General features: G+C 46.1%; 1 protein-coding gene across 1 annotated transcript; it reads right to left on the bottom strand.

The window, feature by feature from the left end:
• Window positions 1-10,046: 10,046 nt before the first annotated feature.
• On the bottom strand, window positions 10,047-23,891 carry LOC125942592 (RING finger protein 151-like). The gene is made up of 2 exons (XM_049660780.1): window positions 23,546-23,891; window positions 10,047-10,347 (listed from the first exon to the last, which is right to left on the bottom strand). Exons 1-2 carry the CDS (start codon window positions 23,825-23,827, stop codon window positions 10,123-10,125), a joined length of 507 nt encoding a protein of 168 aa, XP_049516737.1. The 5' UTR covers window positions 23,828-23,891; the 3' UTR covers window positions 10,047-10,122.
• Window positions 23,892-72,089: the final 48,198 nt, after the last annotated feature.

Genomic DNA, 72,089 nt, shown 5'->3' on the forward strand with positions numbered 1-72,089 from the left:
CTTAACAAGAACAACGGGAGATGCCCAGGGGCTATCCGAAGGCTGAATGACGCCGCGCTTCAGCATGTCAGCTACTTGGTCATCGATGACACGGCGCTCTGTCGCGGATACACGGCGCTCTTGCGTGGGGTTACAGGTCATTCCGGTGACCTCATGAGTGGCGATGGAACCGGTTGGCATGTCAATGATGGCAGCAGGGTCGGCACACTGGACGCCGCCAACGCACTCTCCACGAAGCAAAGTGAGAGGACAAGACAATCGGTAGGAGACTAGCAGTCTGCTGACGCCGGCATGAACGTCCAAAACAGCGAAAGGCAGCAGGGAAAATTTGCGACGAGCGAAAATGGCGGATGGCGTAAAAAGTGCGCTGGCATCAGCAATAATGGTGCATGACACTGTGGCAAGGGCGGATGAGTGCGGTGGAATTATAACGTTTTCGGCAACAAAAACTTTATCTTCAGGTTCACGAGCGTCAAGGAGCGGGGCGTCGCACAGCGTTTGAAATTCCACCTCAGCACGAGAACAGTCGATGACGGCCTTTAGCGGAAAGGAAGTCCCAGCCCAAAATAAGATCGTGGGAACAAGAACACAGCACCAAAAATTCGACGATGTATAGGAGGCCGTTGATCACAACACGAGCAGTACACGCAGCTGCAGGCGTGATGCGGTCTGCGCTGGCAGTACGAAGGGATATGTTTGACAGTGGCGTCGTACTTTCCTGAGCAAACGGCCAAGTGTGGCACTAATAACTGAAACTGTGGCACCAGTGTCAACGAGGACCGGTGCAGCCACGCCGTCCACATATACATCAATAACATTAGTCGGAGAAGGGAGAGGCCTTGGTCTGTTCGTGGGGGACGCAGTTCTCGCCTCTGGAACTGCCTCTGAATTAGTTTTCCCGTTCCGGCGTAGAAGGACGACGACGCATCGGCGAAAGCGAGCGACGTCGGGGCGATCGCGAACGGCGGTCAACAAGAGGGCGGTGGTCCGAGGAAGAAGACATCTGGCCAGGGTTCTGAGGCACGGAGGACGACGTGTATGGTGAACAATATGGTTCGGTGTCCAAGCTACGGTGGTAGGGTGTTATGCGGCGACGGCAAAATCGTGCAATGTGGCCAAGTAGACCACACGCAAAACATGTTGGGCGGTTGTCAGGAGTGCGTCATTGTCCACTGCTGTGTGGGTACCGCGGCTGAACGAAGTGAGGGGCTGGACGCAGTGGCACGGCTGATGGGAATGGCGCAAAGGTCTGAGGTGGTGGCCGTGTGAGAGCCTCGGCATAGCTATGAGGTGCAGTTGTGAGCGCCCGCATGTGCCGCCTATCTCATCACTAGCGCCACCTACAGCGCTGTTACGCCGACTCAACACCAAGCCCAAGCGAGGGAGGGGTCACTCTCGTTCGCTACGACCGCCGCAACGGACGGTCACGGTTTTTGGCGCGCTCCACTATGCTCTTTAATAAATAGTTCGTTACCCTGTTATTCTCGCCTCAGCCTTCACGCCTCAGCCATCACGCCCAGCCCTCACATCTGGCGCAGTCGATCCCGAACCTCTGCCAAGCCACTTAGCCACGGCAGCGCAAGAACGCCTTTTGGTCAACGCCAGCGTCGAACGCCGGTCAGAACGCTCACTCGCCTAGTCTCCCGTGCGCCCAGCCTCGTTTCGCGGTGCATCATGCCCGGAATTGTGTGGCAGAATCTCGACCCGGTGACCATGTCGCGCCTCGGCGTCGACCTTATACGCGAAGAATTGGCCCGTTGACAGCTGGACATCACAGGTTCGAAAGAGGAGCTCTTTCAGCGTTTGCAAGCCGACATTCAGCAGCAGCGTGAAGCTACCCCCTCGGTTGAAACGAATGAATCCGCCTCGACCGCTGCAGCGCCTTTGACGCTGGACCCAGCCACTCTACAGAGCCTCGCTATGCTGTTCCAGCAGCTACCTCGTCCTGCAACAACGGTGATGACACTGCCAGACCTGTCATCGTCCATCCCGCAATTCGCTGGTTTGCACAGCCACAGTGTCAATACATGGCTTGACGACGTACGACGAGTACAGCAGCTCGCCTCGTGGGACGACGCCACCACACGCCTGATCGCAGCTAGCAAGCTGAAGGGCACGGCGCGAGACTGGCATCTCGCGTTCGGCAACCAGTACAGCACCTGGGCCACGTGGAGTGCCGCCCTGAAGGACACATTTGGTACAGAATTATCCCTCATTGAGTGGCAAGAGCAGGTCATGAGGGTAACCCAGGCCCCATCCGAAAGCTTGCACCAATATGCCTTTGCCAAGTTGAAGATCATTGAGCGTTGCCCCGTTAACCTCTCTGAGGCACAAAAGATTGACTACCTGCTGCATGGTTTACGGGAACAACACATCCTCGCCGCCATAGCAGCCAACCGGCCGCCCACGGTAGCTGAGTTTATTTCTACTTGCACCAGCCTCGACAAGAGTGCGCAACATCTGCACGCCAAAGCAAGCCCGCAGAATGTTTTGCCGCCGTCGCAACCCTTTCGTGCCGCTAAGCCCGCAGAGCGCCAGCAGCCTCGCTCAGAACAATCGACACCACAGTCCTCCCGAGGGGCCACACCAAAAACGCGCATTTCAGAGCTGCCCGCCGAGCAACAAGAAGCTACTTATGCAGCTATTTCGGCACAGTATGGCGCTCCAGCTTTTCGTAGCGGTCAAGACCTGTCTCAAGCTGTCTGCTACCAATGTCATGCCTTGGGTCATCTGGCATCCAAGTGCCCTACACGCACCAGCCGCTTATCATCACTAGCGCCTCCAACCATGCCCAAGACACAGCAGCCCCCAGCACTGCACAGTGCACCCGTTCCGCTTGACGGCTCACAACAGCAATGCCCCTTCTTCAACGCAACTCTCAGTGGAGTCGGTGAGTGTGAAGCGTTTCCTCACTCTGGGTCCAAGGTGACATTAATCTCTAAAGCTCGTGTGCCTGCAAGCATGATCATCCCATGGACCGAGCCTCCACTCGTGGTGGTAGGAGGAAGGTCAGTACTACCTTTTGGTCTGCATTTTTGAAGATATCCACCGGCCCAGCCACAGGAGTTGTTGAAGCTGCTGTTTTAGAAGATAATGTACTTCCCCTCATTCTTGGTGAGGATTGGTTCTCGGCAGCGCAGGCACGTCTCATCTTCGAGCCGCCAGAACCAACCCAGCTGCAGCATCGAGCCACGAACGTCACCATTACCGCTAGCCAAAAACTGGTCCCAAGAATGGCAAACGCTGTAATCTCAGCTCGGTCAAGCCTCTTTCCACAAGCCAGACCCAATTTCAAAGACTGCCTGCAACGAGATACCTTGCCTTCGTCAGAACAGCCACCATGGCAAGCCTTAGCAGCCCAGACATGGCCCTCGAGTACGTCTATCACATCAGATGCCCTCCCTTCTGACACGGTGCCCATACGCATTTATTACGATATTGCACCAGTCCAAATTGCAGCCAGCTCACTCTCAGCCAGCGGTCAGTTATAAAAGATAGATTGGCTGAACACAACGCTGTTTTTGCTCGCCACGATGATGATCTTGGCCATTTCACTGGCATGCAGCACCGCATTGACCTACTACATGACACATTGCCATACAGTCGAAGCCCCTACCAGTACGCTGCAGAAGACAGGCAGTTCCTGCAAACTCAGGTCAAGAAGTTGCTCTGCCAAGGTTCAATCAGTGAGCATGGCTTACTACGACCCGGTGGCTCACCAAACAGCCTACGGAAACTTGGCCTACGGCCCCACTTCGTACGGCACCCTGGCATATGTCCAGACGGCGTACGGGTTGACGAAGCCCAGCACAGAGACGATTATGCTCAAAAAGGGAGCTTCGCCACGTTCGCAAGTGTGGCGTGTGCCACCATCATCTTCTTGATACTGGTCAACGCACTGATCACGCTCTTCGCCATGGGCTACGGTTCTACTTATGTGACTGAGACGACGGACACCGCGGAACCCAAGGTCATTTTTCGAACTGGTGACCTTGACATCAGGGTGTTGTCACCCAACACTCCGGCGACGCCGGTAGGAGCCACAAAGAAAACGACCACGAGGACAACGATGCAGAAAACAGACGCATATTGCGTCAACGGCCACTCCCTCGGAAATGATGGACAACCAGCCTTGATCAACCAGCAATCCGCCCTTGCCGAGCGCTTCCGCGACACAACAATACAGCTCTCCGAAGCAGCCGCCAATTCGGAAGCAGCCCAAGGTGCACGCAAACAGCGCTACGACCGCAGCCACCGTTCTCACACCTTTACCGTCGGTGATATGGTCTGGGTGGGACGACAGGCTCCGGTTGCCAATGAGAAAATGGCACCTCGCTTCAATAGTGTTTACCGCCTCATCGAGCAGCTTACACCATCCACATTTAGGGCTTTACGTGTGTCATGCTTGACATCTCGTTTGGTTAATCAACCACGAACGGTGCACGTGTCCCAGCTTAAGCCTTATGTACCACCAGTTTCCCCAGTGATCGAGCAACAGCCCCTCCTCAATGCAGAGACCACGCCTGCCTCAGCAGCAAATGTTGTCGCCTCTACAGAGCAGCAACAGCCTCAATGGCGCCAACGCACTCGATGTCTACCGAGCCACCTCGACGACTTTGTGCTCGAGTGAAGTTGCAGCGTTTCCGCGCATGTGTGTGGGTGTGGTATCGTGCGTGTGACAATGTGCAGAAGCAATTGACCACGAGACGTGGTCATTCATACTGGGGTGGGATGTGAGCGCCTGCATGTGCCGCCTATCTCATCACTAGCGCCACCTACAGCGCTGTTACGCCGACTCAACACCAAGCCCAAGCGAGGGAGGGGTCACTCTCGTTCGCTACGACCGCCGCAACGGACGGTCACGGTTTTTGGCGCGCTCCACTATGCTCTTTAATAAATAGTTCGTTACCCTGTTATTCTCGCCTCTGCCTTCACGCCTCAGCCATCACGCCCAGCCCTCACACAGTCACCTCGGGAAGCAACGGGAGTCGGCACCGGTGGAGTCTCGCGGCCAGAAGGGAGAGCCGCGCAAACTTGCTCTTGGATGACCTGGCGAAGGTTGGCCGGCAAAGGCGAGGGTGGTGACGTGGCTGAGGACAGCAGCGAAAGCTGGCGAGCGACCTCAGCACGGACGAACTCTTTAATCTGGCAAAGCAGGGAGTCCATCTCAGGAGCCGCGGCCACGCTCGCGAGGCTTTCATCGGACACAGGTGGGCGCCGTGTGAGAAGACGCTGCCTGCAGAGCTCGTCGAAGCTCTGGCAAAGCTAAATGACCTGAGAAACTGTGTCAGGGCTTTTTGACGGCAGCAGCATATGAAAGGCATCGTCGGAAATGCCCTTCATGATGTGACGTACCTTGTCCACCTCCGCCATCGTCGGGTTGACACGCCGGCAGAGGTCGACGATGTCCTCTATGTAGCTGGTGAACGTTTCACCAGTTTGCTGGGATCGGCTGCGTAGGCGTTGTTCAGCGCGAAGCTTGCGCATGCCAGGGCGGCCGAAAACGTCTGCGATGCTGGTTTTGAAGCGAGCCCACGTGCGGAGATCGGCTTCGTGGTTTCGAAACCACAGCTTGGCGACGCCCGATAGATAGAACATCCCGTTGTTGAGCTTGTGGGTGTCGTCCCATTTGTTAGTGTTGCTGGCGCGTTCATACGATTCCAGCCAATCTTCGTATTTCTCATCGGTGCCACTGAAGATGTCAGGATCCCGCTGACGCTGGGCACCAGCATATACGATGGCTGGAGTAACCGGTGGAGATGTCAGGCTGGGGTCGTCAGGCATGACGGACGGCAGAGTTCGGCTGCGTAATTCCTGGTTGGGGGAAACCGCAACACCTCCACCAGAATCTAATGCGAACACTAGACAAGAGAGCAGCGGGCAGCGTTCGTAGCGTGTCTCAACCAGAGCAGCCCAGGCAATCTCTAGCTCGTGCTTCCCGGATTACTGGCGATGTGGCTGCAGCGCCGGGCATTCGTCTTCACTGCAATATGTATGTATGTATATATATATATATATATATATATATATATATATATATTCAATTAGGAGTTTGCGCTGAACCCGGTGAAAATATTATGAAAGAAATGCTCACACGTTTAACAACAACAAAAATACTATTATTTTACTGACGTTTCGGCCGGTGGTCCGGCCTTCATCGGAGTGAATGAGAATACACAAGACGTTCGTTCCCAAGGTGTCGGGAAGTCACGTGGAAAGCACATGTGGCTCCAAACAATGTGTAAGGGGAAAAAACAAAACAAACAGCAAAAATACCCGTTTTTTTAAAACGAGGCACTAACAGATGGAGAGAGCACCACACGTGGATGGCTGTGATGAGTCACGGAGGTGGACGCGTGGTCCTCACCGTCAAAGAAGCGGGAAAAAAAAGAGAAAAAAATAATTGGTGGCGGAAGGGGGAAAAAGGGAGGAAAACATATGTGGGTGGCTTTGATGAGCCGCCTCTAAGGCAGCGCGTTCCCCAGTCCCGAGGGACCACCATCGTTTAAGATAAGAAGACACTCCACGGCAGACACGCCGTGCGAAGGGGGCATGCGACACAATAACGTCTCCAGAGTGAAAAAGAGAGAGGATATGCGGACGTGCCAGCACGAAGCAAGACCGTCTTATATGCGTTGCGGTTAGACTACAAGGAATTAACTTTCGGCTATAACCACATTTGTCTAATCAGAAGGCAAGGACGTGAGTTTCCCTTTGCTTTCATTAATACCCGAGGCGGTGGTATTAAACTTATAGATAAGATAGGACTCGCGAATTTCCCGGTCGTGGTGTGAGCGAAAGCCTGATTCCAATATTGTCGCCTTTAAGTCATTGAAAGAGTGACCGGGAAGGTTGACATGTTTGGATACGGGAAGGTTCAAAAGAGATTTTGTGTGTGACCTGTGGTTATTAAATCGTATCCTGAAAGGTGTCTCCGTCTGACCAATATACTGTTGACTACAAATTGTACATTCAAGAAGATAGATCACATTGGCGGTGTCACATGTAAAGTTTCCTTTTATTTGAACTGAGAAGTTGGACGCGGTACTGGTTGCTTTCTGTGTTGTCCTCATGTGAGGACAAACCTGGCAACGTGATTTGTTGCAAGGCATACAGCCTGTGCCACGGCTTGGGTTTAAGGTTGACTTTGTCAAACTGTCGCGTAAATTTTTATTTCTCCTATACACGACGCGGGGCGGTTCCACAAATATGCGCTTAAGGCGATCGCTTTGTGCAAGTATATTATGGTGCTTTCTAAGAATCGCTGAAACCTTGGGCACCGACGCAGAGTGGGTAAGGATTAGATTTGTGCATTGTTCACTATCAGGTAGTTTAGCTTTAAGTATGTCGGCACGGTTGAGCTCGCCAGCTCTGTTTACAGCATCATCAATTATTTTTGCCGGGTATTTCTGCTTCAGGAGGGCGTCTTTCATTAGCGCACAATTAGCACTGAAATCTTCTTTGTTTGAACATATACGCTTAAAGCGGTGGGCTTGGCTGTACGGAATGCCCGTTTTACAGTGTCTGACGTGACTGCTATAGAAATGCAAATACTGGTAGGTGTCTGTTGGCTTCCTGTAAAGTTTGGTAGTTAATCTGCCTCCAGACAGTGAGACGCTTACATCGAGGAAGTTAACACTGTCGTGCGAGTAGTGGTGAGAAAAAGAAATAGTGGGATGAGCACGATTGAAGTCACCTATAAATTTTAAGAGATCTGTTTCACCATGAGGCCATATCATAAAGATGTCATCAATAAAACGCTTGTAGCAGAGTGGCTTTAAGCTGCGAGACGCGAGAAATTCTTCTTCTAGTACAGCCATAAAAATATTGGCGTAATTAGGACCTATTCTTGTTCCCATTGACGTTCCGCTTACTTGCACGTAATGGACCCCGTTAAACTCAAAATTGTTTAGTTCGAGAACTAACTTAAGAAGTATCTGTAGCGTGTAGCAGTCAACAGGCTTGGCGACTGGCGAATCTTCATATGCTGACAGCACCGCCCTTATCCCATCAGAATGAGGGATATTTGTGTATAGAGAACTAACATCGAGTGTAACGAGTAAGCATTCAGGAGGTACTTCTAATTCTATGATGCCAGAAAGAAAATGACTGGTATCCTTTACAAAAGACGAAAAGGTACTTGGTATTCCATGAATTAAGCTGTCAACGTAGCGTGATATGTTTTCAGTGACAGTGCCTACACCGGAAACAATGGGTCGGCCTGGGTTGTGTTCTTTATGAATCTTGGGTAAGAGATAAAAACTTCCCGCTACGGGACTGAGCGGTATTAGAGAGTTGCCGATTGTTGTATCCATCTTCTTATCCTTTACAAGTTCCGTGATTCTATTCTTGATCTCGAGTTTAAAATCTTTAGTAGGATCATAAGTTAGTGTTTTATAGAATGAAGAGTCAGATAGTTGTCTGTTGGCCTCCTTAACATAGTCATTTTTGTCCATAATCACTATTGCACCTCCTTTGTCGGCAGGTTTAATTACAAGATCTTGCTTGCTGTTTAATTCATCCAGTGCCCTTTTTTCTTCAATAGAGATGTTGTGTCGAAAGGGAACTTGTTCTTTGTATGCCTGAAGTATATCGCGTTGTACTGCTTTAATATATATATCTAGACACTTGTCGCGCTGTGGAGGAGGAGTCCAGTGCTTACCGCTAGGTAGCGCATGACGTGTTTTCAATGACTCTTTCAATGACTTAAAGGCGACAATATTGGAATCAGGCTTTCGCTCACACCACGACCGGGAAATTCGCGAGTCCTATCTTATCTATAAGTTTAATACCACCGCCTCGGGTATTAATGAAAGCAAAGGGAAACTCACGTCCTTGCCTTCTGATTAGACAAATGTGGTTATAGCCGAAAGTTAATTCCTTGTAGTCTAACCGCAACGCATATAAGACGGTCTTGCTTCGTGCTGGCACGTCCGCATATCCTCTCTCTTTTTCACTCTGGAGACGTTATTGTGTCGCATGCCCCCTTCGCACGGCGTGTCTGCCGTGGAGTGTCTTCTTATCTTAAACGATGGTGGTCCCTCGGGACTGGGGAACGCGCTGCCTTAGAGGCGGCTCATCAAAGCCACCCACATATGTTTTCCTCCCTTTTTCCCCCTTCCGCCACCAATTATTTTTTTCTCTTTTTTTTCCCGCTTCTTTGACGGTGAGGACCACGCGTCCACCTCCGTGACTCATCACAGCCATCCACGTGTGGTGCTCTCTCCATCTGTTAGTGCCTCGTTTTAAAAAAACGGGTATTTTTGCTGTTTGTTTTGTTTTTTCCCCTTACACATTGTTTGGAGCCACATGTGCTTTCCACGTGACTTCCCGACACCTTGGGAACGAACGTCTTGTGTATTCTCATTCACTCCGATGAAGGCCGGACCACCGGCCGAACGTCAGTAAAATAATAGTATTTTTGTTGTTGTTAAACGTGTGAGCATTTCTTTCATAATATATATATATATATATATATATATATATGATAATTGCCGTCGGACCTAGCTTTTTGTAGTAAAAACAAAAGCTCACACGCCTGTCATCGATCTCTTCCGCGTTGATACTTGGCTCTTAATTTCGGTTCACAGTTTCACTCACACTTCTTACACGATGTATACGAGTTTCAACGTCATACGTGAATACTTCCGGTGGTGAATTGACAAAGCTTTTTATTCCTAATTAGTCTTGGCCATTGGTCGGCAGCCGTCGGTAATATATGCAACAGTGTGATTGGCTGGCTCTTCAAAACAGTTCTAGCATAATAATTGTTTTTTGAATACGAGCCGTGAATCTCCGCCGACATGCTGGCATGCCCAATTGCACAACCCCTCAAGGATTTCTCAAGTTGACGCATTCTGCTTTATATTCCACCTTGTCACTAACGTGTCCCATTTTACCAAACCGCCCCTCTAAACACGACAAAGAAACAAGGATGCAATTGGAAGCGTTAAAGAGACGCTCTTGTTTATTACATGTTGTGCCTACGGTTGCAACTGGTTCGTGGCCAAAGACACGCATCAATAGCAGCATTAAGTAATGTGACCGGGTGACGAAGACAGTCCACGTCCTGTTGAGCCTATTTTAGCTGTTGGCGCAGCATGTTAATTGGTTGATTGTGCGCTACCACGATGTGATGAAACAGTGCAATTCCTGCACGCAGTCGTGGTCGCGCAGTTGGTCGGCGCCCAGGCTGAAGCCGCGGCTGCAACGCACCGTCCGCTTGGGGCAGCGCTCGCTCGGCGGCCAGCTCAGCTCCAAGAGACGCTTCTGGGCTCCGCGGTCCGGGCACAGCGCGTTGCGGGACTCGGAAGAATCCAGGTGGCGCTTCAGACAAAACATGTGCACCTGAAAAGTCGACAGCGTATGTTACTAAAGGGACGATTGCACTTGATCATTTGAGTCACGATGGAGCCTCAGAAATTGTGTCGTTTGCATATTTTATGACAGAGCCGCGCATAGGCACTAAGAAATAATTTTGAGAGGGGAAAATGTTGATTTAATAAAGTACGAAAGCGAAATAAATGTGAGCCAATTCCAGTGAGTCCTCCCAATTACAGACTAACGGAATACTTATTTAATGCACCCATGGCACATTTTCATGAAACAAACCGAATCGCTGGGCGAAAGGAGATGCATTTGGCGTCGTCAGGAAAACCTAAGTAGTAAGGAATGGCAGCCGGGAATTCCTGTCAAATATTCTAGCGTCTTCGGTAAAGGACGTTCAACATGCACCCCCATGACCTGGAGGGGCGTTGCTAATGCTAATCGACATAAGCAAGAGTCGTTTAGAATATTGGTGGGAAAAAAAAGCAGGCAAGAAATTTTATGGATCCGTCGCAGGCATGGGTAAATATAAAAGGTAGATATACATGTTTTACAGGAGAGGGGAAAGATTGAGGAAACAGACAAAATGCTACACTGATAAATATCTCTAGATTACTTCATTAGCTCAAGCAGGCTAGGCGACTCTGTCATTGCCCAGTTTCGAAGGGGATGCCAAGAAATCATCATCATCGTAATAGAGCTCAGTTTCCTCACCTAGACAAATGAAAAGAAAAGAGAAATGAGAAAGTGTACGATGGGACACAGGCCAGTGTGACTTAATAAGTGAATGTTTCTGTTTCGCATCCTACCATTGGCAAGTTGTCTTCTCTTTAATTTTTCTTTTCTTTACAAAGAAATAGCAAAAAATATAGTACTGCGTGAAAAAGTACTGCATAAATATAGTTGTGCATGATGAAAAGACCATCGACACACGTCACAGGTATTATGTGTCGATGTGTCTTGTATCAATTGTTGTGTCACTGCGAAGTATTATGTCATGATAAAAACCCAAATTAGCCCAGCAGAACGCCGTCCTGCAATTTATTCCACTGTTCTTTTTATTCATATACGAAGAATTAGTATTGCATTAAAAGGGGCGTGCATCGGTAGAATAGTACTTAAGGGCTGTCACGCAAACTAAACAGCTGAGTGTAGATTTGAAGCATATGTAGCGAAGAAATCTATTCTCGCCTTTCAGTAGAGAATATTCTCTCATCTATTCTCTAAAATCCTCTCAATTCATTGCACTTCACATGTTTCTCATGGTTATTCATGTAATGACACGGTGTGGCCTTTCATTTATTCTTGAATATGCAAACGAATTCCTTAATACGTATACGATGGTGTGTATTACGTAATATCTGTCGGTCTCAATATAACCTTATGTGTCGCAGCACATTTGCGGGTACCAGTTTTCCACAATATAACATTGAACTCAAAGCGTTCTTTGAAGTTGCCGCGTTCTTGCCGAAGACGGCATACGCAGAAAAATATCTAAACTGAATTGCGTGTCCGATGGTGGGATGAAACTTAACTTTCCCAGCAAGAAAGTCTGATGATCCCAGCACTACGCGACAATCGAACGGGTCCTTCTCTCGCGGAAACGCCAAGTACTTCTGGGACGACTGGCATGTGGGTCACGAAGCGTAACACGTGACAGAGCACGTGAACGCGCTCCAGTTTCCTTTAAGCATCTGACGCAGGCATGATACAGTTAATGAAACAGGCCAATGCATAACCTCATCACTGTCTATCGCATAGTGACTTCTCTCCTGCAAACTGCCCTCGCAAATCTTCCCACGACAAACACCGATAATCGCATTCATTTTCATGACGTCACTGCGTCGACGTATCATCGATGTGCATCGCGGGAACTTGCATTTAGGCGTAGATAGTGAGCGGCGAAGTCTATAAATTATACATTGCATGACATTAAAGTGGTGACCTGTGTGATTACACGTTGCATAGCATATGACAACAAACAGAGTTGCAGTCATCGCACCTACTTTTGTCATACGCGAGCTTCACGAAAGCTTCTCTTCACGTATAGGTTCGGGCATGCGTTCTATCGCATTAATATTAATATCTGGGACTTTTAGAGGCACTTTCGTACGCGCTCCAGGAAACGTGGAGATCGTATACGTCTCATCGATAGACCTCTGTGGTGGAGAAATGGAAGCAGTCCCCGAATTTGTTGCCGTTTATTTCTCCTCTACATATAAACTGTCACCTGTGAGCGCTGTGCGCGAGCCACGGTCCCATAGTGGATTTTACAGCTCTGTATTCTTTGGCAAGAACCTCATCGGGGATTGCCTTAGGTGTCTGAGGCCATCTTTGTCCTGTGGCTAAGATGGCATCCCAGCGGCCGTTGTCAATGGCAACAGTGGTATCTTTGTACTTGTGCTTACACAACCTTTAATAACTTCCTGAAATATTACACTTTTCTCCATGTTTGTAAAACTGCTCAAATTTTTCCTGTCTTTAAATCCAGACGCAAACCATCGGCCACTTTTTTTTTCTCTCTAAAATGTCCAAGCGTCTGGAATTATCTATTCACACTGTATTGTTGCTTAGTGTAAAAAATAATGTTTTCCCAAATTAGCATGAATTTCTGCCAGGCCACTCCACGACAACCAGCCTCTAAATTGAAAATGAGACATCCACCCAAACATAGCAATTGCTACAAAGGAAACCCACTCGGGTTCCTCGAAAGAAAAGCCTCGAAGTTGAAGAAAAATTCGTCCTGGTCCGGGTCTCGAGCCCTCGACCATCGCCTTTCCGGGTTCCAGGGCAGCCGCTCTAGTATGTCAGCTAACCAGGCGACTAGCAGATGGCAGGGCGAAGTCGAATTTTTCAGCAACTCGAAGCAAATTTAAGGCAAGTGTCTGACGTAATAGTTCCGCGGAAACCCGCTAGGTGCAGAGAAGTGATTAAAAGGAAAATGAGACATCCACCCAAATCGTATTCGTATTCGCATCGTATTCGTATTCAGGCATTCGTTTGCATATTCAAGAATAAATAAAAGAAAGGCCACACCATGTCATTACATGAAGTAACCACGAGAAATATACGAAACGCAACGAATTGAGAGAATAGGAGAGAAGAGATGAAAGAATCGATTTCTTTGTTACATACGCTTCAAATCTACACTCAAATGTTTAGTTTGCGTGAGAGCCCTGAACTACTATTCTGCTGATGCACGCCCTGTTTAACGCAATTTTAATTCTTCGTATATGAATGAAAAAGAGAAGTGGAATAAATTGCAGGACGGCGTTCTCCCGGGCTAACTTAGGTTTGCATCATGACTTAACACTTCGCAGTGACACAACAATTGATGGAAGACACATAGACACATAACACCTGTGACCTGTGTCGATGGTCTTTTCATCATGCAGTACTATATTTCTGCAGTATATATTTACGCAATACTATATGTTTGTTTGGCCGTTTCGTTTTAAAGAAAAAAAATTAGAGAAGACAACTTGCCCATGGTAGGATGCGAAACCGAAACAATCACTTATTAGGTCGCACCGGCCTCTGTCCCATGGTCCACTTTCTCATGCATTTGTCTAGGTGAGCAAACTGAGCTCTATTATGCTGATGATGATTTCTTGACATCCCCTTCGAAACGGGGCAACGACAGAGTCACCTAGCCTGATTGAGTTAATCAAGTAATAATAATCGTAGCCCTACTACGCAGCCATCTCCTCGATAGGTCCTGCTTCGCGAGCGTCTATGATCAATATTCTTACGTCTATACGGTATCTAGAGCTGTGCCTCAAGATTCCATGTAAGGTGGCATTTCTTCCTAATTCTCATCAACGACGTTTCGCCAGCAATCCAGAAATCTTCATTTCTTAGTTGTGCTGACGATATCAAATTATGTAAGGATCTATGGAGTACTGAGGGCGGCTCTGCAGTCTCACCCATACTCATTCTTTGAATTGTGGCAGGTAAACGGGCTCACTCTAAATTAATCGAAAACGAGCATTGTGTCTTATTATAGTAAAACCCCTATTATTGTTTTAACCTATTCTAATAATCATGCAGTGTAGACGAGGGTCGTTAAAATGAACGATCTGTGTGTGCTTTTTCACTGTACGTTGAGCTTCTCCGCCCACCATAAGCGCGTAGCAACGCTCGGTTCCGTTTGCAGACTTATAAGAGAATTCCGTACGCCACTTCCCTTCCTCAAACTGTTTATGCCCATATGCCTCCCGTTACTCTAATACGCCTCAGTGGTATGGAATGGTACAAGCGATTCAAATGACATACTAATTGAGCGTGTACAGAAAACGTTCAGGAGCATATATATATATCGTTTTCTTACCTAGCACACCAACAACGTTTCAAGCTTTAATAATTATCCTTCACTTCCATCATTTACCTACAGGCGTAGTCGTACCGACGTAGTCTTTTTATACAAAGTCATTCATGGAATTCATACATATTCGGATGCACCAGCTTCCGTTTCACTGCAGGTTCCGTACAAGACTATCAGGGAACACAGACCCTTCCACGTTTCTGCGTCTTCCAGAAAACACGTTCCTCTCCAGAGAACGGAACGCCTATACTGTACCTGTCATTTTCTTCATGTTGCTATATTTCGAAACGTGTTGTCTCCTTTCTGTTCCGACCTGCACAGTTTCTTGAGCCTTTTTGATAGCTGCACTCCTCTACTGTCTTGACATAGTTTCTCTCTCCCTCCATGCATGTTCTCCGTCTTTTAATCGCGTGTTATTGCTGTATTGTTACTGAATATGTAGATGCTCATCACGTTTTGAATTGTCTTTTTAAAATTTTTAATGCCCTGACTGCTGGTTGTAGTTGTTTTACATATCGACCATTCTTGTTTCTCTTTCTCTGTGCACCAGCACTCAGACATCAACGTTGTCCCTGAGCACGCTGAATAAATTATTTATTTATTGATTGATCATGATTTTATGATTATTACACCATTTAAAAGGAAATTAAATTTACCCTGTGCTTTCTTTGGATTCGTGCGATTGTTGCTGCACCCGCAAGCACACACAGACACAGACAACAACGTCTTTTATTCCTAGACTATTTTATTCTATGTAAAAAGGGAATCCAACAGCGCTTCACCTCGTAGAAAAACAAGCTTTTTTTGGGCGCATTAGTTTACCTTACGGTTTGATGTTTATATCGTACAACCTTCGGGAATGGCACTTATGTTTTGTTGAGTAAAGCCAAGCTTCCGGTTCCGGTGTTAGGTGCGCGAAGTTTAAACGAGCATATCTTGGCTTCGGGATTTCTACGCTAAATACCTAATATTACTGCGCTGCACGTAACTATAGGCTAGCTTGGTAGGCGTCGTTTCTGACGCCTTGTTTTTTGTACAACATGCGTTACAAGGCCTCAGATCGCATGAAAATGTTTTCCCGAGCGTGAAAAAATCCTGCGAATACACGCAAAATTGCCGCGCAACTGGCCGCTCGAGGCACTTCGTGTGTAGTCGCGGGCTCCTCTCATGCTCGGAAAAATACGTTTATGTGACGCGTCATTAGCAACGCAAAGCTGTATCGGGAGTTTTTCATGTTGCTCTACAATTTCCTCCTTGACACTTTTCATTCATTTGCATGATTTGAGAAGTGGATTAAGTAATTCAGACGAATGACGTAATCAGGTGGAATGGAATAAATAATCTGCGTATCCACAAGCAACGGCAAACAACATTACCTTGTTTATGTCCAGCTATGTGGCATTTGTACATTTTAAATCTTGGTGCATGATAGTTGGGACACCCTATATATATATATATATATATATATATATAGGTGGGGGCGAAATGCCGAAAACACCCGTGTACCTAGATTTAGGTGCACATTAAAGACCCGCAGGTAGCCCAAGTTGTTCCGTAGTCCTCCACTATGGTGTGCCTGATAATCATATGGTGGTGTTGGCACGTAAAACCCCATAATTTATTTTGCATACATACATACATACATACATACATACATACATACATACATACATACATACATACATACATACATACATACATACATACATACATACCGTTAGTTATAAGATAACATAACTTTTAAATATGTATGGTGCGCACACCGGAGTTCGGCTATTTCTGGTACCAATTGCAAGATATCCGTCAGTAGGATATTTTAAGAAGTGCTTGGCATTCCAGTGGGCAGCCTCCCAAGCACCTTCTTGTAACAGTTCGAAGCAGAGTTATCTAGAACACCAGTCGATGCTTTAGCAGATTTTGGGCAGGGATATACTTTATGTCGTATTTGTCTTAGGATTTAAGGTAACTATAGTGGCCTAACTAGAACTCATCTCCATCTCCGTAATTGCACTTGGACCATGAAACTTATTTATGCGATAATATTAAAGTGCGATATCTCAAGCAGGTAATTTCCGCCCCTTTTAAAAATCCACTTGTAAGGCGTCCAACAGGTGATTCTCTAAGAGCGAAGCTTTCTTTTCATTCTTCCTAGGCTTACAGTCCTGCCACACCGTTTCGATTACTAGGAAAGAGCAAATGTGCACATATAACGTAAAATCGAGCCAGAATATAGTGTCAGTGATGGTATAGCAAATGGGTCTATAAATATTCAATTCTTAGTCTCCCGTCTTATGGATGAGAATAATGTTGGCGTTCTTCCATATAAGGGGCCGCAAGCTTTTCAAGCATTATATCTCCTCCATCTTCTGATTAAATCAACTTTTATTCCATCTTATCCAGCAGCTTTTACCCTGGTAATGTCTTTCAAGGCCCTTCTAACTTCATCGCTAGTTATAGAAGAAGCATCTGTATCCTCTTCATCACTACTACGAACGAAAGTAGCTTGACTGCTCTGGGAACTGTACAGGTCAGTATAGAATTCTTCCGCTGCTTTTACTATTTCATCGAAATTGCGGAGGATATTACCCTGCTTATCTTTCACTGCATACATTTTGCCTTGTCCTATGCCAAGTTTTCTACTGATTTCATGCTGCGTCCATGTTTTACTGCTTCCTCAAGCTTTCCCACGTTATAATTTCGGATATCCCTTATTTCTTCTTGTTAATCAGATTCGTCAGTTCAACAAATTCTCTCTGATCTCTCGAGTTTGACACTTTCATGTTTTGCTGTTTGTTTATTAGTTTCATTGTAACTTGGAAGAGCTTACCTACTGGTTGCCTTGGTGCCTTACCTCCCACTTCAATTGCTGCTTCTGAGATCAGCCTAGTTACGGTTTCATTCATTACCTCTACGTTGTCTTCATCTTCCTGTTCTAAAGTTGCATATTTCTTTGCGAGAACCTGCCTGAATGGGTCTGCTTTTCGTCTACTGCGTCTAGGTTGGCCTGTTTCTTCTTGACTAATTTTATTCTTTCTCTCTTCAAACAGAGAAATCCTAGACCTCACTAACCTATGGTCACTGCACTTAACCCTACCTAACATTTCTACATCCTACACTATGCTGGGATCGGCAGAGAGTATGAAATCTATTTTATTCCTTGTTTCTCCATTAGGGCTTTTGCAGGTCCACTTCGTGTTGCTGCGCTTCCCGAAGAAGGTATTCATTATTCGGAGCCTATTCCTTTCCGCATATTCTACCAACATCTCTCCTCTAGTGATCCTAGGATCGATGCCGTAATGGCCAATTGATTGCTCACCAGCCTGCTTTTCCCCCACTTTTGCATTGAAGTCACTCCATGACTGGAGTGTGCCCTGACCCACAGAAAACGACGGCCATCACTGACTTTCCTCCGCCCGCCGACAAGAAGGCAGTGCGTAGATTTCTTGGCCTGTGCGCCTATTACAGGCGCTTCGTCAAGGATTTTTCACGGATCGCCGAGCCACTGACATACCTCACGAAGGCCGACGTCGAGTTCAAGTGGGAGACGCCGCAAATCGAAGCATTTGAAGAACTGAAGCGACGCCTGCAATCGCCGCCCATTCTTGCGCATTTCGACGAAAACGCCGATACCGAAGTCCACACCGACGCAAGCAGCGTAGGACTCGGCGCCGTGCTTGTGCAGCGGACTGACGGACTAGAAAGGGTTGTAAGTTACGCTAGCCGGTCGCTATCGAAGGCGGAATCAAATTATTCCACAACAGAAAAGGAGTGCCTCGCCATCATCTGGGCTACATCAAAGTTTCGCCCCTACCTCTATGGCAGGCCCTTCAAAGTTGTAAGCGACCACCACGCCTTGTGTTGGCTAGCTAACTTGAAGGATCCTTCAGGTCGCCTCGCACGATGGAGTCTGAGACTTCAAGCATTCGACATCACCGTCGTCTACAAGTCCGGCCGAAAGCACTCTGACGCCGACTGCTTGTCTCGCGCCCCCGTCGAACCGCCGCCACAGGACGACCAGGATGACGACACTTTCTTGGGACCCATCAGTGCCGACGAATTCGCTGAACAACAGCGAGCCGACCCGGAACTAAGGAGCCTTGTAGACTACCTAGAAGGCAAGACCGTCACTGTGCCGAAGGTGTTCAGGCGAGGATTGGCGTCGTTTTTCTTGCAAAACGACATTCTCCTAAAAAAGAACTTTTCGCCTCTCCGAGCCAACTACCTCCTCGTGGTACCCTCAGCGTTGCGTCCAGAGGTTCTGCAAGCTCTTCATGACGACCCAACGGCTGGACATCTCGGTTTTTCCCGCACGCTCGCGAGGATACAAGAAAAATACTACTGGCCTCGCCTCTCTGCCGACGTCGCCCATTACGTAAGGACATGCCGAGACTGTCAGCGACGCAAAACACCGCTGACAAGGCCAGCCGGACTTCTACAGCCGATCGAACCACCTCGCCGACCATTCCAGCAGATCGGGATGGACTTACTTGGGCCTTTTCCGACGTCGACGTCCGGGAATAAATGGATCGTCGTAGCTACGGACTACCTCACCCGCTACGCCGAAACAAAAGCCTTGCCCAAAGGCAGTGCCGCCGGGGTAGCGCGATTCTTTGTTGAGAACATTCTCCTGCGTCACGGTGCTCCAGAAGTCCTCATCACCGACAGAGGCACGGCCTTTACGGCAGAACTAACTCAAGCCATCCTGCGATACAGCCAGACAAGCCATCGCCGGACCACCGCCTACCACCCGCAGACGAATGGCCTCACCGAGCGCCTAAATAAGACCATCGCCGACATGCTGGCAATGTACGTCGACGTCGAACACAAGACGTGGGATGCCATCCTTCCGTACGTGACCTTCGCATACAACACGGCCGTGCAAGAAACGACGCACATGGCGCCGTTCAACCTGGTCTACGGAAGGAACCCGGCAACGACGCTTGACGCCATGCTACCGGACGTCACCGATGAGGAAAACCTAGACGTTGCCACCTATTTGCAGCGGGCCGAAGAAGGTCGACAGCTCGCCCGCCTGCGCATCAAGAACCAGCAGAGGACCGACAGCCGACACTACAATCTTCGACGACGCTACGTCGAGTACCAGCCCGGAGACCGTGTTTGGGTCTGGACTCCGATACGCCGACGAGGACTTAGCGAAAAACTCTTACGTCGCTATTTCGGACCATATAAGATCATCCGACGTATTGGCGCACTGGACTATGAGGTCGTGCCAGACGGCATTTCGCAATCACAGCGGCGCCGCGCACGACCCGAAGTCGTCCATGTGGTGCGTCTTAAGCCTTTCTACGCCCGCTGACGAACTTAGGTACTTTGTTACTTTATTTTTTTTCTTTATTACGCGTGGTTTTGTTTTCGCTTTCACATTTGTTTGTAGCATCGGGACGATGCTTTTTAAGGGGAGGGTATTGACACGTATAGATGTTTATCTTTCACCGGTGGCCGCTTTCCACCGGCTAACAAATGTTAAACGTTATCGCTCGGCGCAGGACGCGCCTGTATCGGAAGTTTCTAGAACGTTATCGATGCTTCTTTCCATTGCATGTTTTCACCGACGCTTATGTTATCTGATTGCATGACTGACGCGAATTGTCTAGAACTTTCTGGAAGACACGCGGGCATCAGGGATTAATCTAGAACCTTCGATGACTCAGGTATAAAAGCCGACGCGTTTCGCCGCTGATCAGATTTTCGACGATCGCCGACTGTGTTCGCCGCTATCGTTGTGCTTTGAGTGTACCTTGCTTTTGTGGGCACAGGTTCGCCCAATAAACAACCAGTTTCGTTGTACACAGTTTTACGACTGCTTTCGTCAGCGTCACTACTACGTGACAGTATACTGAGTTCCCACCTTTCTCAGTGCTAATTGAACATTTTCATAAAACTGTTCTATTTCTTCATCATCGTGACTGGATGTTGGAGCGTAGGCTTGTACTGTATTGTATACTGTATTGTACTGTATTGTATTTCAGTATTGTATAAAATATTCACCAATATAATTTCAAATAGAATCAGGGCCACACTTCACTTCAGCCAACCAAGATAACAGGGATATTCCACGATGGATCATATCCATGTAATCAATCAGGTAATCGAGAAATGTGCGGAGTACAATCATATCAGCTTTCATAGATTATGAAAAATCATTTGATTCAGTAGAGATAGCAGCAGTCATAGAGGCATTACGCAACCAAGGAGTACAGGATGCATACGTGAATATGTTGGCAAATATGTAGAAGGATTGCACAGCAACCTTGGTTCGCCACAAGAAAATTAAATAGTTACCTATCAAGAAAGGGGTCAGGCAAGGAGACACAATCTCTCTAATGCTATTCACTGCATGCTTAGAAGTATTCAAGCGCTTAGACTGGGAAGGCTTAGGAGTGAGTATCAACGGCGAATATCTCAGCAACCTTCAGTATGCTGATAACATTGTCCTATTCAGCAACAATGGGGACGAATTATAACAAACAATTCAATACCTTAACCGAGAAAGTGTAAGAGTGTGGTTGAAGATTAATATGCAGAACACAAACATAATGTTCAATAGCCTGGCAAGGGAACAAAAATTCAAGATCGCCAGTCAGCCTCTGAGGTCTGTAAAGGAGTACGTTTATCTAGGTCAATTACTCACAGGGGACCCTTATCGAGAGAAAAAAACTTACAGACGAATAAAATTGCTTTGGAGTGCATACGGCAGGCATTACCAAATCTCGACTGGGAGCTTACCACTGACGTTGAAAAGAAAAGTGTACAATTATTGTATTCTACCGGTGCTAATATGTGGGGCAGAAACTTGGAGGTTAACAAAAAAGTTCGAGAACAAGTTAAGGAGCGCACAAAGAGCGACGGAACGAAAAATGTTAAGCCTAAGGTTAAGAGACAGGAAGAGAGCGGTGTGGATCAGAGAACAAATGGGGATAGCCTATATTCGAGTTGACATTAAGCGGAAGAAATGGAGCTGGGCAGGCCATGTAATGCGCAGGATGGATAACCGGTGGACCATTAGGATTACTGAATGGAAGTTGGAATCAGCTAGCGCATGACAGGGGTAATTGGAGATCACAGGAAGAAAGAAGCCTTCCTCTGGCAGTGGACATAAATGTCTGATGGCTGATGATGGTGATGATGGTTATAGAGCTTCTAAGTAATGAAACAATAAATCAAGGCAAATCTTGCAGCTACAATACAGTGTGGGCTCCGATGTATCTCTGAAGGCGACCAACACCTTACTGGAAAAGCGCATTGTACTGATCGACTTCTCCAACTTTCATATTTGGACAGATGTATGCGCCGCTGTGAAACACGCGGTAAATATTCCTTAACAGCACGTATCTTTGCCACTCTGTGAATATATCTCCCAGCCTTTTTTTCCCTCGACAAACATCATACATCTCATTCATCCTCCTGACATCGTTGCTTCGACCAGCATTGATATCATTGCATTCACCAGCATTTTTTATATTTTTTATTTAGGCAGACCTTGCGAATGGTGTAAAACAAACACTTTTAGATATTAACGTTCGGACCGGTGCTGTGCATAACAAACATTGAATAAAGTTACGCGATCCATAGAATGAAAAATAAACACAATTATACCCATCGCTTTATTTTGCAGAGAACTTTGTTAACCGCTTCAATAAAGCCTCGCTACGCATAGAGTACAGCATGTGTGTTGGATCTGCATATTTTGTTTTTCTAACGAATCAGGCTCTTAATTCACGAAGCTTTTCATCCGTAGGTGCACTGTGACATTGGTCGCCGCCTTTCATTAATTATACACAGAAAAGTAGTTGTTGCCCTCACGAAACCTTTAGTCGAATTAAACGCTGGCTCCAAACTGAGACCAAGTGCTCATCCACTATTAATCCCTTCAGGTCTCCATTTTTCAGTAATCGTTGTTTCTTGTTTCGACTACTAGTCTGATGTAATAGAATGATCTGATACGCTGTGTATTGTGAATTTACATGATATGCATTAATGATGCGAGATTTTGTTCTGTATCATTCAGCGTGCACTCAATAACTACCTGTTTAGCACTTGACTATCGCTGTCGTTTCGCTTTGCTCATGTTTCCGTTCTGTTTCCTACATTAACGAAATAATTCGTATTGTAGCAGGCGTGTCATGTGTATGTCATTGAGGCTTGTAAATAGCTTCTGTCCTGCAGATACGATTGTCAATTGTATCACAGGGGCACCCATGCATCTGCAGATCCACCCACATTTTCTTTACTGCTGTGAAATTTTTCTGGAGCACTACATGAAATGTCGAATGATCGCCTTGTAATTACGACGACGAGAACGCATGCACAAGCAGCGGCAATGAGAATGCGTTGCTTGTCGCAGAAGTTCGACGTTGTGGACGGTGATTGAAATAGCGCTGTACACTTCATCAGTCCTGCCTTTTAATAAGCCTCCTTCACCGCCTGAAGCAGCTGGAGGGCACATGCCAACTGCAGCAACCACAGGTCGTGAACACCAGTGCTTCAGCACCAAATCTGACCTCACGAATGGCTAGCTAAACCTGGCTAATAGAGGATGGTTTGGGATGGGGAGAACACTAGCGCAACATTTGAGGATCATTTGAAAGGACCAGTGGAACTGTTTGGAGCATGTGATTATCGTGCCCAGCAGAAGTAAAGTTACTTATTACGTTGATACCCGGGCACTTCGATAAATGTTCATGTTCAGCTCGCAAGCGGATGAGGACCAGTATGGAAGATAACGCAGGATGAGCGCTTGCCCTGTGTTTTTCCGTCGTCGCCCTCTTCATACTTGCCCGCTTCTCAATACTTCTACGGTTTATTGCCCCTTGTGTTAGAAATCACTTTAGCTTGTCTCACTGGTGAAGAGCAGATGGTTTAATAGGGACTCACGTTTGAAGAGCAGCACTCATCTCCGCGTGGGCAGCGCATGGTGAGCCGGGCGATCATGTTGGCCACGAGGGGCACCGTGGGCGTGAGCTGCGACACGGACATCTCTCGGCGACGCAACGTGCCAATTGGCGGCATGCCAGGGATACAGATGGAACAGAACACGTGGTGGCTGGGCCATTCGACTGGGTCCCGAAACACGCCTCGGGACACGGTGCACACCAGCTCTTGGTCAGGCCTGGGATCGAAGTTCTCCGCCGAGTAGACGACCGGATCTGCCGGCATGTCTGCACGCAGGTGGCACCCCAGTCAGCGCTAAGTGAAATCATTGCGCAGGTGTGATGAATTACACAACTCGCCTTGTTCATCGGAAACTCTTCGTGAGCTTTACGTTCAAGAGCATCATGATGATCATCATCCTAGCATTTCATGCCATTAAAATCAGTCATGATTCTACACCGACCACTATATATTATGACTTTTAGCCGTCATGCTCGTAAACTGACCACAAAGTATAGTTTACAGGATCTCTTACTAAACTGCCATTGTTTTAGCGTCGGCTAATCTTGAAAACGAACTACGAATACGGTAAAAATACTAAGCACGGAGAATACACTGCGCATAAAGCAAGACCATGGAGAATGACAAATTTGCAATCTACCAGATGTGTGAGGACCTACTAAATTGATCGAAGTTTTCAGTTCCTGCGATACTTTTGCAAGGTACTTGTGGATACTCCTCAAGGCCTACGCGCACCGCGTCAAACAACGGATATTTATCCCGCGGTGTTCAGAGCAAGACACCATTGCAATTACCACGGTCACATGAATACTTACAAACTTAGAAAGATACATAGTGCCCGTCATTCTAAGACATTCTGCAGCATAGGTATACAGAGGGCTAACCTGAAATCTTGAGCCATTCTCTTACAGATAAAAGAGGATTAAGTTTATTTGAGTGATCCAGCGCATAGCGACATTGTCACGGTCTGTGATGATGTAGTATAGGGTCATCATCGTTAAGGATAGCGCAATTTACGCAGCTGCCGGTCTCGCCAACTGCGCGTTCTATGTCGCGCCCATGACTGCTCTCCAGGAGGACACCCGCATGCACAGAGACTCTGCTCTTCACGCGCTACGACATCTAGCGGCATGTAGCCTTCAGAAAGCCAGATACGCCACCGCAACCGCTACGCCGGAAGTGGAGGATAAAAGTGAAAAATGCGTCGCATCAGTTACGTTAGCTGTTAAGCTTTCGGTTCATCTTATGGATAAATTAGTTTTGGAAGAAATAGACAAAGCTGAAACATGGATGGGACGAGCGCCAGTACACTCTAATCTTGGTAACCTATAAGTATACTGATAAACACGAGTAACGAATAAAATAACGGTTACATCGTCTGTCCTTTTGATGTTTTCATTATATTGCTCACGTTAAGGGTTACAATGACAAAACTGAGTGCGACGGGATCTGTTTATTAGTTACTTTGATCTGCTGCCAGCATGTAACCTCTATATTGTAACCTATAAAATTTGAAGTAACCTTTAACCGAGACCTCACATAAGTAACCTTTAACCTATAGACACGCCGGCGCCCATGTCGGCGCGCGGGCGCCGGCATGTCTCGGTTACAAGGACCGACCGCCATATAGGCGCCCGCCACCGTACCGGAGGGAGAGAGAATAATGCGACGGTAGGGAAGCGAGTTCGCGGCTCACGCTCCAGGCAGTTTTTTTAGGAGGCGTTTGCTGTGCATGTGTGTTTTGTTGCTGGTTTCGCGCCAGTTTTGTCAGTGGCAATGGCAGTGACGAACCGGGACTTGTTTGAGATAGCGTGTGGCCGCTGCAAGTATTCATTTTGCGACTGTGAGAGCTACAGTGTCCTCAGTTCGACAAACATTCGCCGCGAATATTGTGACCACAGCCCCGGACCGCATGAAAGAACAGACGAACTTGGTAAGTGTTCTTGTACTGTGCTGGTTTGTCTGTGTTCAGTATATAATTAGGCTGCAGCTTTTCTTTCATCAGAGGAGAGGGAATTAAGTGGAAAAAATGTGGTTGATCCCTCTTATATAGGAATCGGTATAGAACACGAAAGTGAAACGTGTCTTCACAGAAGTAGTGTAATGTTTATTGCACATTGATATATAATGTCTATTGGTGTTTTGTGGCTAAAGCGCCCCTTAGGCGTTGATGCACCCACGCTGACGCCTGGTGGCACGTCTCCTCCATCACGACTACCAACGTCGATGACCATGAGCAACCGTCGTGCATATGGAAGCTGCACTACGCTGCACACGCTAGCACAACGCGAAAGACGAAGCACGTAACTGACACACTAATACAACGCGCAAGACAAAGCACGTAACTGAATCGTCACCGAGTCAAATCAGCGCGTACAGCGCGTCGTAATTGCAGCCTCCGCGATCAACTTCAGAAACATTTTCAGAGCTAATTGCGGAGGCCACGCTTCGCTGTGCTGAGTACGGTGAACGCCACCTAAGTGGCGTTGGTAGTGCTTCTTGATGCCAGCGTCCCTTCGAATGCTGGCATCGAGGCGTCGTAGTGCTGAGACCACCGAAGCGTTCACTGTCGGTGCGCGTTAGTGTCATAATGCAGTACTTCTCTTTTCTGCTCGTAGGCGGCGGCACCACCCCGAGAAAGAGCGCGGGTACACGGAGGAGTGTTAGATATATAAGGCGCGTCTGTGTAGCTCTCTGCAAATGCGTTTGTGGCGCAATGGGTTAAACGCTCGGCGATCTATCGTCGCGGACCGAGAGGTCGTGGGTTCGATTTCCAAATTTTGCATGTTTGTGGAACTTTTTCTTCTGGTTTCTTTCTTTGTATTATGTTCTGTGACGTATTTCCGTGACGGAAATACGTCAGTGAAGTCTTGGTGGACCCCGGCATAAAACACTTTCGTGTTAAAAAAGTAAGCAAAGGGGTAAGCAGCGATTCTCGCGGAAACGCATCGGTGTTTCTGCCACGCTCGAAAGGAAGCTTTAAGGCCCGTCCACGTTACCGGCACGGCAACTCGCCGCGCGAGTTGTCGGCACATTTGCTTCTGTATATTTTGCGATTCTTTGAGGGATCGGCCATTTGTACTTGCTGAATGTTGTCTTGTGTAGAGCGCGTTCATGAGGAGGCTGTTATTTGCAAGGAAGGTCCGGAAGCACCGGGCAAGAAAAAGTGCAGATTTAGTTGTGTCGCCGGCACCCCGCGCAACTATTACAAATGAGGACGCTGCTTTTGAACTACAGGTTTGTTCCTTAACGTCTTTAATCAGCCTTAGAAGCAACATCATGCCAAGTCTATTTATCTGAGCATTAAACCGTGCGAAACAACGGGACCATAAGAGAACTCGGGCACTTCTGGCTCGGGTTCTCTTCTGGCTGTCCCGTTTTGCGCTGTTTCACGCTCAGATACGTACCAAGTGGCCCGCCTACAATCCGTGTTGCAGTCTATTTCTTTGTATACATTCTGGCCAGGGAGGGGCGCTGCCATTTATGCAAATAATTAAATTCTTTCCAGGCCCTAAGCTCCTCAAGTATGACTGGTGCATCACTTGACACGGACAGAATAAGAACCCTGCTCACGGTAATCCTCCCAGACCGCCGCAATCGACACATTTTTGCTGGCAGCAAGCCGAAGTGATCACTGTCTCCACATCTGGATTCCAACGGTCACTTATTTTTTGCCTTTTGACATATTATTTTAAGAACATAGAATATCCATTTGCGTTTTACCGAATGCTGGCTCTCGTGCATAAAGTTGTGCTACCAGGAGACAAGCTAGTGAAAGGACTGCCCGTCTGAAGCGTCTCTTTGCGCTCCTAAGCAAGAAAAATGTCATTTAGGGAGAAGCTCTGTTCTCGCTGCTTTCCATGTTTTTCAGCAACTGTGAAGTGAACGATAAAACAACATATGTGATTTACTTCAATGCTGCTAGCTCGAAAGGTGGCAGAGACTTATCCCATAAGCAGCTATTTTTTTTTTCACGTCATACATTGTTTACTTTTAGTCACAAGCAGTGCATTTACTTGCTCTAGTCATTTGTTCCCCTCACTTGTGGTGAAAACTGGTTAATTTTGTTTTACTTGTGTATTTAGAGGCCTCAGAAATTCTTATAGACATATGTTAAGCATTTATTCACCCACGTAGATGGTTCTGTTTTGCAAAAACGAATGCACTCTATTTCCCTTCATTGCTCAGTGCTAGCAGATCGATACACAGGGTGTCCCAGCTATCAACGCAGCACGTTAAAAAAAAAAGGAACGCCGTTACGCGAAGCAAACCTAGTGCGTATTGTTTCCAGTACAGTGGAGTAGCCGCCAGTATTTCTTTTCCTTATTGAGATCTAATTAGGTAATTGTAATTAATTACCTAACCCGAGAAGTACTGTCCTAATTATCAAAGTGTCAATGAGAAATGTGTAGAATACCCTGAAAAACTACCGATACAACTTTCTGTTGCTCAATACGTGCTACATAAATGTGTTTTTCCGAGTGTGAAAGAAGGCCCCGAATACACGCAGAATTACCGCGTGACTGGCCGCTAGAGGCACTTTGCGTGTATTCGCGGGCTTCTTTCACGCTCGGAAAAAGACTTTTATGTAGCACGTATTGAGCAACAGAAAGCGCTATCGGTAGTTTTTCATGGTGCTCTACAATTTTCTCATTGCTACTTTGATAATTAGGAGAGTACTTCAGGAGTTAGATAAATAATTTTATTACCTAAATAAATCTCAGTAACAAAAAAATTACTGGCGGCTACTCCACTGCACCAGAAACAACACCCACTAGGTTTGCTTCGCGTAACACCGTTCCTCTTTTTTAAAATCGTTCTGCGTGATAGCTGGGGCCGGACACCCTGTATGTCTCTGCGCTTGTGCAGAAATCTAGTATTGCAGTTATCAAATAGCATAAATTGTGATATGTTTGTCATTTCACACAGTTGTGGTTCGATGACTGTATATGGGAGGTCTCGTGGATCGTATTTTTTGTATTATATCTTGTTGAACCAAATACTTGTAATAAAGAATTTTGTACTTGAGAGTACTCCAACTTATTTCTCGAGAACATTCACAGAATATTAAACGGAACAGCTTATTACAAAGGCTCAGGCGCATAGTTAGGAAATGAAATACTGACATTGCCTTCAAGTACATTTAAACAACTCATTGTCACCATATTATTGCCAGCAGCGCTTTGTAGTATGCTTTTGCTCGGCTGAACTTAATTACGTATTATATCCAACCTACATTACTCACGAAGATGTTGCTTCCCCATGTGTTTTTCTTCATTGAGTGTGTACTTCAAGTAATTTTGTGCCTTTGGAAGATGGATTTTTATTAAATAGTGGCTTTTGTGCACAAGTAATATTCTAGGAACTGGAGACATTTTTGGCTTCCACATATTTTGGAGGGACACTAACTCAGAGGCACTATATTTTTGAAACCTACAGCTGAGTTATAAGGGCTGTCAAGCAGGGACTGTACCCCAAAGACTATGTTAAATTTAGGGGTTACTTCAGCAATTTATTCAGACGTCTTTATTGTGATTGCGCTATATTTTTATAGCTAACCTATAAATATATCACCACGTCATGATTCAAAACGTTCTGCATCTCGAATGGGGCCAACATTGTGCTGCCTGTCAGTTTCCTCCGATTTCTTTTCACCACAGATTGTCATGCAGAAGTTTGAATTATGGGACTGAAAGAAAAATATTTGCGTCAATACCAATTCGAGCTAGTTATGTGCTCTCTTCAAAGCTTTAATGAAATGCATTGACAGTGGAAGTCTCTTCTTTAGTCCCACAATTTAAACATAACATCTGAGGTGATTTATAAGCATAACAATTAGAGGTGAAACATATCAGTCAACCGGCAGGCATGACAATATCGGCCCAGTTCGAGATGCAAATACTTTGCAGTGGAACATTGGAAGTTTTCTAGGTTGGCTATAAAAATAGAATGCAATCAAAAAGAAAAATATCCCTATAAGTTGCTGAAGTAACCTATAAATTTAACACGTCCTTTAGAGGTTACATTTGCTTTAGGAAATATAAGAATACAGCGTAACCTCTAAAGCTACATCTTTTTAAGGGTAGCAATGTACCTTATAATGTATTGGTTACAATGTACCTTATATTTTGTATTAGTTACAATGTACCTTATAATATATTAGTTAAAATGTACCTTATAAATGTGAATTTGTGCACCTATACTATGGGTTACCCAGCTAAGGGTGTAGCGTGCACGTTCGGCGGGCCTCCATATTTTGGGTCAGTCTGCATTATTGCAGTCTACAATTGGATCTACAGATCTAAAAAAATTTACTCGGCATCTGTATTGCGTGATTGTGATTGCGAAGAGTATTTTAGTATCAGCGTCAATGATGCATACGACGTGACCTGATTAACTCGAAGCAGCACATTCCTTCTCCACCTTTACTACTCCAACTGGTGGTGTCGCTACAACGACTACTAATAATAATCTTATATGGCCAGACATTCAGGGTGCTGTATAGCATAATGGGCTTGTCAAAGGCAGCAAGGAATCTTCCATGACTAAGCAAGAACGTCTGTGGCTGAAACGAGGATGGCAACAATAATAGTGGATGGCACAAATCCAACCGATAGAAGGTTCAATACACGAACGCGGAAAAATACAACAACAATACAAAGGTTCGAAATAATTATAGCGTACATCCTACATGCTGCTCTCGGCTTGAGTAACAATGTTATTCCACGAAACAGGTTGCGATTCAAGGGAAGAACGCGGGCTTACCTCTTGCGTGGATGGAGCTTGTAAACCGCAAGCTGCCGATTGCGCAGTGTAGCCGAGACTGCTTATACGTCCAGCGTGATGGGGCGTACTCGTGGTGCAGCCTTCTATTTGTGTCCTTGTTCTTCAGCCAGCGGGGCCAGAGTCAGGTATCTGAAGAAACACCTTGAGCTGCTCAGGCCTCAACGAATCCGCCGTTCGATGAAAGAGGAGGACGTAGCGCGTGTCTGAGGCTCGTGCAGAACGCGAGTGCACGCTCTCCCTTTCTGTTCACTGATGTGAAATAGGAGGATGATGATTATAATATCAGAAGACGTAACTCTTGCCCACTATGGGGACTAATCGACTCCTCGTTAGATATGACGAGGGAACTACACGGGCAACTCAAACGTCTTGTCTTGGCTGATGAGTGCATGGGTCTCCATTTCTGCGCGGACCCGGTGTTGTATAGCGCGTTCAACAAAGTACTTTACTCTCATATATTTATTATCCACAAGTGATGCTCACCAAAGTATATTCAGTCATTTATTACGTCGAATTCGCTACTAGTCCTACTGGGTTTTCTTTTGGCGTCCAAAAACCAGTCCTCCCCCTGTTCAGAAGAACTAAATGTCGGATCGTGGTGAGCCCAGCCGGAACACAGGGACGTCATACATTACTCCTGAATAGACAATTAGCAAGATCAAATGGAAACGAAACTTTGAAGGTGTAGATACCGCGCACTCGAACAAGACGTCTATAGGCTGTTTCACATGTTACGATCGGAGCGGAAGAAATCGGTGCAGTCACGGGCCTTCGCATCGCGATTTTCGAACAGTTGCTTTCACAGGCCAGTGATTCTGCCCATGCGATGCCCAGGGCTGTTGCTGTCATCGCAAGTGCCACTTCTTGAATACCTTTTGTTACAAAACGTGAAAATGCAAATGTTATCATTTTGAGAACTGTTTAATGGATGGAAACATCTAGACAGAAATTCAAGATGATCTTAATCAAAGCTGAAGTTAGTATACTAAAATGCTTCACATACGCTGCACCAGATGATTTGGGTGAAAGGTAAGCAAAAATTTAAGCAAGAAAGGAGGTATCGGGAAAATAGAAGAGCAAAAGCCGTTGTTAAATAAAAAAATAAAATAAAATACCGAGCAGATTACAAAACAACAAGATAAACAGAGCGCAACGACACTCCGAATGAAGCAAATCTTAAAGTGTTTAGGACGTGTGTCTTTTAAGAAAGCCAAAGCTCTTTGTCGCTAGCCAAGCAGAAGCTCCCTGTGGGAGACTACCAGAGGAGAGAGAGGTTTTCTTAAAAGGAAAAGCGGAGAGATTGGAACAACTACAGCAGCAATGATAACAACTTGAGCCACCATGCATGCGATAAGCGCCTGCTGTCCGATTGGTCCTGTGACTTGGTCTATGTCACTGACAAATGCGCAACACGACACACATCAGAAATATACGCAACACTATTCCGAGCGTTTTTCATAACTTGAACCAAACTATAGAAACTGTATGGCACATCTTTGAGGAATGAGACCAACGGCATATTAGTTTGAAGTCGTCTTGAGTTATAATTGCTATTTTTGAAGAGGGATTATAATTACTAAGTTTAAATTACGCAAACATTTACCCATTTGCATTGTACTATTAGTCATGTCCTCGGTAATGTGCTAGTGCATAACCAAGCTAACAAATGTTCATTTCGCCGCCTAATAGTGCAGTGCATAGCCGGCCGAATTCGTTAACGGCCTCCACAGCAGGCGCCGCGTTTTCTCAGCGGCCTATCTTGTATACATGGCTGTCTTAGTGTACTGTATGGTAGCAATACTTGATTTTCTGTCACTCGTAGATAGTAGGCCGCTCAAAGCGACGTCATGGTCCTCCCTGACTCCAGATCAAATATTTCCTGGCCCTAGGCGTCCGCAAGAATATGTGGCTCTTGTATATTCTCGTTATAGGCGCCCTTGAAAACACAGAAAATAAAACAAAAAATTTCGTGCTCATCTGCAACCTGATTTTACCTTACATACTTCCACAAACAAAAATAATTTACAAATATGCTAACCAGAAGTAATAAAACCATGGAACATTCCCCGCAAACACACTGAATTTAAACTCATTCTCACTGTAGCGATAGTCACTGCCACCACACTCCGCCTTTGGTAGTCACTACCACCAAACTCCGCACCATGAAGGCATCCTTAAAGCGGCAGAAGTAGCAGGACTTGGTGGCAAGACATATCTCCGGGTTCGTAGCTACCTGCAGATGCGATCATTCTACGTGCTCACCGGGGATGTCCCGACACCCCAGTATTACAGTTGCCGCGGAGTCCCTCAAGGCGGAGTACTAAGCCCAACGCTCTTTAAACTAGCCCTTATTGGACTAATCGAGAACTTGCCATGCAACCTTCCACTCTCTATCAAGGCCGACGACGTCTGCATCCGGACGTCGGGCGTGACACGGCTTTAGCTTCGCGATCGGCTTCAGAAGGTGCCCTCATCGACATCACCCTATCTTCGTAAACAAAGACTGGAGGTGACGTGGGAAAAGTGCGCAGTGGTGGCATTTACCCGGAAGCCAATGTCTGCATATGGCATATCAGTCAACGCACAAGCGACTGGCGTTCAGCAGGGGTCCCAGGTTCTAGGGAGTTGTGATTGACAGAAATATGTCCTGGACTCCTCACGTTCACCACGTGAAAAAGCGCCTGTTGGGTATTTCTGTTCAAGTTCCTTGCAGGAAAGAACTGGGGGGTTTACACACATTCCATGTTACAGCTATGCAGAGTGCTGTTTGTTGGGTTCCTCCGATACAGCCTACCAGTTGTATCCAACACCTGCAAAACTAATTTGCGTGCAATTCAGAGCATTCACGCGCAAGCTCTTAGGAGTACCCCACAGGGCTTCAACGGCTGACACTATCGTCATTGCTCAAGCTTATTCAATCACGACGCACATCGCCGTCGAGACAATGCGTGCACATGTCAGCCACATTGCCCGGACCCCTCGCCGCCCTAACCGTGGAAAGACCCCGCACGTCATATTGCACAACTGTCAGCGCATACCGTGCTTCGTTTACATAGGGTTACGCACCTGCGGCCTGGCCGGTGTCTCCTCCAGGGTGTTTGTGCAGTCCTGAAGTACAACTCAGAATTCCAGGACTTCACAAAAAGTCCGCGTTGAAACGTGTCAGTGGGGCAGTCGCACGCTGCTGTCTCACCCGTTTTCTTTTTTGTAAGACCATAGGTTGAACATTGCAGTGGAAGGCAGTAAAGCCCACCGTAACCCGATCACGTGTTGGGCCGAATCTCTTCGCGGCAACTGTGTTGCGCAATCCTCTTTCTTAGCTTTCTTTCTTACTTGCCTTCAGTCTGGGCGTGGGCAGCGCGATACAACAGAGACGAAAGGAAAGAAAACATGGACCTTGTGCTGTGTCTGTGTTTTCTTCTCTTTTCTTTCAGTTCGTCTCTGTTGTTTCGGGCTGCCCACGTCAAGATGCGTTACCGACACACCCAGCAAACCACTCTCTTATGGTTTCGGTATTGTTAGTTGGGCTAGCTGCACCCGACTTGGATGGCACCTTTGAATCTTATTTCTTTATCCTCGTATAATGTGTTTCTACATCGCTTAAAGAGTACCAATTGAGTTACGGTAACAACAAACATACACCAGCATGTGGGCACACAAATTTGCGATACAAAAACAGAAAATTGCGTCTTATGGTGAAGATTTTGTTTTTCTTTGCCTTCTTAAACATGTACCGGAAATGGAGCCATTCGTGCTCGAATATAACCAACCATGGGAACTCGAAATAAATACGGATATGAACCCACCATCAGTCTTCACAAAAAGACGCAGTGCAAACATCTAGCGCCCTATCTTCGTAGTTGCACCATGAAATCTACGTGGATTTTGAAACAAAATAATTGACCTATATCCAATGTTTGAAATTAGACATGGAAACCTCGAGCATCACCTTAAAACCAACGAAAATTCGTGCTTAGTAAAGGTTCAACCAGAGTGGCAGCAGCTGCACATGCGCCCAATTTTAAACACACGCATAACATTTCACGTGGCGATATCGACCTGCTTTTCCAAACTCAGTCCAGTAATGAGAGAGAATTTTTTTCATAAGAACTGTTAAGAGCGGGATGTTAGGGTTAACTCACCTTTGGCATATTTATATATATATATATATATATATATATATATATATATGTATTATTGTCGTCGGACTTAGCTTCTTGTGGTAAAAGCAAAAGCTCATACGCCTGTCATCGAACTATTTCTCGTTGACACTTGGTTCTTAATTTCGGTTCACAGCTTCGCTCACACTTCTTACACGATGTATACTAGTTTTAAACGTCATATGTTAATACTTCTGGGGTTGAATTGACGAAGCTTTTTGTTACTAATTAGTCTTCCACTGGTCTGCAATTTTCGGTAATATACGCAACAGTGTGATTGGCGGGCTCTTCAAAACAGTTCTAGCATAATTTTTTTTAATACGAGCCCTGAATCTCCAGCGTCGTGTTGGCGTGCACAGTTGTACAACTCCTCAACTGTTTATGCAATCATCAATTGACGCATAGAGCTTTATCTGCCACCTTGTTACTAACGTATCCTATTTTACCTTACAAAACAGCCCCTCTAAACACGACAAAGAAACCAGGATGCAATTGGAAGCGTCATATAGACGCTTCTGTTTAATACCATTTTGTGCCTACGGCTGCAACCAGTTCATGGCCGAAGACACACATCAACACCAGCATTAAGTAATGTGATGCGGAGACGCAGACGGTCCACGCCCTGTTGAGCCTATTTTGGCAGCTGGCACAGCATGTTGAGCGTGCGTTACGACGAAGTGATGAAGTTGTGCAACTCCTGCACGCATTCGTGGTCGTGCAGTCGGTCGGCGCTCAGGCTGAAGCCGCGGCTGCAACCCACCGTCCGCTCGGCTGCCAGCGCTCGCTCGGCTGCCAGCTCAGCTCCGAGGGGCGCTTCTGGGCTCCGCAGTCCGGGCGCAGCGCGTTGCGGGAGTCGGCAGAATCCAGGTGGAGCTTCAGGGAATTCATGTGTGCCTGAAAAGTCGGCAGCGTATGTTGCTAAAGGGATGATTGCACTTGACCATCTGAGTCACGATGGAGTCTCAGAAATTGTGTACAATTTGCATCATTTTATGACAGAGCGGCGTATAGGCGGTTAGAAATAATTTTGAGAGAAGAAAATGTTGATTCAATAAAGAATGAAAGCGAAACAAATGTGAGCCAATTCTAACGAGTACTTGCAAATACAGACTAATAAAATCCTTTTTTAATGCCAAGTCAGCCATGGCCCATTTTCCATGAAATAAACAGAATTGCTGGGCGAAAGGAAATGCAATTGGCATCGTCAGGAATACCTAAGAAGTAAGGAATGGTAGTCGTGAATTTCACCGTCAAATATGCCAGCACCTTCAGTAAAGCACGTTCAACATGCGCCGCCATGACCTGGAGGGCTATTTGAGATAAGCAAAAGAAGTGTAGAGTATTGGTGAAAGAAAAAAGCCGGGACGAAATTTGATGAAAGCGCTGCTGGCATGGGTAATCATAGAAGGTTGATATACAAGTTTTAAAGAAGAGAGGAAAAAATGCGGAGACAGGCAAAAGGTTACAGTGATAAATATCTCTAGATTATTTGATTATCTCAAGCAGGGTAGGCGACTCTGTCTTTGCACCGTTTTGAAGGAGATGCCCAGAAATCATCATAATAGAGCTCATTTTGCTCACCTAGACAAATGCATGAGAAAGTGGACGATGGGACAGAGGCCAGTGTGACTTAATAAATGAATGTTTCTGTTTTGCATCCTACCATCCCGCAGTCTGAATGACTGTTAATTTACCATTGACGTATTGCTTGGGTAATTTTTGAATCAACCGACTTTCAACAAAATTTCTAAAGTCTTTGAGTTCGCTCAACAGTTGCACAATGATATTACCATTGAGAGCTTCTCAATAGATATTTTATTGGGTAATTTGTGTTGATTTTCGTAGTTGTTTTTTTTATGTAGCAGTTGAGTCCAGCATATAATAATTAGCACTCGCATATGAAGGCGACATTTGAAAACTTTATTAACAAGCATTCTTTGCCTCATTCTTGTCACTTTGTGGTAGGTAGGTAGGTTCTTGTTTGGGCTCGCTTTCGTAAAAAGAAAAGAATGTGTGATCGACTTTGGCATCGAACGTTACCGTCGAGCGCAGCAGCCCGGTGCTCTAACCTTTAGGCCACGAGCGCACGCATACGCCTCTCGTTCCAAAACCTGTCAGCTCTTTGAATGCTCAGCGCGCGCGCCCCATGTCACTCCCTCGTCTTCTTGCGACAGCTCGCTCTTTGAGGCGCCGTGTTAGACTGTACTATGTCCGGGACCAGCCCACTTTCGGAGCGGTTTACGCTACGTAAAAACTGCGACGTTCAACCAGCTTCAGGATCGCCCACGAGTGACTTGTTCGCGGGCGTACAATTGCCATCGTCGTTTTAACGTACAACAGATGGCATAGCCATAGGTGCGATCCAAAATGCGCACGTTTTGGGGAGCAAAAGAATGTGAAATTCACTTGCAAACACGGTGACTGCGTGCATGTGGAGCTCCCCAAAAGTAGATACGGTGGCAGCGCGGATGGTTGCGATAAGGCAGGCGCCGACAAGCGACGACGCTACCTTTGAGCATCGGACGCGCTGTGCAAACAGTGGGATGCAAGCGCGCACAGGCTGTAAACATACACTTCAGAGGTCTTCGAATTTCCTGTGCCACACCCTCTGTCTCGAAAACATAATACTTTTTTTATCCAACGGCCGTTGCACTAGAGATCAAACAACGAACGCGCTTTGAGATCACAGCGCGCTGAAAAAGTTTCGGATTCAGCAACAGCCGCAACATTACGACAGCTAATCGCTTTCTCAGCGGCTGCTCCCGACACTCGCCTTGCAGAAGCATGCGATAAAATTCTTGCCATGGAAGCCTCCCAAGCCTGCAGCTCTCCTATGTTCGGTGAAACAAACGAAGGCCAAAGAGAAATGAAAGAAATGAAACAACAGTTACGCCCCCACGCTATGCCTTACTTTTCGCCGCGTCCTACTGCAAACTATGTAAAAGAGGTATTGTTCGTAAATATAAAAATATTAGTATTAACTTTTACTCATAGGTGACGCAATGAACGCCAAACCAGTGTTTGAGTGTGTGCGCGCGTGCGTGACTTTGTTTTGAGCTGTCTTTTGCAACAGTACCCATAGTGTGCGTTAGTTTCGTAGTCGCAATTTTGTTAATTGGAGGACGCAAAACACCGCCGACAAGGCCAGCCGGACTTCTACAGCCGATCGAGCCACCTCGCCGACCATTCCAGCAGATCGGGATGGACTTACTTGGGCCTTTTCCGACGTCGACGTCCGGGAATAAATGGATCGTCGTAGCTACGGACTACCTCACCCGCTACGCCGAAACAAAAGCCTTGCCCAAAGGCAGTGCCGCCGAGGTAGCCCGATTTTTCGTTGAGAACATTCTCCTGCGTCACGGTGCTCCAGAAGTCCTCATCACCGACAGAGGCACGGCCTTTACGGCAGAACTAACTCAAGCCATCCTGCGATACAGCCAGACAAGCCATCGCCGGACCACCGCCTACCACCCGCAGACGAATGGCCTCACCGAGCGCCTAAATAAGACCATCGCCGACATGCTGGCAATGTACGTCGACGTCGAACACAAGACGTGGGATGCCATCCTTCCGTACGTGACCTTCGCATACAACACGGCCGTGCAAGAAACGACGCACATGGCGCCGTTCAATCTGGTCTACGGAAGGAACCCGGCAACGACGCTTGACGCCATGCTACCGGACGTCACCGATGAGGAAAATCTAGACGTTGCCACCTATTTGCAGCGTGCCGAAGAAGGTCGACAGCTCGCCCGCCTGCGCATCAAGAACCAGCAGAGGACCGACAGCCGACACTACAATCTTCGACGACGCTACGTCGAGTACCAGCCCGGAGACCGTGTTTGGGTCTGGACTCCGATACGCCGACGAGGACTTAGCGAAAAACTCTTACGTCGCTATTTCGGACCATATAAGATCATCCGACGTATTGGCGCACTGGACTATGAGGTCGTGCCAGACGGCATTTCGCAATCACAGCGGCGCCGCGCACGACCCGAAGTCGTCCATGTGGTGCGTCTTAAGCCTTTCTACGCCCGCGGATGAACTTAGGTACTTTGTTACTTTATTTTTTTTTTCCTTTATTACGCGTGGTTTTGTTTTCGCTTTCACATTTGTAGCATCGGGACGATGCTTTTTAAGGGGAGGGTATTGACACGTATAGATGTTTATCTTTCACCGGTGGCCGCTTTCCACCGGCTAACAAATGTTAAACGTTATCGCTCGGCGCAGGACGCGCCTGTATCGGAAGTTTCTAGAACGTTATCGATGCTTCTTTCCGTTGCCTGTTTTCACCGACGCTTATGTTATCTGATTGCATGACTGACGCGAATTGTCTAGAACTTTCTGGAAGACACGCGGGCATCAGGGATTAATCTAGAACCTTCGATGACTCAGGTATAAAAGCCGACGCGTTTCGCCGCTGATCAGATTTTCGACGATCGCCGACTGTGTTCGCCGCTATCGTTGTGCTTTGAGTGTACCTTGCTTTTGTGGGCATAGGTTCGCCCAATAAACAACCAGTTTCGTTGTACACAGTTTTACGACTGTTTTCTTCATCGTCACTACTACGTGACAGTATTATTTATTGTTTACGCTATAAATTAGGTTGTGCTTTAAAATTTATGACGTTTCGTATAAACAAAAATGATCAGTCATTACTTATGGATTTTTGGCGGTTACTTTTAGTAGGAACAGTTTCATTAGCATAATACGATACCGAGGCTGGGAACGGTTTTCGACTTGTGCAGTGTTTCGTGCAGTGGTTCGTGCCACTTGTGCAGTGGTTCGTGCCGCGCGCTCTTTGGTAGAAGCATTTTTTAGGACATCATGACGCACTTCTTTCTGGGGTTTTACGTGCCGAAACCAGTTCTGATTATGAGGCACGCCGTAGTGGAGGGCTCCGGATTAATTTTGACCACCTGGGGTTCTTTAACGTGCACTACAACGCAAGCACACGGGCGTTTTTCCATTTCGCCTCCATCGAAATGCGGCCGCCGCGGCCGGGATTCGATCCCGCTACCTCGTGCTCAGCAGCGCAACGCCTTAGCTGACTGATCCACCCCGGCGGGCCATCATGACGCACGTTTCAGTGAAATAGCTCTATGATGATAAGTGGGATGTTTATCCGTTGAAGATGTTCGCTGACACAGCTACTGGTCTTCGGCTGATGTTCGAGCCTGGCAGTTTTGATGAGTTGCGTGGCAGAATTCATGATGGAAGGAAGGCGAACAAAGCCGCAGCCTAACTTCTGCACACAGGTAAGTGATTTCGTTTTCTTCAGCACATAGTCGCTTTTTCCAAATTTGACTTTGACGAGCGTGAGATGTTAAGCACACCGTTCACTTTCTGCAGGTAAACCGCATGCCCTGGAGCGAAAGCGCGCGAAGCTAGCGCTTTCTGCCGCTGCTGCTTCGATTGAAATGTTCGTAATGTTGTCTACTAATTTGCTATCACAATCGATGATTCGCCTTTGGAGCGAAACTGCGACATTAAAAAAATATATTCTTAATCCGTAGTGGCTCATCGTATACCTTACGGCTAGTGTGCAACTTTTCCCGCGTAGTCGTTAACTGCGCCTCGATTTGCGTTGTGGCTGATGGTGCGGTGCGCTGCAAATTTCGCCTTTTCTGTATGTGCGGAGAACGGCCTACCGATAAGTCCTGCATCGGCGCGGTGATTACACGGATACACATCGTAAATGAACAGAGGCGTGGTGGCGACATCGGCAAAACTCATAGCCGCCGACGGGCTCGACTTATCACCCATCGCCACCCCAACCGCAGTAAGCATCTTTATCAAACGTGGCGTGTTGCCGTTTAAGGCGTGCTGCACGCTTTTAATAGGTGATAACCCAAACGCTCCGCCGTTCTCTGATACCTCTTTGAGCTGGGCCAATTCGAATGTGCGTTGCTTGCAGAAACAGAAGGAACGCCAGACTACGGTAGCCAGACGGCTCATCGGCGCCTCAGGCTAAGCGCCGCACTCGAGCACCATTTGCGCGGCGAGGAATGGCGCGTTCATGAAGACAGCTCACTGCCCAGACGCTAGCGTGCAATGCGCACAGGACGCGTACGCGACGCGCTGCACACAAATCGCGCGAAATGTTCGTAGCCACGCAGCAGCCGATACTAAGCTTCAAAGAAGCGGTGCCTGTTCTCACTAGCTCGCTCGCGCGTGCATCGCTCTCGGCGAATTTTTAGGTCTGCCCTGCTGCTCCCAAAGATTCGGACTGCTGCTTCGTATCGGCTGTGTACTACAGCATGGTCTTTCGTTTTATGATAGAGCCGGCAATAAATTTCACCGGTGTGAAACAAACATCGCTGTGTGTATCTCTGGTAACATTTACTGTAACAACCAATTTCTTCATTTTCGCGACGGCCCTCATAAAAGAGAGGCAAATTTTTAATTGCCAGTGTAGTGTGTACTACTATTTAGTGCGTAGTTATGTATAGTGTGTGGCAGATTTTTAATTTGCATAATCTCATTCTGTCTACATTCCCTTCTCCACAGGTTACACATGCACCAAATGCCCGGGTGCTAACGTGTCGTTCGTCAAGAACAGCTTGGCGTCATTTCTCGCAAGAAACATCCATTGATCTGCGGCTGATTCACCAGGAAGCTCGCATCTCTGTGGCCACTCTGCGTCAAGTGGGATTTTTAACTATTTTTTATGCTGCCCTGTGGTGTACGCTGTGACGCTGTGAAGGCTTACTTTCATGGACGCTGTGAAGGCTTACTTTCGATTTGATCTGCCTTTTAGTTGTAAAGAATTGGCTACCTTTTGAGAGGAGGTAGTTCCTTTTGCATGTGAGAATGTTTATCAGCCTAACCAAGTGGTACATGCGTACTTGAAACAGCAGCCCAGACGAGGACTATGAAATAAGTTGGAACACATACAAGCACCGACTCAACTAGAAGTTTATTCTTGAAGAAAGGTTTTAAGCACATTGGAACTTGACAAAGATGAGAAACCATGTATGCGTGGCCTTTGTGATAAAACGAAGTTGTGTTTTCTGCTGTGAGGGGTAGAACGAATAATTGCTTCATCACAAAGACCAGAACACAAGAGAAATTATGGAAGCCTTATTTATTGATTGCAAAGAAGGCAAATGCATAAGCTATCTGTTGCTCTTCGTGAGAAATAGTATTTTTAAAAGAGCGTTCCTTGTTAGGTGGTGTCACTTACAGGACAAATCTGTCACTTTTTTTTGTTTTTGTTCCTTTGTTTACCTGCATAGTTATTCTACAAAACATGTCTTTCGTTCCTTTTTTGTCGCACCGGGCTGTGCCTGCCGCGCATGCATAGCTATTTCTTTGTCAAGTTGGCATATCTATGGTATATGGTATATCTTTGTCGTCACGAACGAACTTCTAGTTGAGTCAGCGTTAGTGTGTGTTCCTACCTTATTTCACCGTTCTCATCTTTGTTTGAGCTGTTTGTAAAGTATGTACGCACGCCAAATTACCAAAGCTACCGTAAAATTGAGATACATGAAGTTATTTGCACTATTCATTTCTGCAAGAATGGTATAGCTTCTCATCTTGTTTGTTCTTAACATTGTTGTACAGTTTTTGCAATATATAGCTTGGAAAGACGTTTTCTGTCAGATTAAATGTGCATGTATCTCACTTTCGATATATTTTTTTTTCAACATGGGTACTGCAGCTCCCTCCGTCTTTCAGTTACTGCTTTGTCGCAACTTTTATATATTTTATGCAGCAAGATCCTGGTGGAATTTTATATATTGATGTGCGCAAGTGTGGTAAATGGTGTTTTGTTTGTGCCTTTATTTACGTTTTTCACTAGCTCTCCAATATGGCTGTACAGTTATTGGAACCTTTTTTCATGGGACATAAAAATGAGTCGTTCTGGGCTCTTTGATGATGCAGGTGCAGGTGACCATTTATTTCACGGTTGGGAATTGCGTTAGCTGTGTGTCACTCCAGTTGTCTGTGCTAAATAAGTATTTTATGTCACTTTCTTATATCATTGAAAGTATTAGCCTTGCATTAGCTTTTTATTGACCGAGGTACCACTTAGTTGCTCCGTAGGGTGAAAAAGGCCCAAATAGATGCTTTCATTAGCTTTGTGCAAGTCCAGAAAAAAACCACTGAGCTCACTAAATTCAGGAAATGCCACCAATAAACGCTTCCGTACCCAAAAATAACATAACAAATTAAATACTGCGCAGTTCTTGACTTATGCCGGGCAGGTAAGCTGCTTTTAGAGCACAAATGTTTTAGAAGTTTACCTCTGAAAAATACGATTCGGGTGTTTTGTATATATATATATATATATATGTATACCTGAAGACATTTGTTTCCAGTCCACTTGTTATTTTGCCTACTCACAGACAGCCGTAAATATTTCTGTGAGTGTTTACTCGGTGTGTGAAACATTTTACTATAAGGTATCCAGTGGTCTTCATTTTTGTATTTATACATGCAAGCCAAGAGTTCATGTGTTCAAAGTTAGTTACAAAGGTCTGCTTAAGGTCTGCCTTTGAGTCACTTTGCCTTCTAGTCATAAACATGCGTCACAAGAGAAGACCACAGTGATTGTTCTAATTGAGTTCATATGTATAGTATTTGAGATTTATTTAGACTGTTAAGAGTTCTGCAGGCACTAGCCTGCGTTTGCAGATTCCATGCAGTTGTGGCTTATATAGTGTAATAATGTTTCTTGTGCCTGTATAAGTGGTGCAAATAAAGGTACCTGAAATAGGTCAGTTTCTCCTTTGCTTTTGTTCGTGTTAGGAGAGTTTTGAACAGGCGCCCGGGCATGCAAGTGTGGATAGTAAAGCAATTTCAAAATTAAATGATCAACCACATGTCAATCATATTTCAATGGCGAGTTACGAAATCTCAATGCATCTTAACTGTCGCACAATGTATATTTCAATGCTGTGTCAATAATGACTCAACAACTGGTCAACAGAACTGTCGCAACACCATTACAATGCTGCATCAATGATAAACCAACGGTAATTCAACAAAATCTCATTATCATCATCAGCCTATATTTTATGTCCACTGCAGGACGAAGGCCTCTCCCTGCGATCTCCAATTACCCCGGTCTTGCGCTAGCGTATTCCAACTTGCGCCTGCAAATTTCCCAACTTCATCACCCCATCTAGTTTTAACCGACCTCGACTGCACTTCTCTTTTCTTGGTATCCATTCTGTAGCTCTAATGGTCCATCGGTTATCCATCCTACACATTAGATGGCCTGCCCAGCTCCATTTCTGCCACTTAATGTCAACTAGAATATCGCCTATCCCCGTTTGTTCTCTGATCCACACCGCTCTTTTCCTGTTTCTTAAAGTTAGTTCTAACATTTTTCGTTCCATTGCTCTTTGTGCGGTCCTTAACTTGTTCTCGAGCTTCTTTGTTAACCTCCAAGTTTCTGCCCGATATGTTAGCACCGGTAGAATGCAATGATTGTACACTTTTATTTTCAACGACAGTGGTAAACTCCCAGTCAGGATTTGGCAATGTCTGCCATATGCACTCCAACCCAATTTTATTCTTCTGTGAATTTCTTTCTCATGATCAGGGTCCCCTGTGAGTAATTGACTTAGATAAATGTACTTCTTTACAGACTCTAGAGGCTGATTGGCGATCCTGAATTCTTGTTCTCTTGCCAGGCTATTGAAGATTATCTTTGTCTTCTGCATATTCATCTTCCACCTAATTCTTAAACTTTCTCGATTAAGGTCCTCAATCATTTGCTGTAATTCGTCTCCATTGTTGCTGAATAGGACAACGTCATCTGCAAACCGAAGGTTGCTGAGATATTCGCCGTTGATCCTCACTCCTAAGCCATCCCAGTCTAAGAGCTTGAATACTTCTAAGCACGCAGTGAATAGCATTGCAGATATTGTGTCTCCTTGCCTGACCCCTTTCTTGATAGGTAACTTTCTACTTTTCTTGTGGAGAACCAAAGTAGCTGTGGAATCCTTGTAGATATTTGCTAAGATATTCACGTATGCCTCCTGTACTCCTTGATTACGCAATGCCTCTAAGACTGCTGGTATCTCTACTGAATCAAATGGCTTTTCATAATCTATGAAAGCCATATAGAGAGGTCTCTAGAGGTCTCTAGAGAGGTCTCTCTTGAGCCATACAGAGAGGTCAATATTGACCTATGGTATTTCAATGCTTTGTCAACGAATTTTTTTGTAAGGGATTGGCAAGTTTTCTTTTTATTTTTTATTTTCTTTACAAAGGAACGGCCAAACTAAAATATAGTACTGCGTAAATATATACTGTGGAAATATAGTACTGCATGATGAAAATACCATCGACACCCACGTCACAGGTGTTACGTGTCTATGTGTCTTGAATCGCTGCTGTGTCACTACGCAGTGTTATGTCATGATGCAAATCCAAATTAGCCTATCAGAACACCATCCTGCAATTTATTCCACTCCTCTTTTTCATTCATATACGAAGAATTAAAATGGCATTAAAAAGGGCGTGCATCGGTTACTGAACTACCGAGTGTAGATTTGAAGTTTAACAAAAATATATTCTCTCTTGTCCGGAGAGAATATTTTCTCCTCTATTCTCTAATATCCTCTCAATTCGTTGAGTTTCACATATTTCTCGTGGTTATTCCATGTAATGACACAGTATTGCCTTTCGGTTACTTATTTTTGAATATGCGAACGAATGCCCTAATACGTATACGATGGTGTGTATTACGTAATATCTGTCGGTCTCACTATAACCTTAGGTGTCGCAGCACATTTGCGGGTACCAGTTTTCCACAATATTACAATGAACGCAAAGCGTTCTTAGTCAATGCCGCGTTCTTGCCGACGAGGGCGTACGCAGAAAAATAACTAAAAGAATTGCGTGTCCGATGGTGGGATGAAACCTATATTTCCCAGCAAGAAAGCCTAATGCTCTCAACACTACGCGACAATCGAATGGGTCTTTCTCTCGTGGAAACGCCAAGTAACTCTGGGACGACTGGCGTGTAGGTCACGTGGCGTAACACGTGACAGAGCGTGCTGTAGTTTCCTTTAAGCTACTGACGTAAGGTTGATACAATGAAACAGGAGAATACACCACCGCATCACTGTCTATCGTGGAGTCCTCTCTGCATAAAACTGTTCTCACAATTCTTCCCACGACAAACACCGATTATCGCATTCATTATCATGACGCAGCTGCGTCGGCGTATCATGGATGCGCATTGCGGGAACTTGCATTTAGGCGTAGATAGTGAAGGAGTAGTGGATAAATTATACACTGCATGACATTAAAGTGGTGACCTGTGTGATTACACGTTGCATAGGATATGACAACAAGCAGAGTTGCAGGCATCACACGTACTTTTGTCATATACGCGCTTCACGAAATCTTCTCCATGTATAGGTTCGAGCATGTGTTGTATCGCATTATTATTGTGATTTGGGACTTTCAGAGACACTTTCGTATGCGCTCCAGCGAACGTGGAGATCGTATAAGTCTAATTGATAGACCCCTGTGGTGGAGAAGTGGAACAAGTCACCTCATTTGTTGCCGTTTATTTCTCCTCGATATATAAACTGTCACCTGTGAGCGGTGTGCACGAGCCACGCTCCTCTGGTGGAATTTACAGCTTTGTATTCTTTGAAGAGAACCTCATCGGGGATTGCCTCAGGTGTCCGAGGCCATCTTTGTCCTGTGGCTAAGATGGCATCCCGGCTGTCGTTATCAAGGGATACAGTGGTATCTTTGTACCTGTGTTTACATAACCTTTATTAACTGCCTTAATTATTACACTTTTCTGCATGTTTGTAAAACTGCTGGAATTTTTCCTGTCTTGAAATCCAGACCCGAAACGGATGTCGCAAACCATCCGCCAGTTTTTCTGCTCTCTAAAATGTCCAAGCGCCTGGAATTAGCTATTCACACTGTATTTTTTGTTTAGTGCACAAAATATTGTTTTCCCAAATGAGCATAAATTTCTTTCTGCCCACCCAACGACAACCAACCTTGTCATCTTTATGATGTTGGTTTTCACTCCCATCACGCAAAGTGGCAAGTTGAGTTGTGTATACTGTTACCTCAGTCATCCTGTATTGCTCGATGCGCACCACGACCTTGAAGCTGCTATCGTAGCTCTAATTGGAAAATGAGACATCCACTCAAACGTAGCAATTGCTACAAAGGAAACCAATACGGGTTCCTCGAAACAAAAGCCTCGCAGTTGAAGAAAACTCGTCCTGGTCTGTGACTCGAACCCGCGACACCGCCTTTCCGCAGCAACCCCTCTGCCATCTGAGCTAACGAGGTGGCTAGCATGCAGATGGCAGGGCGAAGTCCAATTTATCAACAAATCGTAGCAAAGGCAAGTGTGTTTAACGTAATAGTTCAGCGGAAACCCACTAGGTGCAGAAAATTAAAGCTAAAAGTAGACATCCACCCGAATCATATTCGTATTCGCATCGTATTCGTATTAGGGCATTCGTTTGCACATTCAAGAATAAGTAAACGAAAGTCCACACCATGTCATTACATAAAATAACCGCGAGAAATATGTGAAATGCAATGAATTGAGAGAATAGGAGAGAATAGATGAGAGAATATTCTCTCCTGAAATAAGAGAGAAGATTTTTTGTTACATACGCTTCAAATCTACACTCAGCTGTTTTGTTTGCGTGAGAGCCCTAAAATACTATTCTACCGATGCACGCCCGTTTTAATGCAACTTACATTCGTCGTTTATGGATAAAAAAGAGCAGCGAAATAAATGGCAGAACGGCGTTCTGCTGTGCTAATTTGGGTTTGCATCATGACATACTACAGAACTACAGAACCAAGCAGTAAGGTTTGTTTGCAATAATTACAGCCCGTACTCTAGCGTTTCCGAAATGAAGGCCACTTTAGGATGGGATCTGCTACATATGCGTAGGCAGAAGTTAAGGCTCAAACTATTGCACCGAATATACAGCAGTGAGACAGGTATCAATCACTATATCTATAAACCTTCTGGGACTAGATTACATATCGACTCGCTGTGATGACAACAAAAAGATATCAGCCTATAACTGCAGAACAAACACGTTTTACTACTCTTTTTTCCACAAATCAATTAGACAATGGAATACTTTATCAAATGATATAGTAAATGTGTCAAATAACGAACTATTCTATTCTATGCTGTGATGGCGCTCTTGTAAAACAAATGTATTCGCTATATATCATTGAAAACCTGTTTGTTTCACATTACTTGTATGTCTCTCTTTAAATGCTATTCTAGGGCTTCTGTTTGTGAGTATATCTTTGCAAAAGCTTTTCTGTATTACTGGTTATGTTTTGTTCCCCCCTACGTGATGCCTTCATGGCGATGTAGGTACTCTGTATATAAATAAATAAATAAATAAATAAATAACACTGCGCAGTCACACAGCAACGATTGAAGACACAAACGCATAACACCTGTGACGTGTTTGTAGATGGCCTTTTCATCATGCAGTACTATATTTCTGCAGTATATATTTACGCAGTACTATATTTTTGTTTCCGCTTCTTTGTAAAGAAAAGAAAAATTAAAGAGAAGACAACTTTCCGATGGTAGGATGTGAAACAGAAACACTCACTTATTATGTCACTCTGGCCTCTGTCCAATCGTCCACTTTCTCATGCATTTGTCTAGGTGAGCAAACTGAGCTCTATTATGACGATGATTTCTTGGCATCCCCTTCGAAACGGGGCAACGACACAGCCGCCTAGCATGCTTGATCTAATCAAGTAATAATAATTGTAGCTCTACGACGCAGCTATCCTCTCGATAGGTACAGCTTCGGGAGCGTCTATGATCAATATTCTTTCGTCTATACTGTATCTATAGCTGTGCCTCAAGATTCCATGTTAGGTCAGCGTCTCTTCCTAATTCTTATCAACGACGTTTCCCCAGCAATCCAGAAGATTTCATTTCTTATTTGCGCTGACGACTTCAAAATATGTAAGGATCTCTGCAGTACTGAGGGCTGCTGTGCTCTGCAGTCTGACCTATCCTCATTCTTTCAATTGTGGCAGGTAAATGGGCTCACTCTAAATTAATCGAAAAGGAGCATTGTGTCTTATCATAGTAAAACCCATATTATTGTTTTCCCCTATTCTATTAATCATACAGTGTAGACGAGGGTTGTTAAAATGAACGATCTGTGTGTGCTTTTTCACTGTACGTTGAGCTTCTCCGCCCAGTATAAGCGCGTAGCATCGCTCGGTTCCGTTTGCAGATTTATAAGAGAATTCCGTACGCCAATTCCCTTCCTCAAACTGTTTACGTCCATATGCCTCTCGTTACTCTAATACGCCTCAGTGGTATGGAATGGCACAAGCGATTCAAATGACATACTAATTGAGCGTGTACAGAAAACGTTCAGGAGCATATATATCGTTTTCTTACCTAGTACACCAACAACGTTTCAAGCTTTAATAATTATGCTTCACTTCCATCATTTACCTACAGGCGTAGTCGTACCGACGTAGTCTTTTTATACAAACTCATTCATGGAATTCATACATATTCGAATCCACCAGCTTCCGTTTCACTGCAGGTTCCGTACAAGACTACCAGGGAACACAGACCCTTTTTTATTTATTTATTTATTTATTATTTATTATTTATTTATTTATTTATTTATTTAGTTATTTATTTATTTATTTATTTATCATGATTTTATTATTGTTACACCATTTAAAAGAAAATTTAATTTACCCTGTGCTTTCTGTGATTGTTGCTGCACCCGCAAGCACACACAGACACAGACAACAACGTATTTTATTTCTAGACTATTTTATTCTATGTAAAAAGGGAATCCAACAGCGCTTCACCTCGAAGAAAAACAACCTTTTTTGGCGCATTAGTTTACCATACGGTTTCATGTTTATATCGTAGAACCTTCGGGAATGGCACATATGTTTTGTTGAGCAAAGCCAAGCTTCCGGTTGCAGTTTTAGGCGCGCGAAGTTTAAACGAGCACATCTGGGCTTTCTTCGGGATTTCTAGACTAATTACCCAATATCACTGGTCCGCACATAACTATACACTACCTTGGTGGCTCTGTTCATTCCAAGTGTAATTTTGGATGCCTTTTTATTTGTCCAATATGCACTACAAGGCCTCAAATAGCCTTCTATATAAATTTTAACAACAGTGATCAGTAAGTCAGTGAGACACCCAGATTTCGGGAACTCCAAATCGATCAGAAGTCACCAAAGAAGACCTTGTATTAAAAAAGGCTTGGAGCATGATCCCGTGACGAAGATTGATTGATGACGCGTCGCCGCATTACTGATTACTGTCGCAGTAGGCGCTTGCCTGGCAAAAGGTGCCGCATCAGAATCTTCCGCCACGTTCGTTCTTGAAACTTCCTCGCACTTTTTGCATCGGGGTGTTTCCGTCTGACGTGATAGCCGCACTGGCATTTCTGCTCTACTGGTGCGCTCGGTTTCAATATTCTTTAGCGTTGAAATTCAATGATGGGTATCTAAAATTATGGGCGATATTAAGATTTTAGAAAATGGGGTTTCCATTAAAATGTGATGGCCTCCAAGTTTCCCATATAAACAACTATCGGCAAGAGTGTAATAAAAACGTAAATCAGCGAATTTTTCTGAGTTAGTCTTTTGACGCTTACGTTAGTCGGGCCATATTCTGTCCGCTTCGCCTAGCAGCACGTTTCTAAAAAGGCCACGTTCGCTACCCTTTACATACATACATACATACATACATACATACATACATACATACATACATACATACATACATACATACATACATACATACATACATACATACATACATACATACATACATACATACATACATACATACATACATACATACATACATACATACATACATACATACATACATGTACGAGTACGATACATACGTACATGTACATGTATGTATGTACGAGATGAGACATACGTACGTGCATGTACGTACGTACGTACGAACATACATACTGTTAGATATGTACCATTAACTAACATTCCTCAAGTTCTCCGACCGCAACTACTCGCTGTCGCATTCCGATCTTGGTGTGCGTCGACCATGCTACCGGACCCGTCAAAAGGTGTTTACCAGCTGAAAACCTTAGACGAGAACACGAGACGAGAAGACACCACGAGCACTGACAGCACAGCGATCGTGGTGTCTTCTCGTCTCGTGTTCCCGTCTAAGGTTTTGCGCTGTTGACACCAGGATGCAAAACCAACAAGCCCAAGCTGCGGTTCTACCGTCTAAATGTTTGGCGGTCCCACCCTCGTGAGCCCCCCATGAAGCCTTTGTATCCCCCTGAGTGACGCTTCGCGAAATACCTCTGGAAGCTGGCAAGGCTCGTGGTGGTTGACCCCCGTCCCAGGAAAAGCCGCTTTGCTACTCTGGAATGTCGTTTGGGAACCACCTGCTGAACGTCTACCAGGTGGAGGAGTAAACGCAGGACGAAGGCGGCCATCGGAGAATAGAGCTCGTGGAGTATCCCCATTGGCCGAACATGACGCCACTTCTACGAGCCCGACGATTTGATGTAAATGACGTTACCCCGACAGACTGAACGGGTTATAAACGAGAGACAGACCGAGACGAGAGACGTTCTTCTAGCCATGGGCCGCAGCGTCCGATTTGCTGCTGGCCGTAACGATCACCCTTTTACTGTTATTTCGCTTATTCAACTCCTGTGCAAAAATGTAAATAAAGCTTCATTTCACTAAGTCCCCCTCAACGTCGCCCAACTCCCGCTCTCAACGGCAATACCTAATAATAATAATAATAATAATAATAATAATAATAATAATAATAATAATAATAATAATAATAATAATAATAATAATAATAATAATAATAATAATAATAATAAGAGTAATAATACTAATACTGTGACGTCTCGGTTGGGACGACGTTTATTAGGCCCGGGAGCTCGTCAGCGAACCAGCGCAGCACACAGGCGATGATGATCACATATACAGGGGAAGAGGAGGATAGGTAAAAGTGTGAGGAGGATGATGATAACATACAGATGAGGAAGATGTGCATAATAAACGCCCACACTAATTTTCCCCCCAACGTGAAAGCGGCCATCCTGGCCGGCCGTCAAGGTGTCGAGGCACGCCGCGTGAAGGGCTTCATGCGGGAGACGTGGACAACCTCGGTATTGCGGCAACGGCGGTCTGTGGGGGCGTCAAGAGGAGTGACGCAATATTTGACAGGCGAAGTCTGTCCAAGGACTATGAACTGCCCGATGAACCGTGGCTGGAATTTTTCGCATAAACCAGGGGTGCGAACAGGAGTCAGGAGCAGGACCTCGTCACCAGGTCGAAAAGGTACAACGCGATGGCATTCGTCGTAAATATTTTTCCGGTCTTGTTGTCTGGCCTCTGTGTTCAGGCGAGCAAGCTGGCGACAGTGGTCGAGTCGGGAAATGTACTCTTCGCACGATGATAGAGATGTATTAGTCTTGGAGTTGAAGAATAAAACGTCCAGAAAGAAAGTAGGGGAGCGTCCATAAACGAGGTAAAGTGGCGAGTAGCCAGTTGCGCGCTGCACGGCCGTGTTATAGGCGAAAGTGCCGAATGGTAAAAGAACATCCCAGTTTTTGCGGTCTGGTTGAATATAAGCGGCGATTATGTCGGCAAGGGTGCGATGAAACCGCGCGGTCAGGCCGTTAGTCTGGGGGTGATAGCTAGAAGCTCTCTTGTGGGCAGTGCCGGAGGCTCTAAGAACTTCGTTTAGCAGTTGGGAAAGGAATGCCTTTCCAAGGTCACTGAGCAGTACACGAGGAGCACCATGGCGTAGAATAATGGCTTCAAGAACGAAGTGAGCAACTTCCGAAGCAGAGCCAGTAAGCACAGAAGCTGTCTCAGCGTAGCGCGTCAGATGGTCGACGGCAGTCACTATCCATCGATTGCCAGCAGTAGTGACAGGAAGGGGCCCGTAAAGGTCGATCCCAACAACCTCTAACGGGGCTGCGGGGCACGGAAGCGGCTGTAATTGGCCGACAGGAGCAGATGTTGGGAGTTAGCAACGCTGGCAGGGAGAGCAGGAACCGACGTATCTGGCGACGCTAGCAGAAAGTCCAGGCCAATAGAAACGACTTCGAATGCGGTCATAGGTTTTATGGAACCCAAGGTGGCCAGCTGTCAAATCATCGTGAAAGGCGTTGAGGACACGAAGTTGGAGAGCGTGGTTGAACTGGCACCCAGCGTTGCCCGTCAGGATGGTAAATACGGCGATACAGCACGCCATCGTCCAGCTTAAAGTGCGCGAGCTGGCGACGGAGGCGCGCGTTAGGTGGACGAGAAGCTCCAGAGAGGTGATCAATGAAGCGTTGACAGTACGGGTCAGCCAGCTGACGAGAGGCGAGTGGCTGATCATCGTCGAAAGGCAGTTGGTAGATTGAGGCCAGGGAGGAAACCGTAGCAGTGTCGGTCGAACTGGTGACGTGCGAAGCGATTGCAGAGGCGTCCAGCGGGGCCGTAGGAAGCGGGCAGCGAGAAAGAGCGTCGGCGTCTTGGTGTTTCTTTCCGGACTTTTATATGATTTCGAAATCATACTCTTGGAGGCGTAAAATCCAGCGACCCAGGCGTCCAGACAAGTTCTTGAGCGTGGAAAGCCAGCATAAAGCGTGGTGGTCCATAACGATGGTTAAATGACGGCCGTGGAGATAAGGGCGAAACTTCTGTATCGACCAAACAATAGCCAGGCACTCTTGCTCAGTGATCGTATAGTTCTTTTCGGAAGCGCTGAGTACACGGCTGGCGTATGCAATGACTCTCTCTCGCGAAGAGTTGTCGCGTTGCAGAAGAACAGCACCTATACCGTGGCCGCTAGCGTCTGTCTGTAGGAGAGACGGTGCGGCCTCATCAAAATGGCAAAGCACAGGTGCAAAGGTGAGGGCGTCCTTCAAGCGTGCAAACACTAATTCGCATTCCTGGGACCACATAAAGGGCACACCGGAAGCTAGTAGCTTGTGTAATGGAGCTGCGATGGAGGCAAAGTTCTGGATAAAGCGACGGAAATAAGAGGCGAGGCCAAGAAAACTGCGCAAGTTTTTGGGTCTGTCAGGGCGAGGAAAGCGAAGAACTGCAGCGCTCTTGTCAGGGTCCGGCTGAATGTCATTCCTGCTCACGACATGACCCAGTATCTTAATGGCTTTGCTGGCGAAACGGCATTTCTCGGTGTTCAGCTGAAGACCAGCGCGGGCGAGGCACGTCAGAACTTCATCCAAGCGTTGCAGGTGCTGATTAAATGTCGATGAAAAAATGACAATGTCGTCCAGATAACAAAGGCAGGTCTTCCATTTCAGGCCATGCAGCACGGTGTCAATCATGCGCTCAAAAGTCGCGGGCGCGTTGCAGAGCCCGAAAGCATTACGTTGAACTCGTACAGTCCATCGGGGGTTGCGAACGCCGTTTTTTCTTTATCGTTTTCGTGCATTGGGATTTGCCAATAACCGGAACGCAGATCGAGGCTGGAAAAGTATTCCGCACCTTGGAGGAATCAAGGGCGTCGTCAATGCGGGGCATAGGGTAGACGTCTTTTCTAGTTATCTTATTGAGCACCCGTTAAACGACGCAAAAGCGCACGGAGCCATCTTTTTTGCGGATCAAGACAACAGGAGACGACCAAGAACTAGCTGAGGGACGAATGACCTTGCTTTCCAGCATGTCGGCGACGTTGTCTTCGATGATATTCCGCTCGGCTAGAGACACACGGTATGGGCGGCGCCGCACGATAGATGTGTCGTCTGTCAGAATGCGATGCTCTGCAACGGTTGTTTGGCCCAACGTCGACGAAGAGACATCGAAAGAATTAGCGTGCTTTTTCAACAAAGCCAGCAGCTGTTGTGTCTGCGCGGGTTTCAAGTGGGTGCTGATGACTGCTGTAAGGGCGGCGGCCGAAGAAGAAACACCAGAAGATGGGTCCCCAGAAGAAACTGGCGTAAGTGGCAAGACGCAGACAGGCTCCAGATCGGCGACGCATGCAACGGTTGTGCCTTGCGGAAGTAGGATTTTTTCTGGTGTTCCGTTAGTGGCAGTGACCAGTGCAGATCCATTGTGGATTCGAACAACTCCCGATGTAAATGCTACGCCTTTAGTAAGGCAACGAGAAGAAGGGAACACCAAGACGTCACTATGGTCAATGTCGTTTGATAGGAGGGTAATAAGTTGGTTTTGTCCTGGGAGTAGTTCCGTATATTCCACAGCGGTCAGGTGAAACGGCGTGTGGGTTTCTTCGCCAAGCAAGTGTTCGGTGTCGGTAAGGTGTACCACACGCTGCCCACAACAAATAGCGGCAGAAGCAGAAGATAGAAAATCCCATCCCAAAATCAGCTGGTGAGAGCACGGGTATAGCACAGCAAACTATGTGATGGAGAATGTCATCAATAAGTACACGCGCAGTACAGAAGGCAGAAGGTCGAATAGAGTTCCCTTCGGCTGCGACCAGCGTGGGACCTTCGTAAGGCGTCATAACTTTCTTTAGACGGGAACACAAATGAACATTCATAACAGACAAAGCGGCACCAGTATCCACTAAAGCATCCACGGGCACTCCTTCAACATACACACGAATCATATTGGATGGGCGCGCTGGAGGAATTTCAGTCTTAAGTGTGTATGCAGTTTTTCCTTCGGAAACTGCATCGCTTAGTTTTCCGCGCGAACGGTAGAGGTAAGTGAGGTAGGCCGAAGTAGTGACGATGAGCGGTGGAAGGGCGATGGGGAACGGCGTCTGGCTGAACGGTAAGCGCCGCGTGCTTCAGGTGATGCAGGCGGAGATGGAGAGCGGTGCGAAGGTGAAGAGTAACGCGCCATTTGTAAGAGGCCCCACTATAAAAATCGCGCTCACACATGTCGTAGCCCCGACGCTCGTCTTGCTGGCGTTTGTGGCAAAAACGTGATATGTGGCCGCGATAGCCGTAATAATAGCACGTAGGACGAGACGAACGCCAAGGGGGGTAGTAGGGGGTGTTCGGTGTACCGTGTGAAAGTGAGGTCAGATGGGCCGATGAAAGCTCTGGCGGTGATGACGGGAAGTGAACCATGGGCGCAGTAGCAACTGACGCGTAAGTTGGTAGCGGCAACGGAGAAGTGTAGTGGCCGAGAGGCTTGGCAGCAACTTGCGCGTGTGTCGGTAGTGCGGTAGTGGGTAATGCGTGAGGGACAGGAGCTTGTACTGGCACAGCGCAGGTCAAGGACGCCAGTTCTTCCCTGATAACGTCACGCAATGACCCACCAAAAGGTTGGCTGGGACACAACGAAGGTGAGGGTAAGCCCATAGATTGCAACTCTTCGCGTATGAGCGCGCGAATCAGTGTTCGTAGATCGTGGTCCGCCGTAGAATGGGCACCGTCAATGTCGAGCTGTAGGCAGACAGACTCGAGCTCATCGAGGCGCTGACAAGTGGTGACGACGTCAGCGACGGTAGCGGGATTCTTAGTTGCGAGGGCATTGAAGGCAAGAGTTCCAATGCCTTTTAGAACGTGACGTACCCTGTCCGACTCCGACATGGAAGAATTCACACGTCGGCAGAGTGCAAGGACGTCCTCGATGTACGAGGTGTATGACTTGCCCAGGTGTTGTTTGTGAGCATCGAGGCTTTTCTTGGCGAGAGTGGACCGAACGGCCGGTGTGCCGAACACTTCACGAAGTTGGTGCTTAAATAGAGTCCAGTTGTTCAAGTCGGTCTCGTGGTTAAAGAACCACGTCTTCGCCACGCCAGGCAGATAGAAAGAGACATGGCGGAGTTTATTAACATCATCCCAGTGATTGGCGGAACTGACTCGATCATAATCGTCCAGCCAGTCTTCGACATCCTCTCCGCGAAGACCAGCGAAGAGATGCGGGTCACGCTGGAGGCTGTTGATCATAAAGGAAGGAGGCACTTGCGATGTCGGAATGGTGGCAATAGGGACGCCAGGCTGCACCTCCTGCGGCATGCTAGCTGACGGTGGGCGCAAGCGGCGACCTGAACGAAACTCCAGGAGGCAGACCAGACGGCCAGAGGACGTAGGACCGAAGAGCACACTCCACCACTTGTGACGTCTCGGTTGGGACGACGTTTATTAGGCCCAGGAGCTCGTCAGCGAACCAGCGCAGCACACATGCGATGATGATGATCACATGTACAGGCGAAGAGGAGGGTAGGTAAAAGTGTGAGGATGATGATGATAACATACAGGTGAGGAAGATGTGCGTAATAAATGCCCACAATACATACATACATGCATATATACATACATACATACATACATACATACATACATACATACACATGCACACATACATACATACATACATACATACATACACACATACATACACACATACATACACACATACATACATACATACATACATACATACATACACACACACACACACACACACACACATGGCGTTAGCTATAGTTGTAAAATATCTTTGGTGCGCACAGCAGAGTTCGGCTTTTTCTGGTACGAATTGCGATATGGCCGTCAATAGGATATAGTAAGAAATGCATTGGCATTCGAGTGGGCAGCCTCCAAAGTGTCTTCTTCTAACAGTTCGAAGCAGAGTTATCTGGAACACCTGTAGATGTTTCAGCAGATTTAAGGGAGGGATAGATCTAAGCTAATTAAACATGGCATCACGAGAACTCATCTTCATCTCCATAATTACATGATGGGCCATGAAACTTTTTTATGAGATAATATAAAAGTGCGATTTGTCAAGCAGGCAATTTCCGTCTCTTTGAAAGATCCACTTGTGAGGTGCCAGATAGGTGATTCTTTAACAACGAAGCTTTCCATTCCTGCTTCCTAGGCTTAAAGTCCTGCCGCACCGTCTCGCTTACTAGGAAAGAGCAAACGTGCTCGTACAGCATTAAATTTAGCCACAAAATAGTGCCAGTGATGGTATAGAGTTTCTAAGAGTAAAACACCACAGGCAAATCTTGCGCCTACAATATAATGTGGGCTCCGATGTGTTTCTGAAGGCGACCAACATCTTATTGAAAAGCGCATCGTACTGATCGACTTCTCCACCTTTTTTTAAATATCTTATTTAGGCAACCTTCATACTTGGAGATTGGAGTATGCGCACTGTGTAACGCGCTTAAAATATTCCTTAACAGCACAAACGTGTTCCACTCTATGCATTCATCTCTCATCCTTATTTTCCCCTCGGCAAACAACATACATATCCTTCATCCTCCTGATATCGTAGCTTCAACCAGCATTGATATCGTTGCATTCATCAGTATGTTTCTTTTTTAATTTCCATTTAGGCATAGCAGGTGAGCGGTGCAAAACAAACACTGTAGGATATTAACGTTGGGATCAGTGCTGTGCATACCAAACATTGAATAAAGTTACGCGATCCACAGAATGAAAAATAACCACAATTATACGCATCACTATTTTGCATAGAACTTAGTTAACCACTTCGAAAAAGCCTCGCTGCACCCGCCGTGGTTGCTCAGTGGCTATGGTGTTGGGCTGCTGAACACGAGGTCCGGGATCAGACCCAGCCGCGGCGGCCGCATTTCGATGGGGGCGAAATGCGAAAACGCCCATGTACTTAGATTTAGGTGCACGTTAAAGAACCCTAGGTGGTCCAAGTTTCCGGAGTCCCCCACTCCGGCGTGCACATAATCAGATCGGTGTTTTGGCACGTAAAACCCCATAATTTAAAGCCTCGCTGCACATAGAGTACAATATGTGCGTTGGATCTGCGTATTTCCTATTTCTAACGAACCAGGGTTTTCATTTGCGAAGCTTTACATTGCTAATGTCCAGCATCAGGATTGGCTGAAATTTTATCTTACGAACAATTTTAGCGTAAGAAGGTTTGGAGAATTCGGGCCCACGGGCCTCAATGGGGAAGCTTTTCTTCCGGAGGTACACTCTGATGTTGGCCGGCATCTTTCAATAATAATATGACTGATATCTTGATTGGCTGACGCTTGAACACTTACGAGCAGATTTTAGCCAAATAATGTTTTTGCAAATACGAGAACAGGCATTTTATTCCATGCTTTTATGTTATTTATTCTTAATTCGTTGCACTCGAGAGGCTGCCGTTGCTTTTTTCCATTTGTAATTATATCTTGTTTTTTTTTGAAATTATGCTTCATTCGCTCTAACGAATTGTGGCAAGTACCTGTAATCATTGAGTGGCTTTTTACTATTAACATTCTTTTACCTTTGTGGACAACTTTTTATACTGCTGAAAGTGTTTTTTCTTCGGAAGTGTCAATTATGCAATTATGCACCAGTCCCAACGTTAATATCCTAAAGTGTTTGTTTTACACTAAAATGAAAATTAAAAAAATACTGGTGAATGCAACGATAGCAATGCTGGTCGAAGCTCTGCTTTGTCATTTACTGGAAAAACTAAGCCCACCGATTTGACAACGCCTGATCACACATGATGGCATTTTTTTCCTGTTCCATTTTTTTGGGCCTGGCACGCCTGCTGAAGGAGCACCGTCCTGTGCCACTTTCCGACAGCCAGAATCACAACTGAGCTCTTCTTTTCAACATTTTTGAGTATCTTGCGGTACGTACTCCTTAACAGCTTATGCTCCGTGTCCCTGGAACACGGACATGAAAAGTAGTTCGCACCCTCCCAAATCCCTTAGTCGAAACGCTGGCTCCAAACTGAAAGCATATGCTCACCCACTGTTTATAACTTCAGCTCTCCATTCTTCTGCAACCGCTGTATCTTGTTTCAAATACTAGTCCGATTTACTAAAGTCATCTGATATGCTCTGTATTGTGAATTGACATGATATCCATTACTGATGCGAGTTTTTGTTCTGTAATCATTAAGCGTGCACTCAATAAATGCCTGTGTAGAACTTGACTATCGCTGTAGTTTTGCTTAGCTCATGTTTCTGTTCTGTTTCCTGCATTAACGAAATAATTCATATTGCAGCAGGTGTTAACACCTCATGTCATGCGTTATGTCATTGAGGCTTGTAAATAGCTTATCCTGCAGATACGATTGTCAATTGTATCCCGGTGGCACCCAAGCCTCTGCAGATCCACACACATTTTCTTTGATGCTGTGAACTTTTATGGAGAACTACATGAAATGTCGAATGATCGCCTTGTAATTACGACGACGAGAACGCATGAAGAAGCAGCGGAACTGAACGCGTTGCTTGTCGTAAAGGTTCGACGTTGTGGACGGTGATTGAAATAACGCTGTACACTTCAGTCCTGCCTTTTAATAAACCTCCTTCACCGCCTAAAGCAGCTGGAGGGCATTAGCCAACTGCAGCAACCCCAGGACGTGGACACCAGTGCTTCAGGACCAAAGCTGACGTCACGAATGGCAAGCTAACCTGGCTAATAGATTATGGTTTGGGATTCGAAAAACACTTGTCCAACATTTGAGCATTATTTGAAAGGACCAGTGGAACTGTTTGGAGCAAGTGATCACCGAGGCCAGCAGAAGTAAAGTTACCTATTACGTTGATACCCGGGCACATCGATAAATGTTCATGTTCAGTGCGCAAGCGGATGAGGACCAGTATGGAAGATAACGCCGGATAAGCGCTTGCCCTGTGTTCTTCCATCGTCGTCCTTTTCCTACTTGCCTGCTTCTTAATCCTATGCTTTATCACCCCTTGTATTAGAAGTGCTTTGAGCTGGTCTCACTGGAGAAGAGCAGATGGTTCAATAGCGACTCACCTTCACGGGGCAGCCTTCACCTCCACGTGGGCAGCGCACATTGAGCCGGGCGATCATGTTGGCCACGAGGGGCACCGCGGGCGCGAGCTGCGACACGGACATCTCTCGGCGACGCAACGTGCCAATTGGAGGCATGCCAGGGATACAGATGGAACAGAACACGTGGCGGCAGGGCCATTCGACTTGTTCTCGAAAGACGCCCCGGGACACGGTGCACACCAGCTCTTGGTCTGGCCTGGGCTCGAAGGTCTCCGCCGAGTAGACGGATGGATCTGCCGGCATGTCTGCACGCCAGGTGGCACCCCAATCAGCGCTAAGTGAAATCATTGCGCAGGTGTGATGACTTACACAACTCGCCTTGTTCATCGGAAACTCTTCCTGAGATTCACGTTCAAGAGCATCATGATCATCATCCTAATATTTATGCCATTAAATGCAGTCATTATTCTGCACCCACCACTATATATAATTGCTTTCAGCCGTCATGCTCGTAAACTGACCACAAAGAATAGTTTACAGGAGCTCTTACTAAACTGCCATTGTTTTAGCGCTGGCTAATAATGGAAACAAACTGCGAATACGGCAAAATACTGAAGCACGGAGAATGAAACACGCTGTAAAGCAAGACCATTGAGATATCAATCATTTGAAAGTCTACCATGTGTGTGACGACCTACATGAATTAATCGAAGCCGAGAGACAGTGCGGCGCAAAGCGCGCGTTGTTACCTTCTCCTAACGCATTCCCTGCACAGAACAGTTTACAGTTCCTGCGATACTTTTGCAAGGTACCTGTGGATACTCTTGAAGGCCTTCGTGCACAGTGCCGAACAACGGATGTTCATCCCGCCGTGTTCAGAGCAAGACACCATTGCAATCAGCACGGTCACACGAATACTTACCAACTTAGAAAGATGCATAGCGCACGTCATTCTAAGACATTCTGCAGCATAGGTATACAGAGGGCTAAGCTGAAATCTTGAGGCGCTCTCTTACAGAAAAAAAAAACACATTAGGTTTAATTGAGTGCTCCAGTGCATGGCGACATTGTCACGGTCAGTGATAATGAACTAGAGGGTCATCATCGTTAACGATAACGCCATTCGCGCAGCTGCCGCTCTCGCCAACTGCGCGTTATATGTCGCGCTCATGACTGCTCTCCAGGAACACTCCCTCGTGTAGAGAGAGACTGCTCTTCACGCGCTACGTCATCTACCGGCATGTATCCCTGAAAAAGCCAGGTACGACCCCGCGTCAGCCATGCCTGAAGCGGAGAAGTAAAATGAAAAATGCGTCGCATCAGTTACGTTAGCTGGTAAGCTTGTTGGTTCATCTTAGAGATAAATTGGTTTTGGAAGAATAGACAAACCTGAAACATGGACGAGACGGGCGCCAGTAGCATGCACATTTGGTGGCCTGCATATTTTCTGACAGCCTGCATTATTGCAGTCTAGCAATTGGATGTAAAGATCTAAAAAAATGAACTCGGCAAATATGATTGCGTGATTGTGATTGCGAAGAACATTATCATATCAGCGTCACAGATGGATAAGACGTGGCCTGTTTAACCCGAAGGATCACATTCCTCCTCTTAGTACTACTACTGTTGGTGTCGCTACAACTACTACTAGTAACAATCTTATAATACCAGGCTTTCATGCAGGGTGCTATATAACGTAATGGGCTTGTCAAAAGCCGCAAGGAAGCTTCCATGACTAAGCGAGAACAACTGTGGCTGAAATGAGGATGGCAGCAGTAACAGTGGACGGCACAAATCCACCCGATAGAAGGTTCAATACGCGAACGCGGAAAAATACGATAACACGTAGCTTCAAAATATTTATAGCGTACACCCTTTATGCTGCTCTCGGCTTTAGTAACAATGTTATTCCACGAAACAGGTTGCGATTCAAGGGAAGAACGCGGGCTTACCTCTTGCGTGGAGGAAGCTTGTAAACCGCGAGCTGCCGATTGGTCCGGGGCTGCGATGCGCAGTGTAGCCCAACTGCTTCCAAGTCCAGCGTGATGTGGCGTGATCGTAGTCCAGCCTTCGAGCGCTGTCCTTGTTCTTCAGCCAGCTGGAGCAGACTCGGGTATCGGAAGAAACTCCTTGAGTTGGTCAGGCCTGAACGAATCCGTCGTTCGACGAAAAATGAAGACGTAGCACGTGTCCACCTGCGGCTCGTGCAGAACGCGAGTGCACGCTCTCCCTTTCTGTTCACTGATGCTGCAAAAATTGGTGATGATGATGATGATGATGATCTCAAAAGACGTGGCTCTTGCCCGCTATGGGGACTAATGGACTCCTCGTTAGATATGACGAGGGAACTACACGGGCACCTCAAACTTCTTGGCTTCGCAGATGAGTGCATGGGTCCCCCTATTCTGCGCGGACCCGGACTTGGATAGCGCATTCAACAGAGCACTTTACTCTCATATTTATTTTTTTATTTATTTATTTCAATACTCTCAATGCCACGTGGGGCGTTACAGAGAGGAGTGGGTCTCAATACAATAATTGGAAATCGCGGTTTTGAAAGATGATGGAACGGGGATGCTGACAATGGAGGCGGGGAGGCGGTTCCAGCTGGTCGATGTCTTTGGAATGAAGGAATAAGCGTGTAGGTTCGTACGTGAACTTGGGACGTGGACCTTGAAGTTCTGATCGGTGCGTGCTGAAATATAATGAGGAGCAGCGAGTAGTGTATTCTTGAGGTGATGATTGGTATAGCATATTTTGTGGAATAGCCCAAGCCGCGCCATTTTTCTTCGTGTCGCAAGGTCAGGGAGGTCCAGGAAAAGTTTCATAGCAGTAACACTTCCGGTGCGAGAGTAATTAGAAAGGATGAAACGGGCGGCTCGGTTTTGAATAGCTTCAAGAGAGGAGGTAAGCGAGGACAGAGTGAGGATCCCAATACAGGCGGCATATTCGAGTTTCGACCTTACATGTGTTTTATACAATAACTGTTTTAAAGAGATGGGAGCCAATGAAAGTTTCGGCGAAGGAAACCTAACATGCGATTAGCATTGTTAGCCACGAAATCTATGTGAGTTTGCCATGTCAAGGTATTAGATATATGAACGCCAAGGTATTTATATGAGCTAACGGTTTCTAAGATAGCATATTGAGAAAGTAAGGATAAAGGGTAGGAGCGTTACTGTTACGACATACTCTCATTACTTTGCACTTATTTACGTTCAGTTTCATTAGCCATTGGGTACACCATACTTGAACTTCGTTCAGATCAGCTTGAAGCAGCAGTGCGTCGCCTGGTTTAGTTATCTCCCGGTAAATTACACAATCGTCGGCAAAAAGTCTAATCTGTGAGGAAACGTGGTTAGGAAGATCGTTAATGTAAATTAAGAAGAGTAACGGCCGAGAGAACGGTTCCTTGCGATACACCGGAAGTTACAGGTAGAATTATGAGAATTATGAGAAATTATGAGAATTATATTTATTATTCACAAGTGATGCTCACCCAAGTATACTCTATATTCAGTCATTTGTTGCATCTAATTCGCTACTAGTCCTACTGGGTTTCCTTTTGGCGTCCAAAAACCAATCCTCCCCTGTTCAGAAGAACTAAATGTCGGATCGTGGTGAGCCCAGCCGGAACACAGGGACGTCATACATTACTCCTGAATAGACAATTAGCCAGATCATATGGAAACGAAACTTTGAAGGTGTAGATACCGCGCACTCGAACAAGACGTCTATAGGCTGTTTCACATGTTACGATCGGAGCGGAAGAAATCGGTGCAGTCACGGGCCTTCGCATCGCGATTTTAGAACACTTGCTTTCACAGGCCAGTGATTCTGCCCATGCGATGCCCAGGGCTGTTGCTGTCATCGCAAGTGCCACTTCTTGAATACCTTTTGTTACAAAACGTGAAAATGCACATGTTATCATTTTGAGAACTGTTTAATGGATGGAAACATCTAGACAGAAATTCAAGATGATCTTAATTAAAGCTGAAGTTAGTATACTAAAATGCTTCACATACGCTGCACCAGATGATTTGGAGTGAAAGGTAAGCAAAAATTCATGCAAGAAAGGAGGTATCGGAAAATAGAAGAGCAAAAGCAGTTGTTAAATTGAAAAAAATTAAATAAATACCGAGCAGATTACAAAACACAAAATAAACTGGAGCGCAACGACACTCCGAATGAAGCAAATCTTAAAGTGTTTAGGACGTCTGTCTTTTAAGAAAGCCAAAGCTCTTTGTCGCTAGCCAAGCAGAAGCTCCCTGTGGGAGACTACCAGAGGAGAGAGAGGTTTTCTTGAAAGGAAAAGCGGAGAGATTGGAACAACTACAGCACCAATGGTAACAGCTTGAGCCACCATGCATGCGATAAGCGCCTGATGTCCGATTTCTGCGGCCGATTTGGCTTATGTCAAGAACAAGTGCGCAGCAACACACATTATAAATACACGCAACACTATATTGGGAAGTTTTATAACTTGAACCAAACTTTGGAAACTGACGGCACATCTTCTAAGCAAAAGTCCCGCGCATACTAGTTTGAAGTCGTGTTGAGTATTATTGCTATTTTTGGAGAGCGATTATAATTACTAAGTTTAAATTACGCAAACATTTACCAATTTGCATTGTACTATTAGTCATGACCTCGGTAATGTGCTAGGTGCATATCCAAGCTAAGCTACAAACGTACATTTTCGCCGCCTAATAGTGCAGTGCATAGCCGGCCCGAATTGTTAACGGCCTCCACAGCAGGTGCTGCGTTTTCTCAGTGGCCTATCTCGTATACATGGCTCTCTTAGGTAGGTAGTGCATACTTAGGTTTCCTGTCACACGTAGATAGTAGGGCCGCTCATAGCGACGTCATGGTCCTCCGTGACTCCAGAGAAATATTTACTGGCCCTAGGCGTCCTCCAGAATATGTGGCTCTTGTATATTCTCGTTATAGGCAGCCTTGAAAGCACAGAAAATAAAACAAAAAATTTCGTGCTCGTCGGCAACCTAATTCTACCTTACATACTTTCACAAACAAAAATGATTACAAATATTCTAAAGCGAAGCTAATAAAACCATGGAACTTCTCCCAAACCACATGAATTTAAACTCATTCTCACTGAAGCGATAGTCACTGCCCACCACACTCCGCCTTTGGTAGTCACTACCACCAAACTCCGCCCCATGAAGACATCCTTAAAGCGCTAGAAGTACAGGACTTGGTGGCAAGACATATCTCTGGTTCCGTAACTGACTACAGATGCAATCATTCTACGTGCTCACCGGGGATGGCCCGACACCCCAGTATTACAGTAGCCGGGGAGTCCCTCAAGACGGAGTACTAAGCTCAACGCTCTTTAATCTAGCCCTTATTGGACTAATCGAGAACCTGCATGCCAAGCACCGTTTGACTGTCTACGCAGACGACATATGTATTTGGACGCCGGGGGTGACACGGCTTCAGCTTCGCACTCGGCATCAGAGGGCGGCCTCATCGACATCATGCTACCTTCGTAAAAAAGGACTAGAGGTGACGTGGGAAAAGTGTGCAGTGGCGGCATTTACCCGGAAGCCAATCTCTGCATGTGGCATATAAATAAACGGACAAGTAATATCATTCAGCAGGAGTCACAATTTCTTGGGATTTGTGATTGACAGAGATCTGTCCTGGACTCCTCACGTGGACTCCGTGAAAAAGCGCCTGATGGCAATTTTCATCTGTTCAAGTACACGGGTGTTTTCGCAGTTTCGATGGGGGCGAAATGCGAAAACACCCGTGTACATAGATTTAGGTGCACGTTAAAGAACCCAGGTGGTCCAAATTTCCGGAGTCCCCACTACGGCGTGCCTCATAATCAGAACTGGTTTTGGCACGTAAAACCCCATAATTTAATTTAATTTTTTTTAGTTCCTTGCAGGAAAGTACTGGGGAGGGGGGGGTGTACACGCAATCCATGTTACAGCTATACAGAGTGGTGTTTGTTGGGTTCCTCGGATACAGCCTACCTCTTATAACCAACACCTGCAAAACTAATTGTGTACAATTCAGAGAATTCAGCCACAAGCTCTTAGAATATGCCTTTGAGTACCAAGCAGTGCGTCTAATGCTGAATCTGTCACCATTACTCAAGATTATTCAATCACGACGCACATCGCCGTCGGGACAATGCGCGCACATGTCAGGCCCATTGCCTGGACCTCTTGCCTACCACCTCGCCGCAACTCACCGTGGAAGACGCCGCCCGTCATATGCACTACTGTCAGTGCTTATACCGTGCTTTCGTTACATCGGGGTACGCACCTGCGGCCAGGCCGGTGTCTCCTCCATGGTGTTTGTGCCGTCCTGAAGTACAACTCAAAAGTGAGATTTATCACCGTCTGCACCTAAAAACTGTTGTACGAGAGATATAGTAGTCATGTACACGTCTATACGTACGGATCCGACTCATCGACCAGTTCTAGCGGCGCTGTATTTACACGGACGAGATGACTAACACTGCAATTAAAGACGTCACTGTCACGGACGTCCATGGCTTGTAGGGCCACGGCTCTGCTGCAGTACACTTCAAATTACTGAAGCACATAGCACTGGTACATGGGCCGTGTTTTCTGACTCAAGACCGGCCTTACGCACTCAGTTCTGCTGACGTGGAGCTCACGAACAGCTAACGTACGAAATTGGAAACTTCACCACGACGTCATAGAGAAAAGCCAAGAAATTATTTATAGTGGCGTCCCTGGCCATTGCGGGATCAGTGGAGACGATCACGCAGGCAAAGCTGACCTAGAGTCACATCAAGAACCACACAGCGTTCCCATTCCTCTTTTCAGGACAGACGCTGCAGGGCAGCTTCGTCACCTGACACACAAGCTCTCTCTAGCAGAGTCGAACACCCCAAATATAAGGCGCACCAGGCTACACGAACTGAACCCTTCGCTCCACACTCCGACATCCACCCGAGATTCACCGACGTGAGGCATCGCTTCTATACCGGCTGTGGTTGGGAGTGTCTTTCACGAAGGCGTACTCTGCTTTGATTGGAATGACCGAAAGTGATGCGTGCGACGTCTGCGGGCAGCAACGAGAATATTGACCATTTATTGTGTCACTGCGATCGATTTCAGTCGGAAAGACAAACATTATCTAAAGCATGTGACGACTGGACGATAGGCCGTTGTCCGTGCAGGGTTATACTTGAAGACCGTCCCCATCGCTCGTCGGCCTACAAAGCTTTGAAGGCACTTTTGTCTTCTTGAGGACGACTGGACTATGCGAACACTCTTTGACTTGCTCAAGCACTAAGCGTGCCTGCGCAAGCTCACGGCTGTCCTTCCTCCCCCCTCCTCTCTCTATCTCATCTTGATATTCCCTCTATCCCGTACCCCAGAGTAGGGTAGCCAACCAGACGCATTTCTGGCTAGCATCCCTGCCTTCTCTCTTTATCTCCTCCTCCTCCCTTACCACAGTTCGCCAGATAGCATGGGACTGTAAACATGAATGGGGCCGTATAGGCACGGTTAGACGACCGCAAGTTCTGACGCACTGTAGTGATGAGTGGAATCCTTACAATATAATTTGCTTTATACCCCAGTGAGCGTACAACGCTCTCGACGATGCTATTAGTGAAGTGTCAGGAACGTGTGAAGTTATTGCAGGCAGCCTGTTTGTATTAAAACGCATTTTGCATTGAGAACGCCGATTTGCACCCCTAATCAAACTTTTTGCAAACTGTAAGTAATATATTGACGCGCAAGCGCCTCGTTACCTTTCGCGGATCTTTTAGAGCATTACTTGCATTTTGTTTGCCGCAATATATGCAGCTGAAGCCTACGCATGTTTCCATCCATAGTTACGCGGAGGTCTGTGTAACTTTGGGAGCTTACCTTTGACGGAACAGCGACCAACTATATAATGCTGCAATTTATGGTCAAACATATATAGCACTCGCAACCGAAAGAGTTTCGGTTGTGAGTACAAAATGAGCTGAATAGGCGTTATATTTTTCGCAAAATCTCGATAGCACGCCGATGTACTGATGCAGGCACTCGGGATGCTTTTATTTTCCCCTTTGATAAATGAAAATGTGCGAGGCAATTTGCGCAGTTCACGTCTGCTTGCTTGTAAAAAAATACAAAATTAATTTGGAAGATATGCAATTTTCCACAGTTTCGCTGCACTGATTGGCGCGACTTTGATTGCCAGTGAGTCAAACCGATACTCAGTAATGTTACTGACACGCGAGCATGGAGTGACAAAGCGTGCCCTCCTTTCTGACAAACTTTCGATACATACAGTCACGTTTAGGCAGAATGCGTTATAAAATATATATATATATATATATATGCAGACATAGTCGTAATTGTCCAGGCGACAGACCTGTAGAGTAGCCGTTTAACTTTTCTCGGTTATTTAAGAGCAGGTGCATTTTTTTTATCATTGAGCAATGTGCACACAGTATTGATACAATAATTGCACGGTAATTTGTGACAACGTTGGCTGATCAGCTTTACGTGTCATGGGTACACAGTCGCTGAGAGACGCCGTGGATGAAGCAATTTGGAACTATTGGGGTTTTATAGTGCACCAAATGATTGTTCAAGCTTGGAGAAAAAATCCTATGCCATGGACCATTGCTTCACAAAATGCAGTAGTGTGTCACGTGCGCAAATAACCTGCTGGCATAATGTCGAAGAACACTTTTCTTTTTTTAAATGTGAACTCGGCGAAATGAGTAAAAAAGAACTGAGTATAACGGAACGGCCGCCTTAAAGATGTCACCGTGTCGCTGTTAGTGAAACGAGGCATGCTTGTCTGTGCTGGGGCGCTATAACGTAAAATGATTCCAAACTGTTTTGATTCCAAACTCCTGACGTCAAATTTACGTAACCACCGACGCAAGCATCGGGCTGTGACCCGCAGCGCTGTCGGAACAACCCAATCAAACACTCTCCTCGTTTATAGGAGGTCACCTTTGTTCGCTTTCAAGACCAATAACATTGTCTACACTCAGCGGTTTTTCTTATCTAATTGGCTGACAAGAGGCGAGGAGCACGCTCTAGTGGAGAGGGTTTCGATGGGGCCGAGCCAGCACAGTGAAAATAGATAACCGCCTCAAGAGGGTGGTGCCGCTTCTCTGATTGCGCCGCTTCACCTTACTTAGCTTGTGGTGGCTGGCCGAAAATCGCGGCGGCGTGCAACGGAAGGATAAGAATGCCGCTAACACGGATGCTCGGCAAGGAAGAGTTGGCAGAGCGATGTCGTATGCATGCCGAAAGGGCTCTATAGCGTTTTACTGCCACGCAAGAAGCTTTATCGTGCGCAAATAAATACGTGCTCACCGGCAGGTGCGAGTAGCGAGGGCCTGAGTGATCGGCGGGCAGCCATCTTCTATTCCTTTCGGAACGGGGCAGTCTGTGGCTATTCAGAAAATTTTTCAATTATGTTCGGCATAATAATGCATTTTTTTCTCGTACACGTCACTTTGACGTGTGAGTTTTCGCGGTTTTGTGAGGTCGCGTTACAGACAGGCGAAGTGGGCGTAGCCAGAAAGATTGAACCAGTGGCTGAGGGCTAATGGTGAAGAGGCGTCGAATCAGGAATTATTATTTTTTCTTTTGTGCGCTTTATTCATGCATAATCAATGCGTACACGTTATATCTGATGGGGAGCTATCGCGGTTTTCGTGACGTCGCGTGACAGACAGGCGAGGTTAGAAGTGGCCCGAAAATGATTTGACCAATCGTGGAGGCTGCTTGCAGAAATTGGAATCAAAGCAGTTTGGGATCATATTACGTTATAGCGCCTGGTAGCGAAATGTTGCAATACAATAACGTTTGGTAATAAAAGTTCTGGCAATGTAGTGGAAGTGTATGCGGCTCAATGACGATTTTATTGGCCAAGGGCCTGCAGGGTTAGTATTCAAATTTACTTTCACCAATGGCAATGGCCCGGTTTCCGGAAGGAAACAAGCACATCCAAGTGGAACAGAAACGTAATCAAAGTAACTCTACAATGCACCAGTTTGACATCATATCCAATTCAACGAAAATTGAAAAAATGTTGCTGACTTCAACGAACCGGCCCAGTGTGACGTTCGTGCCGTTGCTTGTCCCAGATACGCCCCAGGAAAGAGCTTCGATGTGGAGCCAGTGTCATAAGTCCTCCACTTCTGCGTCTGCAGCGGATGCCCGCCATCTACTTTGGACGTGTACTGGGGCAAATACAGCCGGCGAAAATGTATACTTAGAGGTGGGACATTGGAAAGTGACTAACCTTAAGACTATGAACGGTGTGTTACAGACAACAAATTACATATGTCATCTGCATAAAACGGACCAACACTCTTATATTTGATCTGATTCTGAAGGTATGGGGCGTGGCAAGTGAAGCGAATAAAGAAAGAACTGTCCTTCGGCTTGCTGTTTATTTCTTGGCCCAGACGCACTACGAGTGATTGGCCTAAACTGGTTAAAAGGAGGGGTAGGAACCTCGTATCTAGTTCATAGTGTATATCACCGCATAAACCAAAGAGCTCGTCTATCAAAATCAATTTCAATGTCAAAATCTTTTTCCTCTTTCATGTGTTCTGCAACGATGTTTTGCTACGCGATGTAGGCGTTTCTGATAGTTTTTTTTCGGTAGTTATAACTTATTTATTGCGTACATCTTATGTAACACCTGAAATAGGTGACACGGGGCAGTTATGCATGATCCTAGTTCACATTAGCAGTAAAAAAAGAGATGATTACCTGGATTTAGTGTAGAACAGGCATATAGTTCATTACTTCCGATATTTCCAGGAAGGGCGTGAGGGCGTAATATATATTGCTTCCTGCATTGGAATGCGAGAGCCGCGGGAGCGGATAATTCAATTAGAGACACCGCACTCATTCAGTAGTGAAACATCGGCCACAAATTTATAGCCCGGGCAAAGTGTCAACAAGACGCAATAAAGCGAAGTTTGGACAGCGAGGCATTGCGTACTCGCCTCTACACGGAACATGCTTGCTGCATGTAACAGCGTAACATGGTCCGACTGATTGTTCACTTAGCGCGATCGCGCACTTTGAAGTCTCCGAACCACCCGGCACGCTAGACCACAAATGTTAAACACCAATCGACGCTATTTCAACGCTGTGGAAAAGGTGGCAGCGGAGGCTTGCAGGCCCTATGGCCGCGGCCTCTCTCGGTTGTCAAAGGAAGGGCCACTTTCGCAGTACTTGTATTTCTTGTGACTCTAGGACAACATAGTGGTCCTGTATACTAATAGAGTCTGTACAGTTTAACTCTAGGAGAGCATTAGTAGTACCTGTATGAGAATGAATTCGGTGCAAGAGTCACGAGGGCAGCATTTGTGCAGTCAGCGATGTGAGCAGCTGCGCGGGTGGCGAAAGCCTCTCCGACACTCTGTGACATGCGCAGCTGGTTCAGTGACGCCTGTTCATTAACTGAAATAGGCTGGTATTTGCGCAGTAATTAAATGGCTCAACGTTTCGGCTTAAGTCTTTGCATTCGTATGCGGGAAAAATGTTTACTAGCCTGAAGTGTTCTATAGGGGGGCGGGGGTATTTTACTATTTTGAAGTAGTAACATGACAGTAATGATAATAAGCTGTGCTGTGTTGAACACCACCGGCGCACCTTCTTTGGCTTTGAGCTGGCGCTGAGGCTTTAGTTATTTATTGTTATGTATTGGGCCCTAAGGTCCCGTGATGGCTACATAGGAGTGAATGCGCGAGCCCTGTGCAAGAGTCCACAGAAGCTTGAAGCTGTTGTCTGCTGGAAAAGCGTTTGAAGGTGATAACAAAGTGCGCAATAGGCTGCGCCAGCCTCCCTGTTTAGCTGGATTCGGTATGATGACTTATTTCTAGTACGTTTCTTCTGAAAATAGCTTAGTATCTCTAAGCCAGTGCTTTAC

The sequence above is a fragment of the Dermacentor silvarum genome, chromosome 1 (genome assembly GCF_013339745.2).
Source record: "Dermacentor silvarum isolate Dsil-2018 chromosome 1, BIME_Dsil_1.4, whole genome shotgun sequence".
Taxonomy (NCBI): Eukaryota; Metazoa; Arthropoda; class Arachnida; order Ixodida; family Ixodidae; genus Dermacentor; species Dermacentor silvarum.

Coding starts and splice junctions, on each gene's coding strand:
- LOC125942592 (XM_049660780.1), bottom strand. CDS start 23,827: ATGCCGGCAGATCCGGTCGTCTACTCGGCGGAGAACTTCGATCCCAGG. Junction 10,348..23,545: donor ATGAGTGCTGCTCTTCAAAC/GTGAGTCCCTAT, acceptor TCGACTTTTCAG/GTGCACATGTTTTGTCTGAA.